The sequence below is a fragment of the Bubalus kerabau genome, chromosome 22 (genome assembly GCF_029407905.1).
Source record: "Bubalus kerabau isolate K-KA32 ecotype Philippines breed swamp buffalo chromosome 22, PCC_UOA_SB_1v2, whole genome shotgun sequence".
In the NCBI taxonomy this organism is placed as follows: Eukaryota; Metazoa; Chordata; class Mammalia; order Artiodactyla; family Bovidae; genus Bubalus; species Bubalus kerabau.
This window is the reverse complement of record NC_073645.1, coordinates 54,241,589-54,313,677: the sequence shown is the minus strand read 5'-3', so window position 1 is coordinate 54,313,677 and position 72,089 is coordinate 54,241,589. Positions and strand designations below refer to the sequence as shown.

General features: G+C 43.6%; 1 protein-coding gene and 3 pseudogenes across 3 annotated transcripts; 2 read left to right on the top strand and 2 right to left on the bottom strand.

Annotated features, from left to right (window-relative positions):
* The first annotated feature begins 6,444 nt into the window (after nt 1-6,444).
* LOC129636745 (olfactory receptor 1038-like) lies at nt 6,445-7,670 on the top strand (annotated as a pseudogene).
* Nucleotides 7,671-12,828: 5,158 nt separating this feature from the next.
* LOC129636882 (olfactory receptor 5M9-like) lies at nt 12,829-14,172 on the bottom strand (annotated as a pseudogene).
* A 27,431-nt stretch (nt 14,173-41,603) lies between these two features.
* LOC129636744 (serpin B8-like) lies at nt 41,604-51,449 on the bottom strand (annotated as a pseudogene).
* A 3,678-nt stretch (nt 51,450-55,127) lies between these two features.
* Nucleotides 55,128-67,276, top strand: SYCE1 (synaptonemal complex central element protein 1). Of its 3 annotated transcripts, none has more exons than XM_055560030.1 (13): nt 55,128-55,266; nt 62,334-62,396; nt 63,011-63,070; nt 63,386-63,460; nt 64,085-64,132; nt 64,356-64,410; nt 65,069-65,158; nt 65,406-65,469; nt 66,216-66,282; nt 66,365-66,485; nt 66,556-66,666; nt 66,817-66,904; nt 67,129-67,276. In XM_055560030.1, exons 1-13 carry the CDS (start codon nt 55,197-55,199, stop codon nt 67,255-67,257), a joined length of 1,041 nt encoding a protein of 346 aa, XP_055416005.1. In that variant the 5' UTR covers nt 55,128-55,196; the 3' UTR covers nt 67,258-67,276. The 3 variants fall into 3 exon arrangements, with proteins under 3 accessions (XP_055416005.1, XP_055416007.1, XP_055416006.1); XM_055560031.1 differs by lacking the exon at nt 55,128-55,266 and adding an exon at nt 57,642-57,828; XM_055560032.1 differs by lacking the exon at nt 66,556-66,666.
* Nucleotides 67,277-72,089: the final 4,813 nt, after the last annotated feature.

Here is a 72,089-nt window from a genome sequence, read left to right as displayed (position 1 = left end):
TTCTTCTCCAGGGGGTCTTCCTGACCCAGGGATCAAACCCGTGCCTCCCACATTGCAGGCAGATTCTTTACAACCCGAACCACCAGGGAAGCCATTGCACTTTACATGGTGCCAATTTAAAATTCAGTTTAAGTAATTTTTTTCAGGTTAAGTAATTCCTAAGACCCAAATAGCTCCCCCTTGATGTTATCTGCCCAGTGGCACATGTAGTCTGCAGGAATTCCCTCTTCCCTGAAGACCTCCGGTCACCAGCTTTTTCCACACGTGTCTCCCAGCACATCTGTCCGCCAGTGTCATGGGCTCTCTGCCCGACTCTGCACAGAACTGTTGCTGATGGTATCTCTTTTAGGCAGGGAGTCATTCTGTCAGCCATCACCTAAACGTCAACGTCCTCCCATCTGAGGCTGTATTTCTATGTTCCTTAAAAGAGCATTTTAACAAAGTCTCGATTTGAACATGAATAGGTTTTAGCTACTGATTTTATCTGTTTTTCATTGTACCCTATGGTCTGATTGTGCCCTTAGCCTCTCATGAAGCAACTTGCCAGGACTTATGAATGACTTCTGATCCCTTTTCCATTTACCTCCACCCTTCTGTGGCACATGCTTCTGTGACATGTCGTTATTGACATGACACTCTCCCCTTCCTTTAGGAATGCCTGCTGTTGCCTTCCTGCCTCTCTGCTGCATCCTGTCCCCATGTGTGTCTCTCCCTGGCACTCACAGCAGGTTCACAGCAGACTCACTCACATGCTGTTCCCTTTGGAGTCCCCGCCTCCCATTTTAGCTGTGCTATTTGGGCACAAATTCCCAAGTACAAATTCTCCAACCAAGACTCCTGCTCCCACATCTGGGCTCTGTAGAATCTTCACCTGAGAAATTACCATGGATCAAACCTAATATACCTTTCTTTCTCCCCATGTACACCCCTTACAGACCCTCCCTCTCTCCTGGGCACCAGGCTTATTGGTTCAGATCATCCATGACCCATTTCTCTACACTCAAGGAATTATCTGGCCACGTTGGCTCCAGCTCTAATGGAGTGAGTTGAGCAGTGATGGACCCAGAGAAGAGTGGAGACAACAGGTACGTACCCGGTGATGTTATAACTGCACTGAGAATAAAGGGCAGTGTTGATGAAAGTGAAGATTATAGAGGGTTTCTGAATGTTAGAAAGCATTGGAAAGCAGTTTTAAACACAGGTGGGGCAGTGGTGTGATGAAGTCGCAGTTTAAAGAGAAAGGCTCATTGCTGGCTCAGAAGGATCTTACTGGTAGCATCTTATCAAATGCTCTCTCAGTTACAAATACTCCAGGTTACAAATCCTTTGGAAATATATCCTACACTTGCTAGCAGCAGAAGAGCACAGGTCACAGTTCTCCATTGCAGCATTGTTCGTAATATAAACAGAGTGTTGCATATCAGTGTTCATCCCAAAGTGGATGGGCAAGAAGTATTATACTACTACATCATCCACTCAGTGCACTGCTCTGCAGGAAATTATGTCCTGATAGAGGACAACTTCCAAGGCATTGTCAAATGAATAAAAGCAACATGTAACAAAACACCATGCTTAATATACCACTATGTATGTTTTGAATTAGGGCATGAAGGAGGAATATATTTTCATGTTTGCTTACAAGGAACTCTAGAAGGATCCGTAAGAAACAAAATACTACCTGTGGAGGCCAGATGGCCCTGAACACACAGGCTAAATGACAGGAGGCACAGATTAAGGCAAAGTGTATTTTCAGTATCTTGAATCATGTACCTGTATTATAACCTCTTTGGAATTTTCAATAAATTGAATTTTATAAAACCTCCAAAGAATAAAATGCATTTTACTCTTTTTATTTTACTATATTATTTTACTGTTTTTACCAACTGAATGACTTTCTGGTTGTTTTACCACGGTTGTTGTTTGGCTTCTCTAAAAAATCTATTCATGAGTCTTTTCTGGTGGTTTTGACGTTTTTATTTTAACTTTGGTAAGAAACAAAGAAAAAGATTTTTCTCAACACCCTAGGTAGTTCGTCCTTTTCTTTTTTCCTCCTTTCGGATACTTTATATACTTTGTGGGTTTGGCACTATTTTCATGACTTTTATTTGCAAGAAAGAGGATAAAGCTATGCTAGTTTGCTAGGGTTGCCAGAATAAAATACCACAGACTGAGGCTTAAATAACAGAATTTCATCAGGTTATCCCATCTCACAGCGCTCAGCTGCTCAGAGCTCTCCCTTACTGTGCTGTTTTCTCATATCAGCAGTTATGTTTCCTCTTTGTTGCTGATTTTAGTTGTCTTTTTTCTTAGTCAGTATAGCTAAGGATTTGTTACTTTTGTTGACCTGTTTGAAGTAACTTTTGTTTAAAATTGAATCTTGTCAGGTTATAGTGTATGGTTAATGTTACTAATATAGATATCCTAGAAATTATGTGACAACATTTTACCAGGACATATCAGATTTTCATGAATTTCACATTTCCTGGTTGAACTTTATGCCAACAAATCCTAGGTATGGACTTAGGAAGCTGCAGTAATGTATTGGATTCTGGAAAAACATCACCAACAATGAAATGTAAAGCTGTTAATGCATACATTAAAAAGAAAGCTCAAATAAGCAACCTATCTTTACCTAGGTAGAAAGGGGAGCGCAGACCAAACTCAAAGGTAGAAGAAGGAATGAAAATAGTAAAGATTAGATCTCAGATAAATATACAGAAGAGGAAAACCAAAGAAATCATTTGACGTCTAGCTAACTTTGGGGTGCTTCAGAGGGCCCCTGAGACATCCCAAAGAGAGATATTAAACTACCTGAGTTCACTGGACATGTTAAACTACATGGGACGTGTTGTCAGAAAGAGTGATGAATCTTCTCAAGTTATATTGTGTGGTTGACGATACTAATATAGATACCCTAGAAACTCTGTGACATTCATGAAAGTCGGATATGCTCTGGTAACATGCTGTCGGTTAGAGTGCTCGGTATCGTATCCAGTGTTTCAGGTCACAGCAGTGGCCAGATCACTTTGCCAGTTTCAATTCAATCAGGTTTAAGCACGCCATCTATGGCTTCACACTGGTGCCTTTGCAAAAATACTGCTCCTTCAAGATATATGGAAAGGACTTTTCTAAGCTTACCCATAAACAATTTTTTTGTTTGTTTGTTATCTGGTAAGCTGGTCAGACTGGAATTTAGTCTACTCTCTAGGTTAAGAGAACACAGTTTGCTTAGAATGAAGCTTTCCATCACAGATTATGAATTTCTTTACCTTTCAGTGATTTATATTTGTTTTTATAATTTTTTTTTTACTTCAGTAAAGTAAATAAGCATTATTTAAGATTATGGTACATGTAGGATGGACCAAGCTTTCCCCACTCCTGCAAATTCCCTTAACCCCTCAGATTCTTCTGATGGGCCCAAGGTCTCACTTCCCTCCAGAGGGACAATCCAAGCTTTTTATCAGCTGATCTGCCCCTGATATCAGAGTCAATTTGAGCATTATTTGGTCTATAATTTAGGCATGAAACTATGAGTACATAAAGGAAACATGACTTTTTGATGCAGGATGGCCATGATATTCGTTGGATTTCAGAGAAAATTGGTTAAAATGAAACTTTTTTTTCTTGGAAACTGCAAAGCTGGTTCTTTTAGCATTTGCAATTAAAAACGTCTAGGTTGTAAGGTCAGTTTTCATTCCAGTCCCAAAAAAAGGCAATGACAAAGAATGTTCAAACTGCCTCACAGTTGCACTCATCTCACACGCTAGTAAAGTAATGCTCAAAATTCTCCAAGCCAGGCTTCAACAATACGTGAATCATGAACTTCCAGATGTTCAAGCTGGATTTAGAAAAGGCAGAAGAACCACAGATCAAATTGCCAACATCCACTGGATCAAGGAAAAAGCAAGAGAGTTGCAGAGAAACATCTATTTCTGCTTTATTGACTATGCCAAAGCCTTTGACTGTGTGGATCACAATAAAGTGGGGAAAATTCTGAAAGAGATGGGAATACCAGACCACCTGACCTGCCTCTTGAGAAATCTGTATGCAGGTCAGGAAGCAACAGTTAGAACTGCACATGGAACAACAGACTGGTTCCAAATAGGAAAAGGAATATGTCAAGGCTGTATATTGTCAAGCTGTTTATTTAACTTATATGCAGAGTACATCGTGAGAAACACTGGGTTGGATGAAGCACAAGCTGGAATCAAGGTTGCCGGGAGAAATATCAATAAGCTCAGATATACAGATGACACCACTCTTATGGCAGAAAGGGAAGAACTAAAGAGCCTCTTGATGAAAGTGAAAAAAGGAGAGTGTAAGAGCTACCTTAAAGCTCAACATTCAGAAAATTAAGATCATGGCATCTGGCCTCATCACTTCATGGCAAATAGATGGGAAAACAGTGGAAACAGCGGCAGACTTTATTTTGGGGGGCTCAGAAATCACTGCAGATGGTGACTGCAGCCATGAAATTAAAAGAGGCTTGCTACTGCTGCTGCTAAGTCACTTCAGTCGTGTCCGACTCTGTGCGACCCCATAGATGGCAGCCCATCAGGCTCCCCTGTCCCTTGGATTCTCTAGACAAGAACACTGGAGTGGGTTTCCACGTCCTTGTCCAATGCATGAAAGTGAAAAGTGAAAGTGAAGTCACTCAGTCTTGTCTGACTCTTAGCGACCCCATGGACTGCAGTCTACCAGGCTCATCCATCCATGGGATTTTCCAGGCAAGAGTACTGGAGTGGGTTGGCATTGCCTTCTCCGAAAAGACGCTTACGACTTGGAAAGAAAGTGATGACCAAAGTAGACAGCATGCTAAAAAGCAGAGACGTTACTTTGCCAACAAAGATCTGTCTGGTCAAGGCTATGGTTTATCCATGTGTCATGTATGGATGTGAAAGTTGGACTATAAAGAAAGTTGACTGCCGAAGATTTGATGCTTTTGAACTGTGGAGACCCAACCACTCCATCCTAAAGGAAATCAAGCCTGAATATACATTGGAAGGACAAATATGAACCTGAAACTCCAATACTTTGGCCACTTGAGGCAAAGAGCTTACTCATTTGGAGGTCACTTTGATTTGCCTGTGAGTGTGGGAGCCCAACCTAGGTTCAGGGCCTCAGGGGCAATTGCTACTGAATACTGACATTAAAGCAAGTGCATTCCAGCCCTGTGTGACTCTCAGCACATGAGAGACTGGGAAAGCTATCTATCTTGGAGGAAGGAAAGGCAGGCGAGAGCATGTGTTTTCAGGGCCCTCCTCGCAGCTGGGGTTTGGCTCCTCAGGTCAGACCACCAAGCCTGCTCCCAGGGCCTCAGTTCCCAGGTCAGGGCCATGTGCCCCCTACACCTTCCGGCCTTGCAAACACATTTCCAGGTGAGCGCAGCACTGCCCGTGGGGAAGGAGGCTTCGGGAGAGTATCAGCACCACAGCGGGGTGCCATGCTGCGGTCACCTAGCTGAAGGCACCTGGCACCTCCCGTGGGCGTGCCATGCTGGGGTCACCCAGCCGAGGGCACCTGGCACCTCCCATGGGCGTGCCATGCTGGGGTCACCCAGCTGAGGGCACCTGGCACCTCCCATGGGCCCCCGGCGAAGAGTGGCAGGCGCAGCCCTGGCTTGTGAAAAACCGAAGCAGAGAGCACAGCTAGCTCTGGTAGAAGGAAGCAAACAGCCACGGGAGGCCTTTGCAGGCAGTTGCTGGGCCGCCCCGCATTAGGGCTCCCCGGGCAAAAAATCACTAAAAATTGGTAACACCAACAATGTTACACCAATAATTTAGAAAGTATTCCTGATTATGTGTTGAAAATAATTAACGTAAAACTCTTTGTTGCTGTTCACTCACTCAGTCGTGTCTGCCTCTGTGTGGCCCCATGTGCTGCAGCATGCCAGCCTTCCCTGTCCTTCACTGTCCCCTGGAGATTGCTCAAACTCAAGTCCATTGAGTAAATGATTATAAAGAACTCTACTTTTTAACATATGTGTATTCTAACTACAAGTGTGCTTTTTCACTTTTAGAAAGTAGTATTTGAAAATGAATAAATTACATATAAATCCAAAATCTGCCTAATTCACAAATAGAAATATTTAATTTCCTCCACTTTTCTATCCATGGAATATCCTGTTTAGCTTTGTATTATATTTAGCATAATGAACATTTGTTAAAATAAATGTCTATTAACACAAATAAAATGTTACATATTAAAGTTTTACTCCACTGAGAAGTAAATATGGGAGCAGGGTATTTTAAAATGTCTTTATTCTCTCTATTATTTAATATGACTAAAAATAATCTAAACTTAAAATATTACATATATTTATAAACATTATTTTTATTAAACCTCAATTTTTGGCTTCAGAAAATTATAAATAGTCAGACAGTAGAGTTTGACAGGGGATATATTTATTTGTTCTGATATTCTGCTTCAGAACTTCTGGGGAACTTCCCTGGTGGCTCAGACGGTAAAGCGTCTGCCTGCAATGCGGGAGACCTGGGTTCAATTCCTGGGTCAGGAAGATCCCTGGAGAAGGAAATGGCAACCCACTCCAGTACTCTTGCCTGGAAAATTCCATGGATGGATGAGCCTGGTAGGCTACAGTCCATGGGGTCGTAAAGGGTCGCACACGACTGAGCGACTTATTCTGCTTCAATGAGCAATACTTTCTCAAGTTAAAACAAACATGTTTTGGCATCTGATGACAATTCCTTACTCCTGATAACTTATCTGTCTTTAACTTGTCTCTTTTCAGCAGTTCAGAGACTAGAACAAATGATTGAAGAGAATATTACCAGGTGATGGAACTCATTCTTTTGGGTTTTTCAGTCCAGAGAGAGAGTGAAATCCTTCTCTTTCTTCTCATTTTAGTGGTATATTCTCTAACTCTGGTGGGAAACATTGGCATTGTTTCCTTAATCCAGTTGGATCCTCACCTTCACACACCCATGTACTTTTTTCTCAGTAATCTGGCCTTTATAGACTTTTGTTACTCCTCATCAATAGCCCCAAAGTTCCCGGAGACCCTCCTGAGCAAGCCCAGGTCCATATCTCTCTATGCATGTGCGCACAGCTGGGCTTTTTCCTGAACTTCTTGATTTTGGAGATGTTCTTTCTTGCAGTCATGGCTTATGACCGCTCTGTGGCCATCTGCGATCCTCTTCTCTACTTGGTGATCATGTCCCAAAAGGTGTGCATGCAACTGGTCGCAGGCCCTTACTGATACAGCTTTTCTGTTGCTTTCCTCCACACAGCTGTTACTTTTCAACTGATCTACTATGGCCCCAATGTTATTAATCACTTCTATTGTGATGATGTCCCTTTGACGGCCCTTGCCTGCTCAGACACCAGCCTCAGAGAGATCTTGATTTTTATCTTTGCTGGAGTCAACACGATCAGCTCTTTGACCACGGTCCTTGTTTCTTACCTGTACATTGCGGCTGCCATCCTGAGAGTCCAGTCTGCAGAAGGGAGGCGCAGAGCTTTCTCATCCTGCGGTTCTCATCTGACTGCTGTCACTGTATTCCAAGGGACTCTGATCTTCATGTATCTGCAGCCAAATCAAACCATTCCCTTGACACAGACAAATGGCCTCTGTCTTCCACACAATAGTCATTCCTTTGTTGAATCCCATGATCTACAGCCTGAGGAACCAAGAGGTAAAAATGCCTTGAGGAAAGCCTTTGAAAAATGTTATTTCCTGTCTCTAGTAAACATTAAAATGTAGCTTGTAACACTGACCGTCTTGGAACTATGCCACATGCAGATGTGTTGTTTTTATTATCTTTGATAGGTTAATTTTATTTCTGCCATTTTTATATGAGCAAAATGACTTTGCACATGTGTTCTATTTTTCATATAATTTATAAGTAAAAGGTTTAAAAGACTATAATGCACATTTTTAACAAATTGCTACTATTTGCATCTGTGACACTTGATAGTTTTGACCTGGATAGTTTCTATTTAACTGATAATAAGATTTAGCCACTGCTTTCAAAAATGTTTCTATTTTATACATTGTGGAGACAGAACAAGGGAGGTCGTAAAGGAAGTTTCTTGTCCATCCCCAGGTCATTCCAGGCAGTAGCTGTTCCTCAACTGCACCCTGTCTGCTAAAAATCATTCCTCTCTGCTTCTGACTCCCACTGGATTCACTGGCGGTCACTCTCTGTAATTCCATCGTTCTCGTGTTGTTTGAAAAGATGTCATTTTTCGACATGCAGATCTGGAAATCAGCGTCAGCTTCTGGAAAGTCATACTCTCTTTTTCTGTATCAAAACAAAAATGCAGACATACCCCTATATTCCCTCAGCAAGGCTTAAGATCCTTTTATATTTTAGGGATTTGAAGAAATTACAATGGTTTGACAGGAAGCGGTAGTTTAAAACCAAGTTTAAACGTGGTTGCTGTCAGATGCCAGGAATATTGTTCTATGTTGGGATGGTTGTAAACTGATGCAATCTAAGACCCACTTAAACCATCAACTGGAAATTTTTTTTTATTATTCAGATTCAAATGTTTGGTGTCTACCATGTGGGTGATATTGTGAGCTATTCTCATAGGGCAAAATCAAAAACATTCCTGAATATGCTAAATAGTCTGCTGTTTTGGAAAATACTGGCCAAAAAATTGATTGTATAAGTTATTTAGAAACAGTTTAGCTTATTTTATCCAAGTTATCTTAGTAAACATTTCATTGTTAAATTAGATTTCACATTTATGTGAAGATATCAATATTGCCATGTTAAATTATTTATATTAAACTTTAATTTAATATATGCCTCACCTAACCTCAACACCATTATTAAAGCAGCAACAAGGTGTTCTAAGTGGATGTAAACTGTACAAATTCTGAAGAGAAGCAATGAATTGCAATCCTGATTTTCAAGTTCCTAAATCAACTTCTTTTGGGGTCAGGGAGCACAGCTGCAGAGAAATTAATCTTGGGACTCATAACTGTCAATTGCCAAAGATAAAACTCAAGAGAGGAGAACATCTTTGTTGTTGCTATTTCTTAAATAATTCCAAAAGTAAATAATAATAATAATAATAATTCCAAAAGTATAATTTAAAGTTAAAAGCACAGCAGTAAGCTTCTATAGTAAACTACAGAGTAAGGGCTGAACCTGAGATTGGCAATGTGAGAAGGGTTTAAAGGTCAGTGAATCTTTCAAAAGGAATCTGGTGCCCCTTCTAGGTAGCACACTGGATTCAGGGGAGGTTGCTGCAAAACCACAGGTTTACCAAAGAAACTTCAGATACATTTGAAGAGCTCCTAGAGCAGAAAGGATGATAGCCTGGGACACTAAGAAAAACTAAAGTAAAACCAAAGTTGTAACATTTAAAAATTACTGTAAAGAAATATATTAGTTTCATCAGTCTGCGTTAACAAAGTACCACACACTCATTGACTTAGAACAACAAAAATTTATTTTCTCACAGTTCTGGAGCCTACAAGTCTGAAGTCAAGGTATTGGCAGAACCAGGCTCTCTGTGAAGCTCTAGGGGAGGTTCCTTCCTTGTTTTTTCAAGCTGCTCATGGTCCCAGGCATTCCTTGTCTTGTAAGCATCTTTCCTGTCTCTGCTGTCTTCTCATGGTCATCTTCCCTCTACATCTGTGTCCAGATTTCTTCATTCCTGTAAGGACATCACTCCCACTGGAGAAAGCGATGGCACCCCCACTCCAATACTTTCGCCTGGAAAATCCCATGGACGGAGGAGCCTGGTAGGCTGCAGTCCATGGGGTCGTGAAGAGTCGGACACCACTGAGGAATTTTACTTTCACTTTTCACTTTCATGCATTGGAGAAGGAAATGGCAACCCACTCCGGTGTTCTTACCTGGAGAATCCCAGGGACAGCGGGGCCTGGTGGGCTGCCATCTATGGTTGCACAGAGTTGGACACGACTGAAGTGACTTAGCAGCAGCACACTGGATTAACCGTCCACCTTACTTCAGTATGACTTCATATTAACAATTGCATCTTCAATGACCCTACATCCAAATAATGACCCTATAATCCAATGATCCTATAACCAAACTCTGAAGTTCTTCAGGTTAGGAACTTAACACATCTTCTGGGGGAACAATTTCACTCAGAATAAGTGCATGTAAGTGTGTGCATGCTCAGTTGTGTTCAGCTCTGTGTGACCCTATGGACTGTAACCCGCCAGGCTCCTCTGTCCATGGGGTGTTCCAGGCAAGAATACTGGAGTAGGTTGCCATTTCCTTCTCCAGGGGATGTTCCCCCACGGATTGAAATCATGTCTCTTGCCTTGCAGATGATTCTTTGCTGCTGAGCCATTGGGGAAGCCCCACTAATAAGTAAGGACAGTTAAAGATGTGCTGGCTCAAATGTATGGTGAAAACACACCTTATCTACACCTGCAAGCACAGTGCAGACAAAAAATAGCTGAGATTTCCTAAGCTTAAGAAAGAGACTTGTAAGTACCTAAAAAGGCTAGCGAAATGGCCCAGATGCTGGGTCAAAAGGGATCCAAAACCAGTTAATGTGACAACTGGACTCTTAAAGGTCATAGCAAGCCCAAGGACTCATCAAGTAGTTAGGACAAAGGGATATATAACCTAATATCTAATATAGATCAGAACCTTGAGTTTTTCTCCTTCTGGTTAAGACAGAAGACAAGATGCCCTCCTCTCAATACCAGAATAGTTTCTGAAGAGACTTGATCATTCTCAGGTAAAAATTGTCCTAGTGAGTGGTAAGATGCAGAGGTGAAATGCCAAGGATATGTTTATGGAAAGTATTATAAGAGCAAATATAGCACTATAGCTAGGTGAACTCCCAAGATGCAGTGACTTAATAAAGTAACTTATTCCTTTCTCAGGCAGCAGTATGAGTTAAGGGGTTTGGAAAAGGCAATTAGACCCTCAATATGTGGTTTCCATCTTTGTCTAAAAAGTGATCACTTCAGTGGCAACATTTTCAAGTGGGAAGGAAGAGAAAAAAGTCCGTATCTAAAGGCTTTAACATAGAGAAGGTGGTCTCTAGGTTTCAGGCACCACTTTCTACTGACGGCTCATTGCCAGGACTTGAAGCATTCTGTGTCCCACTGACCGGGGCGATGGGGACGCGGTGAGCAGCTGGATGACAAAGGTTTCACTTATAAAACAAAACATAAAATAGTGGGCACTGAGGAATATGTCTGCCATAAGGATCACAGAAAATGTGATCTTAAAGGGTCAAGTTATAATGGTCTCTTGTCAGTACGATTGTCTCTTGAGCAGCCTATTGTTTCATACTTGACACCAACTTGTTAGAAGCAAACTTGGGTGATTTGAAAACATTAAAAAAAAAAACTTTGTTAATGTAGTTTCCAATACTAATCAAATAGTACTGTTTCTTCCTGCTCAGAACCTAAAGTTATGAAAAAGAACTCTCCTCCCACCATCTGCTTTTTCTCTGAACCAATCTGACGGAATGTGGCTTGTGGGCAATTGGTAAATTAGCCTGAGTAACAATACTTTCTGTGCTTAAATGAATCCACCTTTCCAGTGACACTACCAGAAGTAAGTGTTACTTCTCAGAGTCTTTCACACATGTTCAGTTGTGCAGCCCTTTTAACTGGATTAGCCCTTAAACAAGAATAAACTCCGGAGAAGGCAATGGCACCCCACTCCACTACTCTTGCCTGGAGAATCCCAGGGACAGAGGAGCCTGGTAGGCTACAGTCCATGGGGTCGCTAAGAGTCGGACACGACTGAGAGACTTCACTTTCACTTTCATGCATTGGAGAAGGAAATGGCACCCCACTCCAGTGTTCTTGCCTGGAGAATCCCAGGGATGGGGAGCCTGGTGGGCTACTGTCTATGGGGTCACACAGAGTCGGACACGACTGAAGCGACTTAGCGTAGCGTAAGAATAAACTCACTCATGAGAAATTACTTCTGCTTCTGATTTGCTTTTATGCTGGTATTATTAGCAAGAGTCAACAAGGACAAAAAAATGGATTCCACTTATATTAAGAATGAAGGTAGATTAAGTGGACACCAATCAACATAAATTGAATTGTAAACGTGTAATCAGATCCCAATGGATACCAGTTTGAGCTGTGCTGATCCCATGGATGGAGGAACCTGGTGGGCTGCAGTCCATGGGGTCGCTAAGAGTCGGACACGATTGAGCGACTTCTCTTTCACTTTTCACTTTCATGCACGGGAGGAAGAAATAGCAACCCACTCCAGTGTTCTGGCCTGGAGAATCCCAGGGGCGGGGGAGCCTGGTGGGCTGCCCTCTGTGGGGTCGACAGAGTTGTGCACGATTGAGCGACACAACAGCCGCAGCAGGAGCGCAAGGCCGTTTGGTTTCACACGGTTCTCACCCGGCTGATCCACTCTGGTTAAAAGCTTGACTTAAGCAGCTAAATACAGACCTAAGAATGTAATGTGAGTGACAAGAATTTGGAATCAAACAATACCTTCATCTTAGCAATCAAATGTTTAACAGGACATTCTTCTGATCAAAAGTTAGATTTTAAATGACAAAAATCCATATTGCTTCATCTTTTTAAACTATGAGAAGGACATGATAGGCTTTACTCATAAATTTTTCACCTATTTAAATTAATGAAGAGAAAAACAACTAGCCAAAATCCAAACCAAAGAGTAGAATTACAGTGAGTCAACAGACGGTTTGAAACACAAATAGTGTTAATTATAGAGCAATACATACTGAGAGTTAACCTTCTGATTGATTCATGACACTAGCTGAAGATTCTGAATACATTTTTGTTTTCAAAAGTCCATGCATGTATGAATGTTATTGAAAGCTTTTTTGATAAATGAGGATCCACCAACTTTTTTATTCATGGAAAAGTGATGAAGTATTAATTTTTTCTCATGAAATTATATATTACTTTAAAACAAGTGAAAAGCAATTATATATAGAAAATATCCTAAGAAAGCATATTCAGCTCTTACAAAGATACCTCCAAATTAACGTGTGCTTATCCAAATGTGTTTATGAGTTTTCCGATGAGTACACTTGGCACAGTTTTACATACACTGGGACTAACAGTAATAGGTCAGGGTTAGTATGTTTGCATATGTAGATAAAGGAGGCTTAGTCCTGAGAGTCCATTCACAGGGTAAACCATCACTGTGTTAGACTGGACCTCTTAGTATATTTAAGTGTTGCCGGTTTACAGTCTATTTTAAACAGTGTTCTTTATATGTCTGGACATTTATAACAGGAAGCGGCATACCCGGAATTATGTCCTGCAGGTTCACTGCCTCAAGCTTGCCTTGACGATTGCTTTGTTGACCGTCTCTTTCACACCTTCGTTCCTCAAACTCTAGATCATGGGATTCAGCATGGGAATCACTGTGGGGTAAAACACGGCCACCATCTTCCCCTGCTCCACAGACTCTTGAGTGGGCCTCCTGAGATACATGAAGAGGAGAGCCCCATAAAACACGGTAACAGCTGTCAGGTGGGACCCACACGTGGAGAATGCCTTCCTCCTGCCATCAGCAGAGCACCTGTGCAGCACGGCCACTACGATGAGGGTATAGGACATGAGAACCACTGAGAGGGAATATGTGAAATTAATCCCAGCAATAACAATCATGGTGCATTCTTTACTGTGGACCCCACCCACAGGCAATCTTGATAAGAGCACGGTCAGCACAATAGAAGTGGTTGATTTCAAAGTTTCCACAGAAGCACAGGCCATATGTCCACAGTGTGCAGATTAGGCTGACAGAGAACCCACAGATGTATGTCACAGAGATGAGACGAGCACAGACAGTCCTGGACATTTTACTGCCATAAAGCAGAGGGTTGCAGATGGCCATGTAGCGATCAAAGGCCATCACAGCCAAGATACATACTTCCACGTGGACAAGGGCTGTGAAGAAGTAACGCTGCACCAAACACCCCACATAGGAAATGGGTTTTGTCTGATAGTAAGTTTTCCAGCATCTTCAGAGTGACAATGGGAGAGAACCACACATCCACAAAAGACAAAGGACTCAAGAAAAAGTACATGGAGCTCTGAAGCTGGAGCCTGATGCTGATCAAAATAATGATACCAATGTTCCCTATCAGAGTGATCATGTAAACTACTAGAAACACCACAAAAAAGAGACCTTGAAGCTCCTGACGACTGGTCAAGCCCAGAAGAACAAGTTCTGTCACATCTGTGAAATTTGGCATTGCCTTCACTTAGACCCAGTCTGCAGTGCCTATGGACAAATTAAAAGAAACGAATGGATTTATTTTATTCTTGAAAATTTTGAGTCATGTTTATCGGTATTCTAGTTCAAATAATATAAAAATCAATGTAGACTTTGTACAAAGTTTAATATGAGTATATAATCACATTTATTTCCTTTAATAGGACTTATAGGTAATTATTACAATATTTATTAGTTTCTTAACTCTAAAACAGAGAATTACATTCACATACTACTAGTATTAGACACTTATTTTTGCTAAATTATTTCAGTGATGCTAACATCATAGAGTGCTAACAGAAGTAAAGCTAGACTGAGAGTCATCAGAGAATGACCAAATCCATTTCAACATATCGTCTTATAGGAAATGACTTGAGACTCAAAATGTAAATATTCAATAAGGTCAGATAACCACTTTGTGCTGAACAGGGAAGTAATAAGAATGAATCATTGAAATGCCATTGAATACTATTTTTGTGTATGATGGTTGCCTCTCATTGTCTATATTAATACAAATGCACATGTAATATTAACTTACTCATTTCCCTATGACTTGGAAGATATCCTTTTAAAAAATGTATTTGTTTGTTTATTTTTGGCTGCGCTTGGGCACCTCCTGGTTGGGGTGTGTGGGCTCCTCACTGCAGCGGCTTCTCCTGCTTTGGAGCACTGACTCCAGGTGAGCAGGCTTCAGTGGTCGTGGCTCACAGGTTCTAGAGCGCAGGCTCAGTAGTCGTGGCTCTCGGGCTTAGTTGCTCCATGGCATGTGGAATCTTCCTCCAACCAGGGATTGAACTTATGTCCCCTACACTGGGAGGCATATTCTTATCCACTGAGCCACCAGGGAAGTTCAGAAGATATCTTCTTATCTACGCAATTTTACGGGATGATTGTCTTAAACCTTGGTCTTACAATCTAGTCATTGACATACTTTTATACACTATGCCAGCATATGATATAAAAAGCTTTCAACTTATGAAAATCCTCGTCATGTTTTATTTTATTTAGCTATATATTTCACTTGCTTGATTACTGCTGCTTGCAGGATGAGGTAAGCAGTATTTAACAACACAGACTGTATCAGTTTAACAGTTATCTCAGAAAAGTAAACTGCGAGTGGTTCAATCACCATATCAAAATTATATCAATATATAAATTCTATATACATATAAAATTCAGGTGCCATGCTTTTAAAATTATTGTCTTATTTAAGATTCTACTGCTTTTCAGCAACAATCCATTACATGTCTAATTATTTTCAAATTCAATGTCATTACAATTAAAATGTCCACAATGAATGTTTTCTCTATTTAATACACTTCCCCAGATAAGTCTTCTGAGAAGTAAACTGCTCTGAGTACTTAGGGATGCATCTGTAGGATTAACATCATCTTGGGAATTTAAGATCCCCATAATAACATTGCTTGAAGGTAATATTATGACATAAAATGGTCTGTAGTTATAATTGCTTATTATAATTCATTTACAAACATCAAAACCAATGTTATGTCAAATATATTTGCTATATTATATTTATTATTTGTTATATTATATCTAGACGTAGTCTAAGTTTTGCAATATGAAATTGAACAAGCTACACAAGATTTTGGTTTGCATCATAATTGATTCTTTTTGAAAAGGAGTGAATGAAAAATACAGAAATGAGACAATTTAGGGAATGGAACTACTGTGAGATGGAAATGGAGCATGCTGATAAACACAGAAATAAGAAGAGGCAGGCTGCACACAGAGTGGTCAAAGATCTCTCTGAGGATGTGACTTTTCAGTTATGGGAAAGTAGCCAGTTATGTAAAAATATTGAGGAAAAAAGAAAATGAAAATACAAAAAGTTAGAAGAGGAACTATTTTTAAAAATGTATAAACTCTATGATTGTATCATGGCTCCCTCCAACTAGTAGCAACTCACAATTTGGAAGTTGATTAATCTCTGTAAACAATTTTCCTACCCCTGAAATTATTCATATGGGAATTAAATACACCATAGAGAAAATGATTTGGGCACATAACATAGTCACTGATATTTCAGTTCTGGTCTGGGTTCACCTGTACCCTATATTTTCATGATCATAGATCTTCTGGTTTCTAAGTGTGGATAAACTAAGCCAGATGAGAGTTACTGATTTTGACTGGGAGATAGAGCCAAGACCAAGAATTTCCATATATAAAAACACTTACCTCTGCTTGGTGAACCCATAATTACCTAATTAACAGAGTTTGATTTGGATGATTGGTACAACTAATTATAAGAGGATGAGATCGTTAGATAGCATCACCAACTCAGACATGAGTCTGAGCAAACTCTAGGAGATAGTGAAGGACAGAGGAGCCTGGCATGCTGTAGTCCACGGAGTCTCAAATAGCCAAATATGACTTAGTGACAGAACAATAACAGCAACTAAGTATAAAATATATAAAAAATCATCAAGGCACCTAAGAAACATAAATTAATACTACTTCTCCAATTTCCCTTCCTGTGTGATATGTGGGTTTTCTTCCACTTTTCATAATCATTAGCTCTGTGATAGTAGAGTTTGTCTCATTCATTTTAGAACACTTCAAACTGACTACATTAGTTGTTATATATTGTAGACATTCAGGGATATTCACACATGATTTTTAAGCATCCTGATCTCCAGATCAGCTTCATAGAATGCACTACTGTGTCCATAACTAATAAACTCCCTATTTAAAAAACTGTTCTAGTGGCAACAGTCTCAGGTTTAAGGTAAGATAATAGCTACCTTTTGTTGAATCCTTACACAGTCTTTTATAAATAAAGGTCCCATGAGAGAGGTTCTAATTAGCATATCTTTCTGAAAAATGAGAAAACTGAAGCACTGACAGACTAAGAGGCTCTCCTTGGATCAGACATGTGCAAACTGGCCAGACGGAAATGCAAACCAATTAACTGAACTCTAGGGGTACACTCAATAACTTTATATCACTACTGCCTCTTTGATAACGTTTTCTAATATTCTATTTCTCTACATTTAAAATGCAGTTTGATTATCGTCCAAAAAAGGGGAAAAGTTATCCTTTTGATAATTCATGCTTGATGAACCAGAGGAGCTTGACATGGCCACAGAGCCTGCAGAACAGAGTTTGGACCACCACTATCTATGCCTCTCAAGGTTAGGTGATCCCATAGTCCTAGGGCCAGACGACCGAAGTAACTTCTCATAGACAGCCACTTTATTAGATAACTGTGCATCATCTTTTAAAGCAATTAAGCATAGAGAATGTATAATTTAGAAATTTAAAATATCACTTTCATTAACTTTTCAGGAATTTTACACACACATACACACACACACACACGATACAGCAAAGGTATAATTATTTATTCAATATAGTGAAAGACAAGCAAGTGTGGCATGCTACAGTCCATGGGATGGCAAAGAGTAGGACACAACTTAGTGACTGCACTGGGAATAACAATCATTCCCAATGACACAATACTTTCAATTCCATTCAGATACATTTTAAAACACAATGTGAAAATCACTGGGTTTGTAGGGAAGACATAAGAGGCAAAACCTAAAGAGCAAAAATTCTTGTTACGTCCCTATGGTAGCAAGATATTCTTATGAATTTTTATATCAACTATTAATACAAATAGTAATATTTCCCAAGTATATAATTCCAGACAATAAAACACTGATAACAAATAGGTCCACAAGTAAGGTCTTAGTCTCTTCTTCAAAAAAGGGCTAAAAATTAAAGATGTGACTGCATTAATCTCTATTGCAAAGACTATAAAATTTGCTGACCTACCTTCAGCAGCAACAAAAAAAGATGATAATTCCTCACTATTTATAATAGAATCTTGAACACTGCATACATTGAGAGCATCTCCCCAAGGAACTATCCAGATAATGATGAAACACATTATAATTAAAATTATAGAAACATCTCAGGAGTAAGGGAAGTTAAGGAGGGTTAATCAGAAGAATGTCTTCTGATAACATTAAGTGACCAGTATTCTTAATGTCATGGGTATAATCTCTCCCATCTTCACATGGTATAATATCTGCCTCAGGAAAGCACCTTGCATCTCAGGAAAGCATTCTTGGTTTGCATTATACAATGTTGCTCAGTCACCTTCTTTTCTACTGTGCTTTAGTATCATGGGTATAATCGTACCCATCTTCACATGGTATAATATCTGCCTCAGGAAAGCATTCTTGGTTTGCATTATACAATGTTGCTCAGTCACCTTCTTTTCTACTGTGCTTTAGTTCTAATAAGCATCATCTTTCAGGCCAAACACAGCAATGCACACCCTGTGCATCTCACGGCTGTTGAAGAGATCCCAGGTGCCTCCAAAGTACAGATCACATGGAAACATCTAGGGAGAATGAGCACAAGTAGAGGTCATTAGTGGAGAAGTTGATTGTAGTAGAACAATTTACCAGTGAACTTAGGCTCTTTTTGGAGTCAGTAGAGCATCAACTTCGATGTCAGTTAGAGTGGAAATAAAATCTTCACTCTGCACCATAATTAACTGCCTGTCTTTGGAAAAGTAAGGATTCTCAGTTCCAAAGTTCATCTGTAGAAAAAGGAAACTGCCGTCTCACAGTGAGGTACGGGGATCGCAGACAACATTGGGGAATTCCTAGCACAACGCCTGTCTCTGATGAAGCAGTCAAAAAATTGAAATGAGCTGTGAATTTTCACCTATCAACAGTTCACAAGATCTCGCCACCTATTTGTGATTGTGATCAGTATTATCTCTGTGTTGAAGGGTAAAATATTAAAAAAATAAAATAAAATAAAATAAAAAAACTGTGTAAAATAATTCTGAGGTTCAGTTTCTCCACAAAATATGGATTAGTAGGGGCTTCCCTGGTGGCTCAGACTGAAAAGAGTCTGCCTGTAATGCAGGAGACCCAGTTTTGATCCCTGAGTCCTAAAGATCCTCTGGAAAAAGGAATGGCTATCCACTCCAGTATTCTTGGTGCTTCTCTGGTGGCTCAGACATTAAAGATAGCTAGCAGATTAAAGAATCTGAATGGAAACCAAGATTGTTCATAAACTCCCATTTGTACTACCTCAATTTTGCTGGAAAATCATGGACAGAATAATACTCAGGCAAAGTTTTCCTCTTCAATGCCCAAGGATCCCAGACTCCTCCTTAGTTCCTTTTCACTTTTATGGAGAAGCTACATAAGGCAAACTCATTGGCACCAGATTATTATAACTTAACTTGCACTCCCTCAAGAGAAAGGGAATTTAAAATAAGAAAGCATTGTGTGTGTGAGTGTGTCTGTATGTGTGTGTGTGTGTTAAAGAGAGAGAGAGAGCAAGGAAGAGAGTCAAGGTTAAATACATTTTATACTGCTGCTGCTGCTGCTAAGTCACTTCAGTCGTCTCCGACTCTGTGCGACCCCATGGACAGCAGCCCACCAGGCTCCCCTGTCCCTGGGATTCTCAAGGCAAGAACACTGGAGTGGGTTGCCATTTCCTTCTCCAATGCAGGAAAGTGAAAAGTGAAAGTGAAGTCACTCAGTCGTGTCCGACCCTCAGCGACCCCATGGACTGCAGCCTTCCAGGCTCCTCCTTCCATGGGATTTTCCAGGCAAGAGTACTGGAGTGGGGTGCCATTGCTTAACTATAAAAAAATTGATAGATTATATAAATAAATGTATGAATGAGATCCATTTTTTTAAGTGCTTTACAGAACTATCCTGAATTTTATGCAAATAGCAAAATTGCTTTAAATTCTCCAAAAGAATCAAGATTTGGGTAGATTATGAGCCAGAAGTGATCTTGGAGGTCAGATACTTCATCCTAAAAATTAACTGGATGAATGACACAAAATGAGTGGTTCAAGGTCACCCACAAATTATTTTGAAAATTGGAAACTAAAACCAGGAACATGACTTAACCAAGAACCTTGACATCATCATTCTTCATGCAACACTGAAGCAAATCCCAAAAGAGTAGAGAAAGTGGTTCACTAAAAAAAAAAAAAAAAAAAAGAGGTGACAAATATTATCCAAATCCACTTGCCAAATCCACTTGCTAAATTCAGACTTAAATTGGAGAAAGTAGGGACAACCACTAGACCATTCAGCTACGACCTAAGTCAAATCCCTTACAATCATACAGGGAAAGGGACAAATCAATTCAAGGGATTAAATCTGATAGACAGAGTGCCTAAAGAAGTATGCACGGAGGTTCATGACATTGTACAGAAGGCAGGGATCAAGATGATACCCAAGAAAAAGAAGTGCAAAAACACAAAATGGTTGTTTGAGAAGGCCTCACAAATAGCTGAGAAAAGAAGAGAAGTGAAAATCAAAGGAGAAAAGGAAAGATATACCCATTCAAACGCAGAGTTCCAAACAATAGCAAGGAGAGATAAGAAAACCTTCCTCGGAGATCAGAAAAAAAGGCTTCCTTGGCAAAGAAATAGAGGAAAAAATAGAATGGGAAAGACTAAAGATCACTTCAAGAAAATTAGAGATACCAAGAAAATATTTCATGCAAAGAGGAGCACGATAAAGGACAGAAGTGGTATGGACCTAACAGAAGCAGAAGATATTGAGAAGAGGTGGTAAGAATACACAGAAGAGCTGTACAAAAAAGATCTTCATGACCCAGATAACCATGATGGTGTGATCACTCACCTAGAGCCAGACATCCTGGAAGGCAAAGTCAAGTGGGCCTTAAGAAGCATCACTGTGACAAAGCTAATGGAGGTGATGGAATTCCAGTTGAGATATTTCAAATCTTAAACGACGATGCTGTGAAAGTGCTGCACTCAGCATGCCAGCAAATTTGGAAAACTCAGCAGTGGCCATGGGACTGGAAAATGTCAGTTTTCATTCCAATCACAAAGAAAGGCAATGCGTAAGAATGCTCAAACTACCACACAATTGCACTCATCTCATACACGAGTTAACTAATGCTCAAAATTCTCCAAGCCAGGCTTCAGCAATACATGAGCCATGAACTTCCAGATGTTCAAGTTGGTTTTACAAAAGGCAGAGGAACCAGAGATCAAATTGCCAACATCTGTTGGAAAAACATTGAAAAAACAAGAGAGTTCCAGAAAAAAACATCTATTTCTGCTTTAATGACTATGCCAAAGCCTTTGACTATGTGGATCACAATAAACTGTGGAAAATTCTGAAAGAGATGGGAATACCAGACCACTTGACCTGCCTCTTGAGAAATCTATATCTAGGTCAGAAAGCAACAGAAAAACAGTCTGGTTCCAAATTGGGAAAGGAGTCTGTCAAGGCTGTATCTTGTCACCCTGCTTATTTAACTGATATGCAGAGTACATCATGAGAAACACTGGGCTGGATGAAGCACAAGCTGGAATCAAGATTGCTGGGAGGAATATCAACATCCTCAGATATGCAAATGATACCACCTTATGGCAGAAAGTGAAGAAGAACTAAAGAGCCTCTTGATGAAAGTGAAAGAGGAGAGTGAGAAGATTGGCTTAAAGCTCAACATTCAGAAAACTAAGGTCGTGTCATCTGGTCCCATCACTTCATAGCAAAAAGATGGGGAAACAGTGGAAACAGTGATAGACTTTATTTTTGGAGCTCCAGAATCACTGCAGATGGTGACTGCAGCCATGAAATTAAAAGACACTTACCCTTTGGAAGGAAAGTTATTACCAAATTAGATAGCATATTAAAAAGTAGAGACTACTTTTCCAGCAAAGGTCCATCTAGTCAAGGCTATCATTTTTCCAGTAGTTATGTACAGATGTGAGAGTTGGACTATAAAGAAAGCTGAGCGCTGAAGAATTGTTGCTTTTTAACTGTGGTGTTGGAGAAGACTCTTGAGAGTCCCTTGGACAGAAAGGAGATCCAACCAGTCCATCCTAAAGGAAATCAATCCTGAATATTCACTGGAAGGGCTAATATTGAAGCTGAAACTCCAATACTTTGGCCACCTAATGTGAAAAACTGACTCATTTGAAAAGACCCTGATGCTGGGAAAGACTGAAGGTGGGAGGAGAAGTGGATGGCAGAGGATGAAATGGTTGGATGGCATCACCAACTCAGTGGACATGAGTTTGAGTAAACTCCAGGAGTTGGTGATGAACATGGAGGCCTGACGTGCTGCAGTCCACGGGTTGCAAAGTGTCGGCCACGACTGAGTGACTGAACTGAACTGAGTAGAATTCACTGGTAAAAACATGGGCTACAGAGTCAACTTGTTGAATTCCCATTCTGGCTTTAACAATTTTGATCCATGCACTCTGGACAATGTTTCTTAATATTTCTGGGCTTCATCTTTTTTTTTTTTTTTTTTTTGTCGAAATGGATTCCTTATATGGGTAGGTTTATTTTGAGGATCATGCAACAGAAAGTGTGCACTATGGAACATAGTGTTCTCCATACATGTCTGTGTGTGTGTGTGCGTGCTCAGTCGTTTCTGACACTTTGTACATCCAAGGACTGGGTAGTCATCAATAAATGGTAGCTATGAGTCATTGAGTAAAGAATCACAGAGAATGGCATTCAATATATTCATCATCCACCTAAATGACTCAATGAATTATATAAGTAATAGTACCTAAAATAGTAAATATCCACACTTTTCTGGTCATTGGTATTTCCTTTTTCTTTCTTGTCATTTATGAATCATAAGTCTAGTTTTGGCACATGATTGCCCAAATAAGAAAGCAGAGTTTTTATGGTTATAAATAAATGTATAATACAGAAGTCTACATACCTTTGAAGGAAGAGCCATTTTAGAAAGAACATCAATGTCATGGCTCTTCTGCTGAATATTGCAGGCAGGATTTATATTATCTGTAGATTGATGCCATTTCCTTAAGAGATTATACATATAGGTGAGTATTAAGTGATTGCTTTGTTAGACAGTATTTTGCACTAAATGAGTTTTCTGGAGAAATAACAATTGGGTACAATGCAGATTTGCCATGGGGCCCAACTGGTTTCTAGTGCTTTTCTTTTTTAGATTCCGTGTCAATATTTTCCTTCATACATTGGGAAGTCTACATCATAATACTGATGTCTGCCATCGATGCTCATGCCATATTCTGTTACCCGTAACATTTGTTTAATCCAATTTAACACAATTTCTTCCACACAATTATCATAACTTTGTGCCACAACCTATTGCCATCTCACTTTGGGTTATGGGTTGAAAAGCTTATTTAATATCCATATATCAAAATCTTGACTCCCAGTACTTCTGAATACGACTGAATTTGTAGATATAGTTTTTAAAGAGGAAATTAAATTGGAATCGGTTCAAATAGTGCATCCTAACCCAAGATGACTGGTATCTTTTTTAAGAAAGGAGATTAGAACACAAGAATACACACAGGAAAGACTGCGAGAGACACAGGAGGTGATGGCCGTCTATAAGCCAGACGGAAGCTTCAGAATGAAACCAACCCTACTAACATTTTGATCTTGAATTACTATCCTCCAAACTGGAAGGAAATCAGCCTCTTTTGTTTAAGCCACCCCAGTCTGTGGTACTTAGTTATAGCAGCCCTCGCAAACTAATACGTTCTGCCTTCAGTAGACAAAGAGACTGCTTTCATATTCAAAGGTAGTTTTGCTTCTTTGAAGAGTAGTATCATTTTTAACATATTTCAAACATTTATAGTACACGTTCAAAATGTGCACAAAACATAAGTTTACAATTTATTGAATTTTTTTCAAAGTAAAAATGCCTTTATGACCAAACTTCTAAACCGAGTAGAAGACCAACACTACATCAGACAAACTTCTCATCTTTTTTCTGAGTCAGTATTCCTCAAGTTAGATGAATCTTTATTTTTAGCACTCTACATAGTTTGTGTCTTTTTCTGAATTTCACACAAGTGAAATCAAACAGAACACATTCTCTGATGCATAGTCTTCTGGTGAAAACTCTGTTGATATCTGAATATTATGTTGATGATTGTTTTAGCTTGTTTGGACTGCTATAGTAATTATAATATAAGCATTTATTTATCACTGTTCTGAAAGCTGGAAGTTTAAGATTGGATTGGGTTCTGATGAGAGCATTCTTCCTGGTTTGTAGATGGCTGTATTTTTGCTGTGCCCACACATCACATGGGGCAAGGGAGTGCCCTGGGCTCTTTTATGAAGGCACTAATCCAGTTCATGGGCTTCCCTGGTAGCTCAGAAAGTAAAGAATATTCCTGCAATGCAGGAGTCCTGAGTTTGATCCTTGTGTAGGGAATGTTCCCTGGATCAGGAAATGGCAACCCACTCTAGTATTCTTGCCTGGAGAACCACATGGACAGAGGAGCCTGGCGGGTTACAGTCCATGGGGTCACAGAGTCGGACACGACTAAGCATGAGCAGGCACTAATTCAGTTCATGAGGGCAAAGCCAAGCCTTCATGCCCTAGTGACCTCCCTAAAGCCCCCGCTTCTAAATGGCAATGGTTCTTTTATTACTCTAAGTGTAGAGATCAAGCTGACAACATTCACTGAATCATGGAGAAAGCAAAGGTGTCCCAAAAAACATCTACTTCTGATTGTACTCCAACTATACCAAAAAATCTGGAACAAACAACCTCATTAAAAATGTGTAAATCTGAACACCTGGCCAAAGACAATATACAGATAGTAAATCAGCATATCAAAAATACTCAAAATCATATATCATAAGGAAATTACAAACTAAAACAACAGTGAAGTAGCCCTGCACACCTATTAGATCCAGTAAACTCAAAAAGGGGGGCAGGGGGTGGGGCTTCTCTGGTGGCTCAGTGGTAAAGAATCTGCCTGACAATGCAAGACACTCAAGTTCAATCCCTTACCCAGGAAGATCCCACATGCCACAGAGAAACTTAGCTGGATTTTTCCTCAGCTAAAGAAGGCTCACCTGTGACCTGAACACTACCTGTCTAGTACTCAGTAAACAGCTTTGGAAAAGTGTCCAGGCAAAAATTATCACACAATTAGACACAGGAGCTCTACTCCTAATAGCTAAAAACTTTCACATATCAGGATGTCTTCGGTAGACGACTGTGTAAGCAAACTGGGATACATCCAAAGTGAAGGGGAGCAAATGCCACCCCAAAATATACCCCTTCAGCATAAGAATTCGTTGGACTTAATTAATGTTTTTTTTTAAGAGGACACTTGATCATCTCTGAAACCCAAGTTCAAGATGGCTCTTCTGAGTCACATTTACAAGAGAAATCTCATTTCAAAGGAATTCTCTGTATATATCAGATAGAAGGATGACAGTCTTGTGAAACTCTTTTTATCAATAGGGAAAGCTAAGACGTAAATCTGTACAACAACCATACCCTAACTTTCCTTTAGTTTTATTTTTTAATATTTATTTGCTTTTTATTTGGCTGCACCAGGTTGACCTTCGTTGAGGCAAGCCAGATATTTAGCTACAGCACGCAAACTCTTCATTGTGGCATGGGAGATCTAGTTCTCGGATCAGGGATGGAGCCTGGGCCTCCTTCTTAAGGAGTGTCCAGTCTTAGCCACTGGACCACCAGGAAGCCCCTGTTTTGTGTTTAGATGAAGATGGTATCTAAGGTGATATCTTGGGCCATTTCAGTCACTGACTCAGTTTCCCGAGTTTCTCCAAAGCACGCACAAGGTGCACATTATTAAACTGGTTTGCAAAACAAGTAAAGGTAGTTCATACTACAACACTGTATACTTACAAATATGTAAATGGTAAATGGCATGTTATTTATGTTTAATTACTATGGGGAAAAAGAATGTAGTATTGGTATATGTAACAAAATGAATAAACATTAAAAACATCCTTAGTGAAAAAACCCATATAGAAAAGGCCACCCAGATCCCATATTCACGTCTGCTTTACATCCACAACATTTGTCCAAATAACTGAATATCTCAGTAACAGTGTTAAAAAAAAATTGGATGAGGATGGGAAAAAAGATGCATTCATACCATTGGACAATTGCTGAAAGTGGAAGTGGGGCTGTGGATTACATTATAATGTAGAAACTATATGATTTCCTGATTTTGGAGATTATGTGCTGGTTCCACAGGAGAAGGCACCCATTTTGGGTAAAACACATGGAGTATTTTCGGTGATATGGCAAATGTGAGGGGGTTTTTTTGTTGTTTTTTGTTTTGTTTTGTTTTGTTTTTACCATTATTAAGAGTTTCCTGCACATTTTAAGTTACTGAAAAGTAAATTATTTTTCAAAACAACCATGTCAATACCACAAAAGAAAATCAGATCAGACAGGCTTGAAACTTTCTTATAGAGGCCAGGACTTACCCAGACAAAGTTCAAGGGAAGTTGTGATGCTCATTGCCCTTGAAGGAGTCCACATGGAATTTACAAATAAAATTTCCCACATAAAGTTGTTAGAATACATTCAGTAAAGTTGAATAATTTGGGATCAATTTACAATCATATAAAATACTACAATTTACAATCTGAATCAATATACGAAAATCAGTTGTCTTTCCATACACTAATAACAATCAGAAACAAAAATTAAGAAAAAATGTAACCAAGGACATAAAGACCAGTAGTCAGAAAACTAGAAAGCACTGATACAGACATCAAAGAAAACACAAATAAACATAAAAATATTCCATGCTCATGCACTGGAAGAATGAGTTATTAAAATGTCCATTCCAACAAAAGCCATCAGCAAATGCACTGCAATCAAAACATAATATCCAATGGCATTTTTCATAGAAATATTCATAGAATATTCCTAATAATATTCTGCAACAACTAAGGACCCTGAACAGCCAAAAAGACTCTGAGAAAGAAGAATGAACCTGGAGGCATCTTCCTCTCTGACTTCAAACCACATCCTGGAGCTGCAGTAACCACAACAGCGAGGAACTGGCACAAACTCAGGCACAGGGACTCGAGGAAAGAATAGAGAGCCCGGGAATAAAGCCACATGTATGTGGACAGTTCATGAAAATCAAGCCAGGAACGTGCAAAGAGGAAAAGACAGTCCTTTCAAGAAACAGTGACAGAAAACTGGCCACCTACACCAGAGACCATCACTGGCCATCCTCTAGATCATCTAACAGAAATCTAACTAAAAACCCGCCATTTGCGCATGGAGCTCTTCCCCGCCCCGCCCCAGTCCTCTGAGAGGGACCTCCGGTCAGCGCTCAGCTGGACACAGGAAACGTCTACTTCGTCCTCATTTTTCCCTCTTGCAGCGCCTCCTTGCTGGTGGGCACTGAGGCAACCCCGCTCCTCTCAGCCTGGACGCAGCCCCGTTATCCAGAAGCCTCAGCCCTGACGGTGCTGAGGAGACAAAGCTCCCGCCAGTTGGTCACTGAGCCCAGTCTGAAGGCAAACGTCCTGCGCCCACGGGTCAGGGGCGGGTTGGCGCCCCCTGCGGGCCACCAGAGACGAGGGGGCAGCCCCGCGCTCACAGACCTCAGAGGGCTCACCCAGAAGCAGCTTTGCTGTGAGCACTCAGACTGGAAACCCAAACTGAAATGGAGCCAAAAATCTCCATGACCCTGCTCAACACACGGCCAGGGAACAATTGATTAAAAACCATATGGAATGAAAGGAACATAAACACGAACTTTGCAACGGACACCACATTTCAATTAAAAACTATAAACATTTTAGAAAACAACAAAAGATCTACATGACCTTGAATCTGGTGATGAGTTCTAAAACACAACAAAAAAGCCAATATACAAAATGTTTTAAATACATTAAAACACTGACTTTTAAAAATGTATACATTCACTCTGTAAAGGACCTTACTCAAGAAAACCAAAGGACAAAGTGTTAGGGGAACCACTAACCAAAACCACCCGCCTGTCCTTGCCAGGCACCAGAGAAACCACTTGCAGGAGTCATCTTACAACAGGAGGTCCTGGGTAAGGAACAAGGAACTAACAAGCTACCACCAACCAGAATTCAGTAAAGGTCAAAGGAGATAGGAGACTTCAATCCGCAGGTCTTACCAACCTCCCAGGATCCTCCTTGCCAGAATCCACCTTGGATGAGTGATACATATGCCACCAGGAAGGACCCCAATTCAGAATGACTGGCCAGAGACAAACCAGAAACTAATCCAGTGCCCGTAAAACCTAAGAGTGTGAGCCACGCGGCAGAGCAGTTTTCTCAGCTTCCCTCACCCTCCTGCCCTCCACCCCGGCAGCCCTTCCCAATAAAGTCTCTTTGACAGCACATGTCGCCTCGGACAATTCATTTCCAAGTGTCAGACAAGAGCCTGCTCTCAGGCTGTGGAAGGGGTTCCCCCTTCCTGCATCAAAATCACAAACCAGGAGAAAATATCTTCCAAATGTGTATCTGTGCAGAAGGAAATGGCACCCACTCCAGTATTCTTGTCTGGGAAATCCCATGGACAGAGGAGCCTGGCGGGCTACAGTCCAACAGCAGGGCGTTTTTGAAGAGAGGAAACAGTCCCAGGAAAGTTGAGGCGCTCACCAAAGGCCCCAAAGCTTTCGATGGCACAGCCAGAACTGTGGCTGAGCACCCCCAGCTCCCAGGCCTCTTGATACTGGCCTCTCTCACCAGATACAGGTGTGGCAAACCAGAATCTAAAACATGGCTGAGGGCTTCCCTGGTGCTGAGTATTAAAGAATCTTCATGCCAATGCAGGAGATGCAGGTTGGATCCCTGTCCATGCTGTGGAGCAGCTAAGCCTACACACCTCAACCACTGAGCCTGTGTTCTGGATCCTGGAAGCTGTAGCTACTGAGCCCATGAGCCCCGGAGCCTGTGTCCCACAACAACAGGAGCCACAGTGAGAAGCCCACACACCACAACCAGCGTAGCCCCTGCTTGCCATAACTAGACAAAAGCCCACACAACAAAGGCCCAGCATGGCCAAACATTAATAATTTTTAAAAAAAAACGCATATCTGATAAAGAATTTTTATTCAAATTATACCAACAAACTCTAGAGCAAACAAACCAGTTAATAATTGGTAAAGACTGAAACAGAAACCTGGCCACAGAGGGCACACTGACAGTAAGCAACCATAGAAACACCTGGACGCAGAGGGCACACTGACCGTAAACAACCATAGAAACACCCGGCCACAGAGGGCACACTGACCGTAAACAACCATAGAAACACCTGGCCACAGAGGGCACACTGACCGTAAGCAAGCATAGAAACACCCGGCCACAGAGGGCACACTGACCGTAAGCAACCATAGAAACACCCGGCCACAGAGGGCACACTGACCGTAAGCAAGCATAGAAACACCCGGCCACAGAGGGCACACTGACCGTAAACAACCATAGAAACACCCGGCCACAGAGGGCACACTGACCGTAAGCAAGCATAGAAACACCCGGCCACAGAGGGCACACTGACCGTAAGCAAGCATAGAAACACCCGGCCACAGAGGGCACACTGACCGTAAACAACCATAGAAACACCCGGCCACAGAGGGCACACTGACCGTAAGCAACCATAGAAACACCCGGCCACAGAGGGCACACTGACCGTAAACAACCATAGAAACACCCGGCCACAGAGGGCACACTGACCGTAAGCAAGCATAGAAACACCCGGCCACAGAGGGCACACTGACCGTAAACAACCATAGAAACACCCGGCCACAGAGGGCACACTGACCGTAAACAACCATAGAAACACCCGGCCACAGAGGGCACACTGACCGTAAGCAACCATAGAAACACCCGGCCACAGAGGGCACACTGACCGTAAACAACCATAGAAACACCCGGCCACAGAGGGCACACTGACCGTAAACAACCATAGAAACACCCGGCCACAGAGGGCACACTGACCGTAAACAACCATAGAAACACCCGGCCACAGAGGGCACACTGACCGTAAGCAAGCATAGAAACACCCGGCCACAGAGGGCACACTGACCGTAAACAACCATAGAAACACCCGGCCACAGAGGGCACACTGACCGTAAACAACCATAGGAAACCTACTCAGGATCCTGGTGGGATGCGGCACAGCCACCTTTGGAAGACAGTCTGACAGTTTTTTCCAAACCTAAACAGACTCATCGAGGATGCAACACTACACCTCTTGTATTTAGACAACAGCTTTGAAAAACTGTTCAAACAAAAACTAGCATAAAATAATGCACAGTAGCTCTATTCTAGGTTAAAAATTGGTTAAAAACTGAAAGACATCACAATGTTCCTCTGTAAATGAATTCATAAGCGAATCAGGGCACATGTACATCAAGGGGAGCAGAATATGCCACCCCAAGTTGTGTCTTTTTGACATCAGCATAATCCTGGACTGACATTTAGAAAACAGCAGATCCAGGAGAATGTTTGAAAATGCCCTTTTAGGAATTAAATTTACATTTATTAGGGAAATCTCCACCCGTAAGGCTGTCTCCACCTGTGTACCAGAAATCGAAGGATAACGAAGTCTTAAGAGAAGCTAGTCCGTGGAGATGGACTGGATGTAAATCTGCATACTATCCAGACCCCTGTTTACTGTGCTTTGCCTCCAAACCTCCCAAATCGTTCCACTGCGCTCCCCCCCCCCCAATATCTTTCTTTTCTTCTTAGCTAAAGATAGCACATAAATCACAGGCTTGGGCCATTTCAGGTTTTCCTAGGTACCTTACAAGCATATAGAGGGTATGCATGGTAATAAGCTTCTGTTTTCCTCCAGTTCATCTGCCTTTCATTGCAGGGGAAAGTCTCAATGAGGAAAAGAGAAATATAAAGAGAACATTATTTTTCTTCCAACACACATGCAATGGAATAGTATTCGGAAATATAATGGAATGAACCGTCAAACCAAGCAAAAACCATGGATGAATCTTACATGTATATTGCCAAGTGAAAGAATCCAGTCTACACACTAATGACCCCATTTATACGATATTCTGAAAAAGGCAAAACAGACTTAGAAAAAGATTATGAGGTAGGAGGTTCAATATTCCATCTGATACATTACAGATGAGATAGTTGGATGGCATCACTGACTAGATGGATGTGAGTTTCACTAAGCTCCAGGAGTTGCTGATGGACAAGGAAGCTTGGTGGGCTGCAGTCCATGGGGTCGCAAAGAGTCAGACACGACTGAGTGACTGAACTGACATTACAGATGAATATCTACCACTGTGCATTTGTATAAACCCATACATCTTTAGACCTCAATTAGTAAATCATTATCTATTCAAATTTAGTTATTTAGGACATGAGAGTGTCACAGAATGAAACAGAATGCAGCAGAGTCTAAATGACTTAGAAATGCATGGAAAAAACTCACTCTTTGTTGGTGGCAGGGCTGGCATAGGCTGACGAAAGCTGAAGCACCAGCAGGTCCTGAGGATCTTAGCGCAAAGAAAGCCAGAACAGGGAAGATAAAGGGCACAGCAGGCCCCCACCCTGTTCCAGTCCTCCTGCTTCCCAGCCCGCTCTCTAGGCCTGGAGGAGGGTCCTCTCTGACTGGTCCGGTGTGGACCCATGGGCAGCGTCACTGCGTGGTGACAGCCGGGCACACAGGGCCTCTGGGCCACATGCAGCCGCCTAGGGCTTCCAGGAGCCCATGTGCAAGCGCCGGGACAGACATCTGACACACAGACTCACCGTCTAAAGTGGAAACACCTGGTTCCTGGGAATCTGGAACTTAGCTTTTTAAAGGCCCTTTCCTTGGCCCTCACCCTTCTGAGCTGCTGTGTCTCCTCCTGACTCCTCCCCCTGAGACCTGTGGCTCACAGGAGCCTCCCCAGGACCTGAGCTGCTCAGCAGCTCCCACTGTGGTCCAGCCTCTCAGAGGGGCTGCTCCACCGCGCGTTGTAAACAGGGGAACTCGCCGTGGAAAGGCCCCTGCGCGACGGTCAGGAGACAGCTGCGCAGGGACGGCCACGCCCACGCCCCCGGGGCCGCCGGGTTCACAGACTGTTTCCCTAGTAAGGGCCTCGGAGATCCCCTCGGTCCTTCTGGAAGTGTTCTGGAACGCGAGTGCAGGAAGCTAGCACACACTTTCGGTATTCCGGCCCTGCAATGCGGCTCAAGGCCTTTCCCCTTCACGACCGCACTGGCAGCGTCGGGAGTCTCGGATCGTTTTTCCGTTTAGTTGCTCTGATTAACTCCAAGGACCACATGCCTACACGCGTCTCTAACTGGAGCATGCACGGCCTCACTGGCGCAGGCACAGCTAAGTGGAGACTCCGGCCCTCAGGGCAGTTCTGCTTAGGTCCATTAAACTATGGAAATTCAAACTGAAATATTGCCAATATCCAAAACTTCTCCAAAATAGTTAAGGAATAATTAACTTGAAACTGTATAGAATGAAATGTAGTCACCAAATTCGCTCAAATTTATTAACAGACACTTAAATTTTGAAACTATCAAAATTGTGGACATAAACATAGAAAATCTACATGACCCTGGGTTTGGCCTGTAAATCATGAGCTTTGAGTTTTAACACACAAGCTGTCAGTCCACAAAAGAAAAATATTGTGGACTTTATAGAAATAAAGATGCCTATTCTGAAAGATCTCATTCAGAAAATCAAAATACAAGCCACAAACTGGGAGAAAAATATTTGCAAAATTCATATCTGATACAGGATTTGGACACAAAATAGACAAAGACCTCTTGAACAACCATATAAATAAGTAAAGATCTGAACAGACACCCAGCCAAATGTTATACAGATAGTTCAACATCATACACCATTCAGATCAGATCAGATCAGTCGCTCAGTCATGTCTGACTCTTTGCGACCCCATGAATCGCAGCACGCCAGGCCTCCCTGTCCATCACCAACTCCTGGAGTTCACTGAGACTCACGTCTATCGAGTCAGTGATGCCATCCAGCCATCTCATCCTCTGTTAGGGAATTACAAATTAAAGTCACAAGCTATCACACTACACATATTAGGCTGCTGCTGCTGCTGCTGCTGCTAAGTCGCTTCAGTCGTGTCCGACTCTGTGCGACCCCATAGACAGCAGCCCACCAGGCTCCCCCGTCCCTGGGATTCTCCAGGCAAGAACACTGGAGTGGGTTGCCATTTCCTTCTCCAATGCATGAAAGTGAAAAGTGAAAGTGAAGTCTCTCAGTCATGTCCGACTCTTAGCGACCCCATGGACTACAGGCTACCAGGCTCCTCCGTCCATGGGATTTTCCAGACAGGAGTACTGGAGTGGGGTGCCATTGCCTTCTCCGATTAGGCTGCTAAACTCTAAATATATGACAATACCAATTGCTGGAGGCTGAGGAATAGCAGGAACGCTCCCTCACTGCTGGTGGGATGCATGCACAGCCACCTTGTAACACAGTTGGGCAGTTTTCTCTAAAGCTAAACACACCTCACCTTGGGATCCAACAATCGTATTTCCAGTATTTAGGAAACTGCTTTGAAAAATCCATGCCCAAATGCAAACAAAGATGAACTTAGGCACAGAAGCACTATCCATAGTAGTTAAAAGCTTGATGTAATCAGGGTATCCTTCAATAGATGAATCCATAATCAAATTGGGTATATCCATGTCAAAGCAAGTAGAACATGCCACCCCAAAATATGCCTCTCTGCTGTGAGGATTGCTTAAGTCCACTTCCATGAAAAAAAAAAAAAACTAAGTAGCAATTGCTGTTTTGTGATGGACATTTACAACACAGAAATCTCTGCATTTAAGGGTTGTCCCTGTTTGCACCATAAATAAAGGCTAATTAAAACTCAAGTAACTTTTCAATGGAGAGGTCCCGACTTAAAGCTATAAACAATCATACCCTTCTTTACTGTGTTTTGTGTAATTACCTTCCATAATGGGCTTCTCCCAGTCTTCAGGGTCTTGTTTTTAGCTGAAGATGGCATTTAAGGTGATGCCTTTGGACATTTCAGGGAGTGACTCAGGTTTCTTTGGTAGCCCCTCTTTATACAGAAGCTATTTGTTGTTTTAGTCACTAAGTCATGTTCGCCTCTTTGCGACCCCACGGACTGTAGCCCACCAGGCTCCTCTGTCCATGGGATTCCCTAGGCAAGAATACTGGAGTGGATTGCTATTTCCTTCTCCAGGAGATCTTCCCAAACCAGGGGTCAAACCCAAGTCTCCTGTATTACAGGCAGATTCTTTACCACAAAGCCACCAGGGAAGCATAGAGGAGGTATGCTTCTGTTTTTTCTCCTAGTAATTTGTCTTGTATTATGGAAGGGCAGAGTGAAGATTGTTTTTCCTCCCATACACATGCAATGGAGTATTACTCATCAGTAGTAAGGAATGAACCACCAAACCTTGAAAAGCATGGTTAACTCTCACGTGCATATCACTCAGTGAAAGAATACAGTCTGGAGTATGACCTCATTTATGACATTCTAGGAAAAGCAAAGCTACATAGATGATAAGCAGATCATCTGCTGAAGGGGGTTGAAGTATTCCCTGTGATGCTTTAGGATGGGCACCTGTCACTATGCATTTGTCTATGCTCATCGATTTGTATAGTCCAAGGGATCAAACAATCTACTCAAGTATAGTTACTCACAGCGTAGGAGAGTCGCAGGACAGAATACACAATGCAACAAAACCTAACCACATTAGAAATGCACTGAAAAGATATCTCACTGTAGGAGATGGGGAAAATGTGTTGACTTTGGAAATGAATGAATCGATATACAAAAGGCAAAATGGCCTGCACATAAACACTGGGCTTCATTTTATAGAGATCTTTTCAGAGTGCTGCTGCTGCTAAGTCACTTCAGTTGTGCCATTTCCTTCTCCAATGCATGAAAGTGAAAGTGAAGTCGCTCAGTCGTGTCCGACTCCTAGCGATCCCATGGACCGCAGCCCACCAGGCTCCTCTGTCCATGGGATTTTCCAGGCAAGAGTACTGGAGTGGGTGCCATTGCCTTCTCCGTTCCAGAGTGCAGTAGCTAGCAATTCTGAGACCACTGTACACGTAATCTGAAGAGGAGAAAAGAGCTGACAAATGCAAATGATGGGGGCCAGGCTCCTCGCTGCGGGAGTGGGAAGTTACAGATAAGCAAAGAACAAGAGGACGAAGCTGAGCCCCTGACCACCACTCCTTATGGCTCTGAGTTGTGTCCAACAGGACCACCATCACCTGCACGTAGGTGCTATAGCTCACGTGCCCCCTCCTGGCCTTTCCCCTTCCTCCCTTCAATGATTCCAGTGACATTTCCAGCCTGTATCCCTCTCCCAGGCCAGGTGCATCTGTCCATCCATGGCCTCCCTATCTCATCCTGGGGACTAAAAGGCCCCTCGAGGACTGCGATCCTGCTGCTCTCCACGCCCAGGGAGCAGCCCCAACTTCTCCAGCTGCTGAGCCCAGACACCTGGTGTAACCGAGCAGGAGCCAATGGGGCCCTCCCAGAACAGACCCCTTCCCATATCCTCTGCTGTAACTCCTCTCTGAAGTATGGAGATAATTATATCTGAGGCACACTCAGAGAGTTGTTTTATAGCTGCTAAAAGCCCCACTGAGTGGAAGAAGTTAACTACTTGATGAGCATGAACACGTCACCCCCAGAGTGTCCAGTGCCTGAGGATTTGTGAGGTTAGCCGCCTGTTACCTCAGCAACCAGAGAACCGTGCACCAGCGGTTCTCTGTGACCCCCCCCTCCCTCATGTGGCCCGTAAAACTGCTTTCCTGAAACCCTTCAGGGATTTCAAGGTTTAGAGCACGAGTTACCCGTCTCCACGTATTGGTGCCTTTACAATCAATGCTGCACTTTCCTTCACTGCACCTGGTGTCAGGCGACTGGCTTTACTGCACTCAGGTGTGTGGACTCAAGTTTGGTTCAGTAACACAGAAGCCTCCCAGGTTCCCAGTTCCTTGTGCCCCAGAGACTGTCAGCTCCTTCTCCAGGGCATATGGCCAACCCCCACACTAATTCCCCTCTACACACACAGCCCTGGCCCAAGCCTAATCCCTCCATCAGGCCCTACAAAGCTCCCTGCCCTCACAGTGCATCTCACATCCCATCCAACATGGTCTTTTTGAAGCCTGAACAAGACCATGCCCCACTCCTCCCTGTGATTCCCCTCACCTGATGAAGCCAGGCATGATCCATTCCAGGTGACTCCAGGATCCTCATTCTCTCCAGACCCCATGTGTGTGGCCACTGTCTGTGCCTGTCTATACAGGCCTGTGGTGATCTCCTAAAATAAGGGTTATTTTATATACAGATAATGGGGTGAATGGTGGCCCCAAAAGATGTGTCCCCCCAGAACACAGGAACAGGGCCATATCTGGGGAAAGCGTCTTTGTAGATGTAGTTAAGGATCTCAAGGTAAGGTCATCTAGGGTTAGGGTGACCTTCAATCCAACTGACAGAGTCCTTATAAGAGATGAAAGAGGACACAGATGAGAAGCCTCGTGAAGATGGAGGCAGAGGGGGGAAGGAGGGGGCCTCAAGCCCCAGGACCCCTGGAGCCGCAAAGCTGGAGAAGGCAGGAAGGACCCTATCCTGGAGCCTCTGGAGGGACCTCAGCCCTGCGCCACCTTGATCTCAGGTGTCTGGTCTCCAGGACTGGAGGAGGATGAACTCCTGTTGCTTTAAATCACCCAACAGGTGGTTATTTGTTAGAGAAGCCACAGAGAACTCACACAGGCCCTGCTCTGTAGGATCCTAGAAGTGTGGGTCTCATTAAAGGAGGATGGAGGCTGGATTACAGAACCCTTAGAGTCAGAACTGGGCCCTCAGAAATGCTAAAGCAGTGGCTGGACACCAAAATGTTGAGGGGTCAAGTCTGAACCCTGTCCTAGGGGTACTGGCTGCACACGCCTCCCCAGGTTCTTACACCTGTATGTGGCATAGTAAGTATCTAGTCCTGACTGAGACATTTAATGTCACTGTTCACATTGCTCATTAAGAACCCACCAGTTACACAGGTGAAAACCCAACTAGGATGCTTGCTACACGAATGAGCAATTCTGAAGATGGTCGGGGGTGGGGACTTATGTGCAGACAGCAGGCCTTCCATCCTCCCACCCCTCCTCCACACTGCCGACCCCCTTCTCCACACCCCTGACCCCCTCCTCTACCCTCCCAACCCCCCTAACCCTAACCCCTCATCCCTAACCCCAACCCTAACCCCAACCCCCAACCCCTAACCCCTAACCCCTCACCAATTAACTACATTTTCTGTTGTTTTTTAGATGCATAAAAACGCAATTGACTGTGTTCCAATAGTGATATCTTGTCTACTATAACAGACACTGTTCTAAAGTACAGTGAAAGTCCTAATCACGCAGTTTTGTCCGATTCTTTGCGATCCCACTGACTGTAGCCCACCGGGCTCCTCTGTCCTTGGAATTCTCCAGGCAACAGTACTGGAGTGAGTTGCCATTCCCTTTTCCAGGGACTCCTCCCCACCCAGGGATTAAACCCAGGTCCCCTGCATTTCTGGCGGATTCTTTACCATCTGAGCCACCAGGCAAGCCTCCAGGCTTTTTATCAACCAATTAAATCCTCTTAAAAACTCTATGAGGGGAAGATCTGTTACCATAATCACACTTTATTCAGTATTCAAACCACTGGATCCATTTGGCTGCCAGAATTTGGAGTAAGCCAGGGTGGGTGAAAGTGAAGAGAGAGAAGTAGATTGATTGCACCTCTTATGGAGAACAGAACCTGCCACAGAACAAAATACTGTTGGTTTCCTGGCACCTGACAAAGAGGAGGAAAGGGCAGTCTGCACAAAATTTTGGCTTCATTCTGCAGCACCAGGAGTTCATGACCATGGCCGTGGCCCCAGCTGCCTCCGTGCTCTCCTCATTGACCTCTACGAAGCACTTGTGTGCGACCTTGGACATGGGCAGGTTCTTCTGAGCTGACATTCTGGTAAAGTCTGCCTTGGCTTCCTAGATAGCATCAGTCATTTGTAAACTTTGAAAAGCCTCCAAGTCATAATGCCTCCAGCTTTAATCTGGGAAGAAAAACTTGAACTTTGTCCTCAGTCACCTTTTCTGGACTTGTCCAGGCTCTGAACTTCTCATAAGTGCTTTTCCACCTGAAATAATGAGTTAAGTCTTAAAAGCTACATGACAATAGCCTGGTACCCACCCACCTACTGGCTCATTAACTCCTCCCCCTCATGACATGTGACTAGATGCTGAGTTCTGTTCCAAGATAATCTACAGGGTATTTCCTCTAATAAACACACCAAGATTTTGCCTCTGTTTCTCGCATTTTCCCTGTTTTATGGATTCAAGAGAACAATAGCTAGGAAACACCTGAGACAAGGGTAGGGTTTTATTTTTAACTATCTGTACCAAATTCATCTCAAGTTGGTTTTTTAGTTTAGGAAATTCTCACAACCAATGTATTGTATTATGCAGATGATACCACTTTAATGGCAGAAAGTGAAGAGGAACTAAAGAGCCTCATGATGAAGGTGAAAGAGGAGAGTGAAAAAGCTGGCTTAAAACTCAACATTCAAAAACTAAGATCATGGTATCCAGTCTGATCACTTCATTGCAAATAAATGAGGAAAATGTGGAAACAGTGTCAGATTTCATTTTCTTGGGCTCCAAAATCAATGCGGATGGTGAGTGCAATCACAAAATTAGAAGTCTGATCCTTGGAAGAATAGCTATGTCAAACCTAGACAGTGTTTTAAAAAGCACAGACATCACTTTGCCAACAAAGGTCCATATAGTCAAAGCTATGGTTTTTCCAGTAGTCATGTATGGATGTGAGTTGCACCATAACACAGGCTGAGCACCAAAGAATTAATGCTTTCAAACTGTGGTGCTGGAGAAGACTCTTGAGAGTCTCTTGGACAGCAAGGAGATCAAACCAGTCCATTATAAAGGAGATCAGTCCTGGGTATTCTTTGGAAGGAATGATGCTGAAGCTGAAACTCCAATACCTTGGCCACCTGAAGGGAAGAACTGACTTATTGGAAAAGACCCTGATGCTGGAAAAAAATGAGGGCAAGAGGAGAAGGGGGTGACAGAGGATAAGATGGCTGGATGGCATCACCGATTCAAAGAACGTGAGTTGGAGCAATGTCAAAGAGATGGTGAAGGACAGGGAAGCCTGGCATGCTGCAGTTCTTGGCGTTGCAAGAGTCATACATGACTTAGCGACTGAGCAACAACAGCAAATGCAATACCCAGTACCATGAGTTTGAGAAGCTATTCAACCAAAGAGTGAAAATCACAGTTCAGAACTCTGCTGGATGAAAGAGGGAGAACTCAGGGATTCTGGGGAAGGGAGGGCAGGAACGTGAAATTCCACAGGACTGCTGCTTCTGGCATCCTTGTTTGTCCTCTGCCTGTTCTGGGGGGAGCTTCAAACCCTCCCAGACCAAGCACTCACTCTGCTTATCCACAAGGAAAAAATATAGGAGGAGCATCTTCCTTCTACCAGCAGAAGTCCAGGTGAGAGCTCCTCTCCAGTGACTGACGTTTGGATGTCAGTTCTGTTCCTAGACTCTCCTAATTTTCTTTTTCAGGAGGTGGGTGAGGGGCTTTTTTAAAAACTGAAATATATGTGATATAAAACATTGTGTAAATTTGACGTGTGATATTTGCCATTATAGCAAAATTAATACCTCTATTATATAACTATCATTCATTTTTTATTAATTTATTTTTAAATGGAGAATAATTGCCTTACGCTGTACTGCTGGCTTCTGCCATTCATCAACATGAATCAGCCATGGGGGGTGTGTGTGTGTATATCTCCCCTCCCTGTTGAATCTCCCTCCTGCCTCCCACCCTGTCCCAATCCTGTAGCTTATCGCAGAGCGCCGGGTTTGAGCTCCCTGCAGTGTAGAGCAAGTTCCCAGTGGCCCCTACTCTACCTGTGTTCATTCTAGGCTCCTCTCTCGGTTCACCCCACCCTCTCCCACCCTCGCCGTGTCCACAGGTCTGTTCCCTATATCTGCACCTAATTTTCTTAAAGTTGCCATGACAGATCTCTTCCTTGACTTATGCCAGGAGCTTCCTGATTCCATAGAGAAGCCAGGGAAATCAGGCAGGCCCTCCCCTCACAGAGGTGAGCCGGCATGCACGGGTGAGCTGGAGCTTGCTTGTGTCTTCTGCAAAAGTCAATCGTTAAACCCTTAGGAGCCTAAAGTCACCCATGGCGCAGGTTCTTACACACAGGAATCAGCAAATGTTAATACGAGGGCTTCCCCCACACCCCAGGCGCCAGCGCACTGTCGCTCCTGCGCCTCCCACTCTATAAATTTACTTTCCCCCAACCTGAACCCTCTTTTCCTGTCATGGGAAAATGTCCTTTTCCTCCTAGGAAAAATTCTTCACCTGTACTTCAGACTCTTGCTCCTCAAAACTAGTCTATGACCAAGAGCATCTGCATCAGTTGGAATCTTGTCAGAAATGCAAAATCTCAGGCCATAATCCCCCTGAATCAGAAGCTGCATTTTAACAAGATCCCATTAGATTAATACATACATTAATGTTTGAGGAACACTGCTCAGAGCCATCTTTATCTTTTTCCTGTTCTTTTCTTCAGTAATTACTGGGCTGTCAACTAGCCTCTGGAGAAAGCAATGGCACCCCACTCCAGTACTCTTGCCTGGAAAATCCCATGGACGGAGGAGCCTGGTTGGCTGCAGTCCATGGGGTCGTGAAGAGTGGGACACGACTGAGTGACTTCACTTTCACTTTTCAATTTCGTGCATTGGAGAAGGAAATGGCAACCCACTCCAGTATTCTTGCCTGGAGAATCCCAGGGACGGGGGAACCTGGTGGGCTGCCGTCTATGGGGTCACACAGAGTCGGACACGACTGAAGCGACTTAGCAGCAGCAGCAACTAGCCTCTCTCTTTAGAATAAATAATAACGTTATTATTTTTGGAACTCTCTTCTAGGCTCTATCAGAATTTGTTTATACCAGCAATTCTACTCCTAGATGTATACTCAGTGGAAATGCATACACATGTTCACCAAAAGTCATGCAGTGGTGTTTATTTAGCACCCATTAGAACAACCCTCTGGAGAAAGAAATGGCAACCCACTCCAGAATTCCATGGACCGAGAAGCTGGGCAGGTTACAGTCCATGGGGTCGCAAAGAGTTGGACATGACTGAGCGACTCTCACTCACTTAGCACAACCCTAAATTGGAAATGCCTCAAATGCAATCCAGTGGCTGGACTTTTAAAAATTAGCTCAGGCTACTTAGGGTTGCCAGGAGGAAGGACTGGGGGAAGGGATAGTTAGGGAGACTGGGACGGACATATGCACACTGCTAGATTTAACATGGACAGCCAGCAAGGGCCTGTCGTGGAGCACAGGGAGCCCTCACAATGGTATGTGGCAGCCGGATGGACGGGAGTCTGGGGAGGATGGATGCGTGTGTGTGTGTGTGTGTGTGTGTGTGTGTGTGTGTACATAGCTGAGTCCCTTCACTGTTCACCTAAAATTACCACAGCATTGTTACCCAGCTACATCCCAATACAGAATAAAAAGTTTAAAAAGAACACGCTCAGGCTGGATCCACAGACACTGACTCAACATCGAGGGCTCAGCGCAGCAAGACCTGTGTCCTCATCAGGCAGAAGGATGCGCGCGCTCAGCTCGGCCGGCGCGGGGCAGCTCGAGGACCTGGGCGCACGCCTCCTCCAGTGCCCCATCTAAATGTGGCTTCACCAGCATCTGTACTGTCCTCTTCTCCTGGTGAAAGCATGAAATTAAAATCAAATCGCATGTCTAATTCACAGAACCCTTGTTGTTGTTGTTCAGTCCTAAGTCATGTCCAACTCTTTGCAACCCCATGGACTGTAGCCCGCAAGGCTCCTCTGTCCATGGGATTCTCCTGGCAAGAATACTGGAGAGGGTTGCCATTTCCTTCTCCAAGAGATATTCCTGACCCAGAGGTCAATCCCCTATCTCCTGCATTGCAGGCAGATTTTTCTACCACTGAGCTACCAGGGACACCCACGGAACATAACATATAGGTACAAATAATTATTATTTCTGTGCATTTATGCTGATTGATGTTAAATTTTCATTAGTATATACTAGTGTTGAGTAATAATATTCCATTGTCCCAGCAGACCAAGTACTACCACGTGGGAGAGAAAAAGTGATAAACAGAGACACAAAGTTCTCTATACTACTCTCAGAAGAAATTGTGTTTTTTTAAAGATAAATAGAGAAGCACTCAAAGGGGCCTTTCAATTAAAAAAACTATTTCTCAAAGTTAAGAGGAAAAGTAGCTAATATTCAAGCCTGCACTGGAAGATCTGCTTAGAAAAGCCATATAGGCCAGAGGGAGCTACACTTTCACTCTGAGTGTTACTCAATGATATAATCGGCTTCATGGCCTTGCTTTCTTGGAGGGAAAACCTTGATGAGACATCCAGAGTCCACCATTTTTAACGACTGCATCAACTATATTCTGGGCATGTAAATTTTTGTGCAATATGCTATTATCAAGTGGACGGAGGTCAAATTCCAAACTGAGAGTTATTGACCTCAGCCATTATCATATTCAAAAGTGAATGGAGAAAACCTTTTTAAAGGTAGGCATAGAAGTCTAAAAATCAAACACACAGAATGATGACTATAGTTAATAATACTGTGCATTAATAATATAATAATATGAAATGCTGGACATTTGCTAAGAGGGTAGATTTCAGGTGCTATCATCAAGAAAATATATGGTAACTATGTGAGAGAAAGATATTTTAATTAGCTTCACTGCAGTAATCATTTCACTATATATCTCAAATCCTCATCTTGTACACTTTGCTGCTACTGCTGCTAAGTCGCTTCAGTCATGTCCGACTCTGTGCGACCCCAGAGACGGCAGCCCACCAGGCTCCCCCGTCCCTGGGATTCTCCAGGCAAGAACACTGGAGTGGGTTGCCATTTCCTTCTCCAATGCATGAAAGTGAAAAGTGAAAGTGAAGTCGCTCAGTCGTGTCCGACTCCTAGCGACCCCATGGACTGCAGTCTACCAGGCTCCTCCGTCCATGGGATTTTCCAGGCAAAGTACTGGAGTGGGCTGCCATTGCTGTACAATTTTTATTTCCAAAAATAAATAAAAACAAAGCTGTCCTGAACATTTGCTAACACTTTTTTTCTTGTATTCCAAATTGTACAGCCATGAATTCTAAAGCAATAAATAGTCATAGTTGTCATTGACAGTTGCAAGGAAAAGTCTAAATATAGTCAGTGGTAGAATAATACAAACACAACTCCAAGGCTTAGAAGAAATTTTCTTTCAATCCAAATAACATGACTGGAGACAGAAGACTGATTTGACCAAAGACAAAAAGATCAATATAACAATTATTTTAGTATTTCTCTTTCCCATTCCAATAAGAGATATACAGGGGATATGAAATTCATTCAGAAATAAATTAAGAATCAAGACAGTGTGAAATAAATTATTTTTTCCATTCCTTCACAATCTTTCCCAGAGTCTTTCCCAGAGTATTACTTTAGAAAGTAACAATATGTCTGCAAAATGTTTTTCTACCTGGTTAGTCTTAAAGGGCATTCCCCTTGTGTGCTTTCTGTCAAATTGCTCATTCCACTTGCCTTTGAAATAGATGACATTCACCAGGACGAGCTTAATCAGAGGACAGACTGTCCCAGCCCCCAGTATCTCTGATATCTTACCTATAAAGAGTACGAGAGAAAGTTACTGCTATTGGGGGAGAATAAACTTTTCCTTTACAAAACTTCTCTCAATATCAAGCAAAGGCTGGAATCCTGCCCTTCTGCCCCCTGAGCACTCGGGGGATGATGTTTCATGCTGGGCACACACGCAGTGTAGTGCTTGTCCTCAAACAACGATCTTGAAGCAGAGACCTACACTGGGTTTAAGCATTTTTCAGAAATCACCATTTCATAAGCCCAAGAAAAATATCAGATGGGCATTGGGGCTTCCATGATGGGTGATGGCTCAGACAGTAAAGAGTCTGCCTGCAATGCAGGAGATCGAGGTTCGATCCCTGGGTTGGGAATATCCCCTGGAGAAGGAAATGGCAACCCACCCCAGTGTTCTTGCCTAGAGAATCCCATGGACAGAGAACTGGCCTGAAAACCCAGCAAACACATCCACACAGGCCACTGGAAGTGCCGTGGGATCACATGCGGGCAGTCTCGGCTGTCTCCCTCACAACGGCACCGCCCCCAAAAAGACAAGCTCTCACCTTCCGTCTTCTCCATCGTCCCGTCGTCTATGTGTTTCCTGCATTCTTCGGTGTCTTCAGCAAAGGACCTCCAGGTCAGCCTGATAGAACTTCTGGCAGGATTCCTTAAAAGCATACAAATGAATTCCAAGTGTAGCCATATTCTACTTGGCAAGGTTTCCTCAAAGTGTGAAACATTTTTTTCTTAACATGTTTCTGGCATAAATGCTTGCACAGGGCAATCTATACTTTAAGACTCATTTGTGCAATTAATAAAAATGTATAGACCACTGACACTGTGCCACATGTGGACACCAGGGTGAAGACAGGACATTGGACCCGAGGTGGCTCACAGTCTGCTGAGAAACACACACACACAGAAGCTGCAGGCTGTTCTGAGAACACGGACGGCAGCAGCTATGCATGAAACAGCCCATAAACGTTCCTGTTAGACATGTAACTCCATGTTGACCTTCTGTTTGATTTTACCTCCTCCACTAGGTGGCCTAATCATGTTTTACTCCTTTCTGTACCACCAACACCAACCAGAGGGTCTGAAACATCCTCATGGAATGATTGGGAGGCTTGAACTAGGCTATCAAAGTCTTGTAGGTCTTCCAGGAGTCGAATCTATGTGTGTGTGTCTGTGTGTCTGTGTGTGTCTGTGTGCGTGCATGCACACTCGCGGGGCATGTGGGAGGCGTGCGTGCATGTGTGTATGCATGTCTGTGTCTGTGTGCATGTGTGTCTGTGTGTAGGGAATTAGGGGGAAAAGTAACAAGGGATGAGTCATGAAATGTAAGTTGGAGTCAAATCAGGAAGGGCATTATATGTAACACATTAAAATTCACAGATAACTCACCTCATGAAAACTTGTTTTCTGATATCATGTGCCTGGCAATTGGCTCCCATCCTTTGCCCATCTCCTGTCCTCAAACATTTTAGCTTCTACAGAGGAAAGAAGATGTAGAGAGAAGAACCCAAGCGACCGTGAAAAGTGGAGAATGATCCCCTGTGTCCTCAATATCCCCCAATTACAATATTCAAAGATCTGGCTCATATTCAAAAATGAGCATCCATTAACCAGAAGATTCCTGGAATCACAAGTGCTTATCCTAGAAAACCTAACTAGCTGAAGGACTCAGAATCATCTCCAAGGACACTGAAGCCCAGAGCAGGCAATCTGCAGTGGGCAGCACCCAACAGCAGCCAGGACAAGGTTATAGTTGCATCTTACAGAATAATCCTTGGAGCTGCCAACTGGTAAGATGGCCAGACTTACCCTGACCATTTCATTAATCTTAAAACAGCATCCCGCTGCTTATCGTTTGGCACAGTTGTTTGATTCTCACTTATTGAATAATGGCAGGCTTCTACTGGACTAGGGAACTTTGGAATCACACGCTGCAGTAAATAGGAAATACTCAGATACAAAATCTTATCTTTTAGGGACAGATTTTAATTTTAGAAAGACTATTCTATCAGTAGTGTAGAAGCACCAGGTTGGACTTGGAGAGATCAGTTAGAAAACAATTAAAATAACAGTGCAGAAGGTGTGAGAACCTGGACACCAGCAATGCCAATGGTGATTCAGAAAAGGGGCAAATTTAAGAGACCTCGAGGGCAGCTCCACAGAAAGTGCCTGGCAGAGACGAGACAGGGTTAGGGGCTGTGCTCACTGAGATGGGGATGGGGGAAGGCAGGTGTGGGTGCAGGAGGATGGAGAAGTTGAAACTAACATCTGGGAGCATGAGAGATCAGAAACAATCATTTTTAAAGGACACAATTCAGAGGCAACCACAAAATTCTCAATTTACAGAAGTATAATGCTAAGCACATTTTCAAGGCAGTACAGCTATTCTTTATTTCTGCTCTTCCGTAATTTCTGTTTTATTTTCAGTTTCTATTTCATCAAAGTGGGAGCACTGCTTACTGGCAGGAAATCACATGTCTTTTCCCAAACAGTCTGTTGGCAGTTGTGAGCAGGCTCTGTGGGCCGGGCGTGCTCACCTCCCTGAGGAGTGACTGCAAACCTCTGTGGACATCTCTACCTTCATTCAGACAAAGTGCCTGGTGATAGAAGACAAGAACACCGACTTATAACATGCCATCTTCTCCTTCCAAGAGCTCTTCCCAAACAAATGTCTGTGCTGAAAATCACAAAGGATCCTATTTTAAAAGAAGTTTGGTTTGACCATCTAGCACAGAGTTACTCAACCTGGAAATACAGACGTTTGGGGCCACAAAGCTGGTGTTTCAGCGGAAAAGAATCCGCCTGCCAATGCAGGAGACATAGGAGACGCGGGTTTGATCCCCAGGTCAGGAAGATCCCCTGGAGGAGGAAATGGCAACCCACTCCTGTATTCTTGCCTAGGAAATCCCATGGACAGAAATCCCAAGGTAGGGTACAGTCCACGGGGTCTCAAGAGTTGGACACGACTCAGGGACTAAACCACCACCACGACTTCGCTCTGAGGCGGCCCTGCACGCAACAGAATATTAAGCTGCATTTCTGGCCTCTGTCCACTAGATGTCAGCAGCACCTCTCGGGTATGACAACCAAGTGTCCGGATCTTGTCAACTGTCCGGGGTGCAAAACCGCCCCCGGGTGGACCGACGGCCCTGCTGCAGCAGGCGTATCCCTTCCAGGAAGGCAGCACGCAGTCACTCAGGAGGGAGACTGAACAGAACAAAGAGATATATGGAATAACCTCCACAATACAGGAATGAGCAGAAATAGACATGGAAATGTTTCATTTCCGACTCATTAGAAAAGACCCCGATGCTGGGAAAGATTGAAGGCGGGAGGAGAAGGGGACGACAGAGGATGAAATGGTTGGATGGCATCACCAACGCGATGGACATGAGTTTGAGTAGGCTCCAGGAGTTGGTGATGGACAGGGAAGCCTGGCGTGCTGCAGTCCACGGGGTCGCAAAGAGTTGGACACGACTGAGCAACTGAATTGAACTGATATACGTGGCTGACCTATAGTGTGTATATATATCTATATAGAGAGATACAGAGATTATATCTAAAAATTGCAGAAGACATAAGTCCCCATATGTGTTGCACTTTTTCCACTTATGCATAACCTTATACTAGAAACAACACATTAAACAAAATGTTCATTTACACGGCTGCATTTTCATTTGAAATATAACATTAGCAAAAGTTTAAAATAGAACAAAATTGAAATATCAAGAACCTCAGATATGCAGATCACACCACCCTTATGGCAGAAAGCGAAGAGGAACTAAACAGCCTCTTGATAAAAGTGAAAGAGGAGAGTGAAAAAGTTGGCTTAAAACTCAACATCCAGAAAACTAAGATCATGGCATCTGGTCCCATCACTTCACAGCAAATAGATGGGGAGACAGTGGAAATAGTGACAGACTTCATTTTGGGGGGCTCCAAAAATCACTGCAGATGGTGACTGTAGCCATGAAATTGAAAGATGCTTACTCCTTGGAAGAAAAGTTGTGACCAACCTAGACAGCATATTAAAAAGCAGAGACATTACTTTGCCAACAAAGGTCCATCTAGTCAAAGCTATGGTTTTTCCAGTAGTCACACGTGGATGTGAGAGTTGGACTATAAAGAAAGCTGAGTGCCGAAGAACTGATGCTTTTGAACTGTGGTGTTGGAGAAGACTCTTGAGAGTTCCTCGGACTGCAAGGAGATCCAATCAGTCCATCCTAAAGGAAATCAGTCCTGAATATTCATTGGAAGGACTGATGCTAAAGCTGAAACTCCAATCCTTTGGCCACCTGATGTGAAGAACTGCCTCATTTGAAAAGACCCTGATGCTGGGAAAGGTTGAGGGCAGGAGGAGAAGGGAATGACAGAGGATGAGATGGTTGGATGGCATCACCGATTCAATGGACATGAATTTGAGTAAACTCCAATATTTGGTGATGGACAGGGAGGCCTGGAGTGCTGCAGTCCATGGGGTCACAAAGAGTCGGACATGACCTGAGTGACTGAACTGAACTGGCCAAGAAAATAAACATGTTGTCCAGGCCTGTTTGCCAGGTTCTTTTATGAATCAGAGATGGTGAGAAGGTGAGGAAACAAAGTAAAAAGACTATTCAATCCTTGCAAATGTCCCCTAGAATGGCAAGCCTCAGGCAAGGGAATGTGTTAGTTTCACTTCCTAATAGTCCTTTATGAGTGGACAGCTCACGCTATCTCCCTGAAGTCGGCCGTTTTGCATGTTCATTGTAACAAAAAAAGGTTAAAGTCACAGAAGCAGATCCAGTGTAAATTTAAAATTAACCCTTCCTGGTTACAATCCCCCCTCAGTGTCCATCCCGTAGTCTTGTGGGAGAAGGGGGGATGTCTTGCTTGTCAGATGGGCCTTCCTGGGAGTGCCTGCCGTCAGTGCCACTCTTTTCAAATGTTGAGACTCGCCTTCCCTTATTCCTCTTGGAAAAGTACCTACTTTACACCTGTAGACTTAGAAATACTTCAAAGGTAAGAGGCAGCATCTCAATGTAAGAAATTTAGCGCTTTTCTATGCATGGGAAGATGCCAGAGTCAGGGTTCATTGAATCTATTTTATATATCTTAGCTATCTGGGGCCTGTAATCCTGCATTCTCAGAGTTCCCTCAAGTTTCACCACAGGGAGTGGCTGGAGTGGCTGCAGTCTAATGACTGCCAGGTGGCAGGCATTCCCCTTTCTCAGGGCACACTGGCTCACACTGAAGAGCTGCAATTGCTGATTCCATTTCTCAGGTCTTCCCCTCTCGGTCATGAATGACATTGTTGGGAAACATTTCAAGATCAATGTTTGTCCCATGCCAATGGGAGGTTCATCCCTGTTCAGTCAAAAAATTCTTGATATATCACTCCAGGTGTTAAGATTTGGACCAGGCCCCATCAATAATTAAAATTCTCTGGATTCTGTCCAACTGTAATCCAGGAGACATTTTCCCTTCTTGTTTCTTCTCATATCTAGAATCACACTATTACAATTATTTCTTCAAATATTTTTAGTCATATTAACTTTGTGGGAGCTCTGATGAACACATTGGTTACTCTAAGAGACAACAATCTAACAAATTAGACAGGATATAAGTACTGCAGCATGGCATGACTGACATAATGCATCACAGAGGCAAAAGCACACTCTGAAAACAAAGAACAAATTTAACCGATGATTAGTATAACTAGTTATAGTCCAGTATAATAATACAGTGACCAAAGGAGCCATAACGGATTTGATGAGCGACCTGCGGTTTCATGGTACTGGCCGTGCACACTTATGCACGGATTAATCTTTGAGAGAAGCACATGTTACTAGTAGAGACCAGGTAGAGAAAAAAAGATAAATGTTCCAAAAAGCATAGTCTACCAAACTATTTAATGCAAGTCATAATTAATTGAAGGCGAAGTTTTTTTCTTACACATGGAAAACACAGATTTAAACCAGTAATCCTTTGAGATACAGACCATAAAAATTACAACCATATTTACCAGTTTAATCAGTTCTATGTAACTAATCCCTTTTGTTAGCAGCTTTATGAAGACATCAGGTTTCTCACTAGAATCCTTCAATTTTTTTTTACTCAATTCAGTATTATTTTCTGAAAATCAGAAACTTGTATTTATCTGAAAACCCTTTAATAAATTTTCTTAAAGAGGATTCATTATTCCATGTTTTTTTAAGGCTGAGTAGGCCTCCAGTGTAGAGGTGTACGATTCTATCTTCATTTTTCTGCTGCTGCAGGTTTTGGTCAATCCAGTGTCTTGGCTATTATACACTGTGCTGCCCTGCAAGCCGGGGTGCATGTCGTTGGGTCCACAAGGGCCTCACAGTGGACAGTGTAAAACGCCCATTGTGGTGACCTGACAAACAAGGTATGAAGTCACAGTGGCCACATTGCCCTGGTGAGCATCCTGTTCTTTCTTTAAGGCTGATATCCTGTTTTTCCCTGCTGGTGCCAGACATGACCACTGCCTGTGAGACCCATGATCACAAGACCCCAGCTGAAGATAAACTAAGCAGGGCTGGCTGTAAAGGCTGAGCACTGGTTTCTCTCTAAAGCCAGTCACTTTCTTTCTTCCTATAATAAATCTTTCTCGGCCTGACTGCCTGGCTCACTCTCTTCTTCTCCACGCTCACCTTACACACGTGTCATTTTGAATTCTGATATTCTCTGGATCTAAACCCAGCAGAGGGATTGCCAGATAATATGGTACCTCAGTTTTTAGTTTTTTAAGAAACCTCCATGCTATTTTCCAGAGTTCCTGCACCCATTCATACGCCTACCCAGAGAAAAGGAGGATTCCTCTTATCCTATGCCCTCTGTGAAGGAGTCTTTGGGCCTAAAAAGGCCCTTGCTGAATCATCTAACTTTGGAGAAAACAAAACAGAACTTTAGGTCCCTCCCTGGTGCTCCAGGCCAGTTGTATCTATCTGGGACTTATCACTCCCTGTCCAGAAACCTTCCACCCTCTACACCTGCTCCGAAGACTTATCATCCCCTGCCCAACTACAAATGCCATCTCAACTAAAGAATACCCAAAACATCCTGCTTGATTAACATTTCCCTTATCGCTTCCACAAACCTCCCTATAAATATGGAGCCTCCCTGATCCCTCTCGGCACTCAGCCTGGTCATTAGGCCGACTGTCGCCCCTCCTTGCCTGAATAAAGGTAACCTACTTCCGTTGAGGTCGTCTCTCCTTTTCTGCCTTGGCCCGAACTATACCTTACAGTCTGCAGGATTTATTCTTTGTAGATCTTTTTGGTGCTGGCGAATGTGACCAGTGTGAGCTGATTCTTCATGATCGTTTTGGTTTGCATTGATTTAATAGTGAATGAGGTAGAGTATTTTTCCAGATACTTTCGAAAATCACCCATCATGAATACCATTTACTTCTTGAAACTGGCCTCCTGGAAGTTGCCGTGCTCTGAACTGTCTTCCAACGCTTTACCCGGGACATGACTTGAGAGCATGCGTCACTGACAGTCCTGGAGGGCTTCAGAGGAAGAGGAGCCCATCGGCACGGATTTTTAGGGTTTTGTTACACGAAGCGGCCACAAGGCGGCAGCGTTTCTTCACGCCCGATTCTGTTTCCTTGGGCGAGTACAGTTTGGGGAAACTTCTGTTCCTAGATTGCCAATGAGACAGGAATATTCCAGAAGAAACACTCAAGGCTTGTGTCACATTACTTCATCCCCCTTACCTTGATCCCCGAGACACATCCCAATTCCTGCAACACTATCCTATGGAGGATGCTAGCATCTGTAGGTTCGGTTAAGTTCAGTCACTCAGTTGTGGAGGACAATGTGACCCCATGGACTGCAGCATGCCAGGCTTCCCCATCCATCACCAACTCCCAGAGCTTGCTCAAACTCATGTCCATCGAGTCAGAGATACCATCCAATCATCTCATCCTCTGTCGTCCCCTTCTCCTCCTGCCTTCAATCTTCCCCAGCATCAGAGTCTTTTCCAATGAGTCAGTTCTTCACATCAGGTGGCCAAAGGACTGGAACTTCAGCTTCAGCATCAGTCCTTCCAATGAATATTCAGGTCCGACCTCCTTTAGGATGGACTGGTTGGATCTCCTTGCAATCCAAAGGATTCTCAAGAGTCTTCTCCAACACCACAGTTCAAAAGCATCAATTCTTCAGTGCTCTGCTTTCTTTATGGTCCAACTCTCACATCCATACCTGACTACTGTAAAAACCATAGCTTAAACTAGACAGATTTTTGTCACCAAAGTAATGTCTCTGCTTTTTAATATGCTGCCTAGGTTGGTCACAGATTTTCTTCCAAGGAAGGAAGTCACCATCTGCATTGATTTTGGAGCCCAAGAGAATAAAGTATGTCACTGTTTGCATTGTGTCCCCATTTATTTGCCATGAAGTGATGGGACTGGATGCCATGATCTTACTTTTGTGAATGTTGAGTTTTAAGCCAGCTTTTCACTCTCCTCTTTCACTTTCATCAAGAAGCTTCTCAGTTCTTTGCTTTCTGCCATAAGGATGGTGTCATCTGCATATCTGAGGTTATTGATATTTCTCCCAGAAATCTTGATTCCAGCTTGTGCTTCATCCAGCCCAGCATTTCCCATGATGTACTCTGCATATAAGTTAAATAAGCAGGGTGACAATATACAGCCTTGACGTACTCCTTTCCCTCTTTGGAACTAGTCTGTTGTTCCATGTCCAGTTCTAACTGTTGCTTCCTGACCTGCATACAGATTTCTCAGGAGGCAGATCAGGTGGTCTGGTATTTCCATCTCTGAAGAATTTTTCAGTTTGTTGTGTTCCACACAGTCAAAGGCTTTGGCATAATCAATAAAGCAGAAGTCGATGTTTTTCTGGAACTCTCTTGCTTTTGCTAAGATCCAGCAGATGTTGACAATTTGATCTCTGGTTTCTCTGCCTTTTCTAAATCCAGCTTGAACATTTGGAAGTTCTCAGTTCACATACTGTTGAAGCCTCACTTGGAGAATTTTTAGCATTCTTTGCTAGCATGTGAGATGAGTGCAATTGTGTGGTAGTTTGAACATTCTTTGGCATTGTCTTTCTTTTGGATTGGAATGAAAGCTGACCTTTTCCAGTCCTGTGGCCACCGTTGAGTTTTCCAAATTTGCTGGCATATTGAATGCAGCACTTTAACAGCAGCATCTTTTAAAAAGGATTAGAAATAGCTGAGCTGGAATTCCATCACCTCCACTCACTGTGTTCCTAGCGATGCTTCCTAAGGCCCACTTGACTTCAGACTCCAGGATTTCTGGCTCTAGGTGAGTGATCACACCATCATGATTATCTGGGTCATGAAAATCTTTTTTGTATAGTTCTTCTGTGTATTCTTGTCACCTTCTTAATATCTTCTGCTTCTGTTAGGTCCCTACCATTTCTGTCCTTTATTGAGCCCATCTTTGCATGAAATGTTCCCTTGGTATATCTAATTTTCTTAAAGAGATCTCTAGTCTTTCCCATTCTATTGTTTTCCTCTATTTCTTTGCATTGATCCCTGAGGAAGGCTTTCTTATCTCTCCTTGCTATTCTTTGGAACTCTGCATTCACATGGGTATATCTTCTCTATTCTCCTTTGCCTTTTGCTTCTCTTCTTTTCTCAGCTATTTGTAAAGCCTCTAAGACGACCATTTTTCCCTTTTGCATTTCTTTTTCTTGGAGATGGTCTTGGTCACTGCCTCCTGTACAATGTCAGGAACCTCTGTCCACAGTTATTCCAGCACTCTATCAGATCTAGTCCCTTGAATCTATTTGTCACTTCCACTGTATAATCGTAAGGGATCTGATTGAGCTCATAGCTGAATGGTCTAGTGGTTTTCCCTACTTTCTTCAATTTAAGTCTGAATTTTGCAATAAGGAGGGGGTGGGTTTTAGAAAAGGCAGAGGAACCAGAGATCAAATTGCCAACATCCACTGGATCATGGGAAAAGCAAGAGAGTTCCAGAAAAACATCTATTTCTGCCCTATTGACTATGCCAAAGCCTTTGACTGTGTGGATCACAATAAACTGTGGAAAATTCTGAAAGAGATGGGAATACCAGACCACCTGACCTGCCTCTTGAGAAATCTGGATGCAGGTCAGGAAGCAACAGTTAGAACTGGACATGGAACAACAGACTGATTCCAAATAGGAAAAGGAGTATGTCAAGGCTGTATATTGTCACCCTGCTTATTTAACTTATATGCAGAGTACATCATGAGAAACGCTGGACTGGAAGAAACACAAGCTGGAATCAAGATTTCTGGGAGAAATATCAATAACCTCAGAAATGCAGATGACACTACTCTTATGGCAGAAAGTGAAGAGGAACTAAAAAGCCTCTTGATGAAAGTGAAAATGGAGATTGAAAACGTTGGCTTAAAGTGCAACATTCAGAAAACGAACATCATGGGATCCGGTCCCATCACTTCATAGGAAATAGATGGGGAAACAGTGTCAGACTTTATTTTTTGGGATCCAAAATCACTGTAGATGGTGACTGCAGCCATGAAATTAAAAGACGCTTACTCCTTGGAAGGAAAGTTATGACCAATCTAGATAGCATATTCAAAAGCAGAGACATTACTTTGCCAACAAAGGTCCGTCTAGTCAAGGCTATGGTTTTTCCTGTGGTCATGTATGGATGTGAGAGTTAGACTGTGAAGAAGGCTGAGCGCCGAAGAATTGATGCTTTTGAACTGTAGTGTTGGAGAAGACTCTTGAGAGTCCCTTGGACTGCAAGGAGATCCAACCAGTCCATTCTGAAGGAGATAAGCCCTGGGATTTCTTTGGAAGGAATGATGCTAAAGCTGAAACTCCAGTCCTTTGGCCACCTCATGCGAAGAGTTGACTCATTGGAAAAGACTCTGATGCTGGGAGGGATTGGGGGCAGGAGGAGAAGGGGAAGACAGAGGATGAGATGGCTGGATGGCATCACTGACTCGATGGATGTGAGTCTCAGTGAACTCCCGGAGTTGGTGATGGACAGGGAGGCCTGGCGTGCTGCGATTCATGGGGTCGCAAAGAGTAGGACACGACTGAGCGACTGAACTGAACTGAACTGGGGGACAATTTACGGCCTCCTTCCAGAAAGGCACGCACAGTCCTTGGGTAAACCGCCAACCTCTCAGCATGTGCAGACTCGGCTCCCCACCACCAGGTTCAGGTGCCCTCCTCGCAAGGTGGGCGACGCCACGTGGGACAGTCCCTCGTGAGACCTCTGTCATTAGCAGGTCACCGGCTCCTCAACTAGCCAATCGCCAGCCTGGAAGACCCGTGCGCGCCCCACACCTGCTCGGCACGGAATCTGTTCCGGGTGGACTCAAGCGTGCGCACTGGAGCTTGCCCAACCGCCACGCTAGCTGCCGGCTGGAAGGAGGGTACGGCGCAGAGGTGCACTGCGCAGGCGTGCTGAGGACGCCCCGCCCCTGGCGCGGGTTCCGTCCAATCCCAGAGGAGGCGCTCAGCCGGTGACCTGAGAGGACATGGCTGGGCGGCCGGGATCGTCGAATGCTGAAGCGGCGGGAGCAGTGGGCCCGACTGACGAGGCCAGAGGTAGAGCTGGGCCTGGCGGCGGCCCCCAACCGCGGCTGCTGAAGGCTGGGCGGGCAGGGAGCGCACGCGGGCGCCGCTTCCTCAGAGTCGGGGCGGCGTGAGGAAAAATGCCCTTCAGCCCCATGGGAAGGGTCTTGGCGCTCTGCCTGGTGCCGCGGGGAATCACCCACAGGCCCGTGTCCCGCGTTCACTCGCTGCCTTTGGCCTCGTTTGGCGCCATCTGCTTTGCTTACGGAGAAGGCAATGGCACCCCACCCCAGTACTGTTGCCTGGAGAACCCCAGGGACGGGGGGGCCTGGTGGGCTGCCGTCTATGGGGCCGCACAGAGTCGGACACGACTGAAGCGACTTCGCAGCAGCAGCAGCTTTGCTTAAGTAGGTTAAAGTAGACAGAGGGCATCCTTTCAATCTGATCCTGAGCGTCTCCACAGGCATCTCCTGCAACATAAAGGGACTTGTTCTCGGGGCTGTGTCACCCGAGGGAAGGAGTCTGTCCCATATCTCTCATCTCACAGCACCGAACACCTGAATTTCCCTGTTGTTCCATAATGGTCCTCAACAATGGATTCCCCCTCCCCCCAAACCGGAATCCAGACTGTCCCACATAGCATTAAGGTTTTTTTTTTCTTCCTGACACTGACCTATTGAGCAATGGCTCCCACCTCACCGGGAAAGGAGAGGCATGGCAGCTCATTACAGTTATAAAGTTTTCTGAAATTACAGCCTAGCATAGAGAAGAAAGATATAAAATATTCCCAGGCTTGTCCACCCCTCGAAGGATATGCTCCTAGGTGTTAACACAAAAGGGGAGAGAAATTGTACAAGGAACACGCATCCCTCAGCTTGTTGACTCTGCTCTTCTTGGCCTACCTGTCTCCCCTTGTTAAGATTCTCTCATGAACCCGCCTTGGTCATATCCGTCACACCTGCAGGCAGTAGTTTTGGTACGTGACAGGTGCTTTATGGCCTTTTTTTTTTTTTTTTTTAATAAATAAAATGAAGGTTTACATAATGAAATAAACTTAGCACAGAAAGCTTGCTTGGAGCAGGGAGTGGCGTTCAGTAACAATCCTCAGCTAAGAACAAAAAGAAAAACAGAACAGATACATATAGATCTCTTTTCTTAAGCACCTACTGTGTTCACCACTGTGCTAAAGAAACCTCTTAGTATCTTTGTTTCAAGTTCATTAAGCTAGCATATTTAGATGCAGTTGACTTCACTAGTGTCTTATAACTGGTGAAATACCATTTCTCGCGTGTGGTGAGGACCAATATCTTGAATCTTAGATGTCCATCTGTGTCTTCACAGCAGAATGGGCAAGGGAGCTCTCTGGGGTCTCTTATAAGGTGCTAATCTCATTCATGAGGGCTGCAGCCTCATGACCTAATCACCTCCCATAGGCCCCACCCTCTAATACCATCTCATTAGACTTTAGGATGTCAACAAATGAAATATGGAGGGACACAAACATTCATTCTATAGCAGTGAAAGAAAATAAGACATCAAGACTCCATTTTCAGTCTATTAGGTTGTTTAAAAAAGGGGGCAGTGGTGCTATCTAGCGTTAACAATAGTGTAAACATACAGACCATATCATACTCTGATGAGAGGAAGAAAGGGTAAAGGCTTTGCAGTAGTCCTTCTGGCACAAGTTTTAACATTTAAATTATCTTCTCCCCTTTTTGGTCACATTCCTAGAGAATCACACAGGACGTATATAGATGCATGGATCGGATAGTCACTGGAGCCTAGATGGTGGTAGGAAAACTTGGGACGGGAATAGCTAAATCCCATGCACACTGGGATATACCTGTGCAGTGGATTTCTAAAATGAAGAGGAAGTGGAATTAAAATCCACTTAACCAAGTCAACTTGTAAATTATTAGACATACAGATACAATATGATCTTCAAAACAGATATTTTTATGAGAGTAAAGCAAGATGGAAAAATTGCAATACTGTGTAGGTTGCACAGAAAGATGTCTGGAGGCTGATTTCCTAATTGATGACTCTGAAGGAGGGATCTAGTTTCTGCTGCTGCTAAGTCGCTTCAGTCGTGTCCAGTTCTGTGCGACCCCATAGATGGCAGCCCACCAGGCTCCCCCGTCCCTGGAATTCTCCAGGCATGAACGCTGGAGTGGGTTGCCATTTCCTTCTCCAATGCATGAAAGTGAAAAGGGAAAGTGAAGCCACTCAGTCGTGTCCAACTCTTAGCAACCCCATGGACTGCAGCCCACCAGGCTCCTCTGTCCATGGGATTTTCCAGGCAAGAGTACTGGAGTGGGTTGCCATTGCCTTCTCCAATCTAGTTTCTAAGGGCAATGCAAAGGTGAAGGAACGTTTTTAATCTTAATATTTGTTTTTTTTCTACCAGGACTATGTAACTGATACTTGTGGAACTTTTAATTTATAAAAGTGAAAGTAGGAGACGTTTTTAAAGTACCACTTGATGATCACATGTTAATATCTCTCACTGTTGTTCTCTGTTTTAATTGTTGTACTGTTGTTACTACACAGGAGCATGCCCTTGTACTTCAGAACTTCACACTGGGATATTTGGGGGTAATGAAGAATTGTATCTGCAACTTATTCTCAAAGTTCATGATTATTAGCAAATGTAAAATTGGGGTGAATGGCATATAGAGCTATGTGTTCTACTTCTGCAACTTTTAAGTAAATTTGAAAATTTTTAAAATAAGAAGTAAAAAGTAGGGGCTCATATAATAACACAGGCAGTTGTACCCTTGATTTTTTTTTTATTAACAATATATTAGTTGACTTGTTCAACAGATATATTCTGCTTTCCCACTCTGTGCCTTACCTTATAATATGCAATAAAGAAAAAAAAATAAAGATGCAGCTCACTGCCTAGTCTATTAATAATACCTGGACAAATGGTTGCTCAAGAAAACTATAAATTCATTTTTGGCTCACCTAGGGAAGTCTATTAACATTTAAAAGTAAAAGTAAAACCATATGCAGAAGTATACAGTGAAAAGTAAACATTCTCTTACCTATCCTTCCACTTCTACTTTCCAAAAGAACTACTGTTGAAAATATTTTTGTGTGATTTGAGCCAGAAATTTTCTAGAAATAAGACACATATATTTTTAGACTGACAAAATATTTTTTTCACCTCTTTCTGTAGCCAGATGGGATTCTATATTATACTGTTTTGTACTTTCTTTCCTTTCAGTCTATCTTGGATCTCTTTCATTGTTAATACATATAACTCTACCTCCTTTTCAATGGCTGCACAGTATTCTCTTGTGGGCATGAATCATAAGTTCTCTACTGATGGGCATTCAAGTTTCCCACTTTTGACATAGATATGTAACCAAGCATATCTGATGGATAAATTCATAGAAGTGAAATTTTGTCTTGAAAATGTTGATGCAGCCAACCTGTCCTCCAAAAGTTTGCATCAGTTTTCACAGTCTGTCAGTGTGCATTAGTGCCTATTTCTCTACATTGTAATCAACACAAGGCATTATCAGACTTACTAATCTTTACCAAGCTGCTGGATACAACATGTCATTTTCATCTTTTTAATTATGACTAAGGTTATACATCTTTTCAGATATAATTAACCATTAGTGTAGTTTTTGCTTACCTGTTTTCTCTATTTTTCCATTCTTCTGTATAAATGAATACTTACCTTCTCTATTTTGATTGGTTGTTTGGGTGATTTTTTAAAACCTTTTTATTATGGAAAAATTTAAGCATATACAAAAGAATTTAGGCACATGAAGAGATACTCAACACTGCTAATTATTACAGAAATGCAGATCAAAACTACACTAAGGTATCACCTCACACTGATCAGAATGACAATCATGAAAAAAAATCTACAAATAATAAGTGCTGGAGAGGGTGTGGAGACAAGAGAATCCTCCTATACAATGTTAATCAACCCTGAATAGTCCCTGGAAAGTCTGATGCTAAAGCTGAGGCTCCAGTACTTTGGCCACCTGATGGAAACAGCTGACTCATTGAAAAAGACCTTGATCCTGGGAAAGACAGAAGGCAAAAGGAAAAGGGGGCAGCAGAAGATGAGATGGTTGGATGGCATCACCGACTCAATGGACAAGAGTTTGCGCAAACTCTGGGTCATAGTGGAAGACAGGAGCCTGGTGTGCTGCAGTCTAAGAGGTCATAAAGAGTCAGATATGATTTAGTGAATGGACAACAAACAAGATAAAAAGAATGAAATAATGCCATTTGCAGCAACATGGGTGAACCTAGAGGTTATCATACTAAATGAAGTAAATCAGACAGAAAAAGACAAATATCACATGATATCATTTATGTGTGGAATCGAAATGCGAATATAGTCAACAGGACCCTACTTATAGTGCAGGAACTATGTTCAATATATTCAATATTTTATAGTCTATAATAAAAAGATCTGAAAATGTTTCTATATAGATTTATAACCAAATCTCCTTGCTGTGCAAGGAGAAACTTACACAACATTGTAAACCAGCTCTAACTCAGTTAAAAAAAAATTAAGAACTAAGGATAATTACCCTGTGAACTCACCTTTCAGTTTTAGCAGTTATCAGCTCTTGACCAATCTTGTTTCTTCATTATCCTCAGCCCCTCCCTACCACCTACTCCACTGTTTTATTTTGAAGTACCCTGGGCATCATAACATATCCATAAATATTTGCATGTATATCTCTAAAACATAAGTACTATTTTCAGAAAAGTAACCACAGTGGCATTACCACTTCTGAATGTGTGTGTTAGTCGCTTAGTTGTGTCCAACTCCTTGTGACCCCATGAACTGTAGCCCACCAGGCTCCTCTGTCCATCAAATTCTCCAAGCAAGAATACTGAAATGGGTAGCCATTCCCTTCTCCAGAGAGTCTTCCTGACCCAGGGATTGAACCTGGGTCTCCTGCATTGCAGGCATATTCTTTACCATCAGAGCCACCAGGGAAGCCCCACATCTGAATAACAGCTACAATAATTCCTTTGTTTCAAGTATCTATAGTCAGTTTTCAAATTTCCCTGATTGTGTCATCAATATTTTAAAAAGTGCATTGGATTGAATCAAAATCCAAACATTGTCCATTTATTGAGATTGGTTGATACGTTTCTTTAATCTCTTTTTGTCTGTAAGGGTCTTCCTGTCTCCTTTTTCCCCTAAAATCTTTTTAAATTAAAGAAACTGAGTTATTTTTCCTGTGAAGTTTCCCAGTGTGGGTGTTGCTAATTGCATGCACATATGCCACTTAAATGGTCCTCTGTCCCTGTATTTCCTCTAAATTGGTTATTTAGGTTGATAGGCTTAACAAGTGTTAGCATTATTTTTTGACAAGAATCCTCCATTGTATTTTTACATCGAATAGCTCATGATGTCCAGTTATTTTTATTGTCATGTTAGTAGCACTAATAATAATTGTCTGGATCTACTAATTTATTAAGGATTAAAAATAAATGCCTATATTAATTATAAGCAAGTTAATATGAAACACATCTATTTCTGCTTTTATTGACTATGCCAAAGCCTTTGACTGTGTGGATCACAATAAACTGTGGAAAATTCTGAAATACCAGACCACCTGACCTGCCTCTTGAGAAACCTATATGCAGGTCAGGAAGCAACAGTTAGAACTGGACATGGAACAACAGACTGGTTCCAAATAGGAAAAGGAGTACATCAAGGCTGTATATTGTCACCCTGCTTATTCAACGTATATGCGGAGTACATCATGAGAAATGCTGGGCTGAAGGAAGCACAAGCTGGAATCAAGATTACCGGGAGAAACATCAAGAACCTCAGATATGCAGATGACACCACCCTTAAGGCAGAAAGTGAAGAAGAACTAAAGAGCCTCTTGATGAAAGTGAAAGAGGAAAGTGAAAAAGTTGGCTTAAAGCCCAACATTCAGAAAATGAAGATCATGGCATCCGGTCCCATCACTTCATGGCAAATAGATGGGGAAACAGTGGAAACAGTGGCTGACTATTTTTCTGGGCTCCAAAATCACTGCAGATGGTGATTGCAGCCATGAAAGTAAAAGATGCTTACTCCTTGGAAGAAAGTTATGACCAATATAGACAGCATATTAAAAAGCAGAGACATTACTTTGTCAACAAAGGTCCATCTAGTCAAGGCTATTGTTTTTCCAGTAGTCATGTATGGATGTGAGAGTTGGACTATAAAGAAAGCTGAGTGCCAAGGAATTGATGCTTTTGAACTATGGTGTTGGAGAAGAGTCTTCAGAGTCCCTTGGAATGCAAGGAGATCCAACCAGTCCATCCTAAAGGAGATGAGTCCTGGGTGTTCATTGGAAGGACTGATGTTGAAGCTGAAAACTCCAATACTTTGGCCACCTGATGTGAAGAGCTGACGCATTTGAAAAGATCCTGATGCTGGGAAAGATTGAGGACAGGAGGAGAAGGGGATGACAGAGGATAAGATGGTTGGATGGCATCACTGACTCAATGGACATGGGTTTGGGTGGGCTCCGGGAGTTGATGATGAACAGGGAGGCCTGGTGTGCTGCGGTTCATGGGGTCGCAAAGAGTCAGACATGACTGAGTGACTGAACTGAACTGAATATGAAACATATATATAGAAAAGCTATTTGTGTTTATATGTTTAAAGGTACATCATTAAAATTTCTCACTATTCCTTCTGAGATTTCTTTGGGTTATATTCTCTGTAAATCTATAGTTGATTATGTCACCTACCATTTACAGTGACTTCTAACTCCTTGTTTCCAATTTTTAATACTATTTCTTCTTTTCTGTTTTTACATCCTGAGCTTTGACCAAGCCTTGAACAGTATCAACAGTAAGAGTGTACCCTTTCTCTTGCTCTGAGTCTTATTAAGGGGAAATCTATGGTGTCAATCACCCTTTAGGAAAAGATGACCATGAATGGGGTCTCTCTGATTCACCTCTTCTGCAGTGCCTCCCTCAGGTCAAGGAGCAGAGGCACCACTCTGGCTGGAGACCTGCCCTCAGCCCACTTCAGTCCCAGCCCAAGTTATCAGACCCTTCCTTAGGCTTGTCATTACTACATACTAAAATGTTTGGTTTTGTCTCCGCAGGGCAGGCCAAGTCTTCACAGAAAATTGAAGACTTGATGGAAATGGTGAAGAAGTTGCAGAAAGGTCACGTGTCTCCTCTATAACTGAGGCTCAGCCCGAGGTTTGGGGTCAGGCAGAAGTGGAATCAATTCTAAGCCACCAAATTCACCACCTTGGGAAATTAACTCATTTATTCTCTCTTAGTTTCAAAAGTTAATTTTTTGAAGTAAAAATATGACTCCATGATTCAAAATTTAAGTATAAGGAGATAAAATACAAAACATTTCCCCAAAACACAGTTTCAGTCCCCTTACTGGCCATCCATTTGGCTCCCCCTATACTCTACTGAATTTCCAGGATTTTGTGCTCTCTTCTTGCTACCAGGCACCGTCCACCCATGTTCCTATCTCGAGTAGGCCTTTGCACTGACTGTCTCCTACCCCGACCCAGGGAACTGCAAGGCCTGCCCTCCTCACTTGATTTGGGGCCCTCAAGAGGTCTTGCCATATCTGAAGGAGCACTTCCCACTCCTTCATTTTTTAATCTGTTGTTCCTCTATTTCTCTTGAAGTTACCACAACCTGACTCGGTGTCTCTATGTGTTGCTGCCTCCCCTCCCCAGAATGTGAGCCCTTGGAGGGCATCCAGCTTCCTCTGCCTGCCCTGTCATTTTCACTCAGCCTCCTTTTCTCCCTGCAGTGGGAAGCCTAGAACCCAGGGTTGAGGTCCTGATTAACCGGATTAATGAGGTGCAGCAAGGTGAGCTCAGGACCTTGGCTTGTCTGCCAGGAGTGGTTACATGATTTGCAGAGCCCCTTATTCAAAATTACTTGGTGTTTTGAAACAGGGGAGCATTAAACCAAACATGGATTGGTCCATCCAAAGACAGGAGCTGCAGTCACATGTTTACTAACCTGGCCCTGCTGTCAGCTGAGCCCAAGAAGGGCTTTGGCTCCGGGAGACTTGTTTCCTGCTCTGTAAAATCCTCTAGGGGCCCCTCTAGGTTTACTTGAAGACAAGTGTGAAATGTTTGCAAGGACAGACACTTACACGATGTCCTACGGTTTGACACAGCAAAAAAGAAAGCTAGTGAGGAGCTGGGAGACGCCCGGACTGTCTGGGAGACCCTGCAGAAAGAACTGGACTCATGTAAGCCTGGGGGGGATCACCCAGAGGTCCCCAAAATGTCACGCATCCTTGAACCCAATATTCCAGACAGTCAGCATCATTGCTGTGGCCAAGCACTCCTGCACCCTCACCAACTTCAGGGCCTACCAATCTCCCCCATCCCACTCTATTTGGGGGAGTGTTCCTGAAACTCCGCCAAGCATACTCCTACATCAGGACCTTTCCTAGGTAGATCCCCCGTATAATACAGATTCCTATTGCCTGAAGACATCATTCAGCTCTCAGCTCAAATGCCCCTTTCTCAGAGAGGCTTTCCCCAATCTCCCCACCCAGAGTCAGCACACTGCCCCCACCTAGTCACATGCCCCTTACTGCTTGATGTGTTTCTTCACAGCCTTTACCCAACTTGTTGTGAAGTGTTTTTCTCTTCCCTCCGTGTAACTGCACTGGCATTCCACAGGGTCCTCTCAGCCACCCTTTATCAAGTACCCTTTGGTGCCCACAGGGAGCATGCGCAAAAGAGGGGAAGGGGACTTACTTCGAAGGGGGTCTACATTTGGGGTTGGGGGTAGGGCTTGCCAAGCCCAGTCTCTCAGGGTACAGTGGGTGGTTGGTGATGCCCAAACATGTTTCTATGTTTTCCAGTGAGTGGAGAGAAAGTACGCCTGAAAGAGATCTTGAGCAAAAAACAAGGTAATTGCACCTACTTTATCTCCAGGTTTTTGCCTTTGCCGCCTTTCAGAAACCCACTCTATAGCAATGAAAGCCTTCTGAAGGCTGAATCACCTTGCCTCCCTCCTGTGGCTTCCACCAGAGTCCCATTAGCTCTTCAGGAGGAGACCTCTGGTGTTTTTACCCCTGCACAAACCTCAGCCATGATGGGCTCTCACAGGGTCCTAACTTCCTCTCCCTGCAGAGACCCTGAGGATCCTCCGGCTCCACTGCCAGGATAAGGAGAATGAGGCACAGAGGTAAGAGCTTCCACCTAGCCCCTGTTGAGCGCTACCCCTTCATCCTGTTAAAAAAAAAAAAAAACCTAAGGCAAATCGGCCTTAGACCCACAGCTCTCATCATCTTCCTCTATAAAATATGGAGACCGTGACTCCCAACAGTAGGTCGTAGTATTGATTACCATCTTATTCACTGAGATAATCATTCATTTGCTAGAATGTCAATTAAATTCCTTCAGCTGGTTTTTATTCTGTGCTTTTTATAGTTTCATCTGTCCCTTCATTTAGGTATCACGCCAACCATCTGTCCACCAGCCTCTCTCCATTCACCCATTATCCTTCTATTCACCCATCTCTCTAGCTCCTGAATGCTTATATTGCTCATTTCGTGACCAGAGACCTCCAAGCCCCTAGCATACCAACACTGAATATGTTTGAGGAATTCACATGAGATCAATATGTGTGTGCTTGTGTGTGTGACCACACTCACACTCATCTCCCTAATCTTCACAATGACATTCCAGAGGGCATGTGTTCATACCACCCCAAAAGTTACAGAAAGGAACTCATTCTGGAAGGCTACAACAGATGTCAAGAGAAGGAAATGGGAGCTCCACCCCAGGCCCCTCCTAGGGAGAGATTATTCAGAAAGCATGGTGACTGCCTTGCCTCTTGCCAGGAAGCAAACCATGCTGCAGGAGTGCAAAGAGCGGATTTCTGCCCTGAACTCCCAGATTGAGCAAGAAAAGAACAAACAGAGGCAGCTGAGGTAAGGCCCGCCTCCCAAGGCACGGGGGGCTGGGTGGGTTGTAAGCGGGGAGGAGGTCATACTAGGAATGGGAATGAGAAGACCTGGCTGAGCTGAAGCTTGGAGGGTCAAGGAGGCAAAGGCTCTTGCAGCAGAGTGAAGAGCACAAGCAAGCTCCCTCACGTCTGTGCATAAAGACTCCAGTGTGAACCAGGTTGGGACGGGTGTCTCAGCCCACAGCCCCTCATCCTGTGTGTTTGGTTCCCAGGTTGGATTTCGAGGAGCAACTGGAGGACCTGATGAGCCAGTATAAGGACCTGTGGGAATTCCACGTGAGTCACTCAGAGCTACTCTCCCCACCTTGCACACCCTCCCTGGCAGCACCAGGCCCAGAGCCATGCCATCCCGCAGGCCGCCCTCCTGCCGACTGCCACACGCGGCTCCTGCGCGAGCCCAGCAGCCATACGTCAGAGTCGCCCTGAACCTAGCTCCTCAGCACCCTCACCGCCGCCAGGTGCTGTCATCTTCACTGACCCTGCTCACGCGTCTCTGTGCCTCCCAGGGGCCCTAAGAGTTGACGAGGAACTGAAGAGCCGAGGAGGCATCCATGGAGCAGATTCACGGATGTCTTTGGGGCCAGCACAGTCACAGGGAAGATAGTGGGGAAATAACAGGCCACTATCTGCCGCCTAGGGTCCCAGACAAGAAAATAGGCAGAGAGTGAAAGTCAGGACGGACAGACTCAGTGAGGTCACATGGAGGGAAGAGTAGGAGCTACGGTGCTGAACTGATAACTGACTCTCCAGAGAACAGTCTTGAATTTTGGCGTTTGCAGGATGCCCTTGCAGAATTCCTGAACACTAACTACCTTATGAGCTTCTCCTGCCTAGCACCACAGGTATCTGGGGTAGAACAATTCCAGACAGAGGGAATGGCCAATGCAGAGGCCCTGAAGCTGCACTGTGCCTGGCATGCAGGAAGTGAGGCATATGAGTAAAGACCAGATCCAGATTGGCTTCTCTGAGGCACGTGGGAGAAAGCCAGGAGTTGCGGACAGGTCTCCTTTATTATCCATCAGAAACCAGAGCGGCTGGCCCTGGAGATCAGCACCCTGGACAGCAGCAAGGAGCAGTTGCTTAAGGAAGGTGAGGCCTGGAAGATGGGGATGCCCTGATCTGCCCTGCCCTGCCCTGCCCTGCCCTGCCCATCCGTTCCTTCCTGCTGCAGAGAAGCTGGTGGAGGCAAAGCTGGAGGATGTGAAGCATCGTCTGTGCTCGCAGTTTGGAGCCAAGGGCCACACAATCAGTGAAGGGCTCTTCCTGCGCAGCCCGGAGGCAGCAGCTGTGGTGTAAGACCCGGATGGGGAGGGGGGACTGAGTGGAGGGGGACAGCTGCCAGCACCCGTGCCCCACCCTCAGTCATTTGTTTGAGGAGGAGAATAGGAAAGCCCAGGAGCTGCTGGAGGCTGCTGCCCAGCGCCAGGAGCAGCTGCAACAGAAGTGTCAGCAGCTGCAGCAGAAGAGGCAGAGGTGGGCATGGAGCCCTTCCCCCGAGTCCCCAAAGGGAAGGTGGCTGAGGGAGTCTCTGCTCCCTTCTAGTCTCTGTCTCTTGGTCCCTTTACAGTCCTACCCTTCTCCCTCCACATCCTCCTACCCCACTCCCGACCTCTTTCTATCCAGGCTGAAGGAGGAGCTGGAAAAACTTGGGGTACAGGTCCCTGCCCAAGCCCAGAGCAAGCAAGAGGAGGAGGCTGGCCTAGGAGAAGCTGTGAGTCCTGGAATCCGATGCAGGGAGCAGAGAGCTTGTGAGAGGAGCTGTGGGTGGGAAGGCACCTCAGAAGATGGTCCTCAGGGAAGGGCATTTCCAATGGGACACATCCCAGGCAAAAGTGCAGAGGCTGGCAGTGGTGGGGTGAGGAGGGGCAGGACCCATGGAGGGTGTGGGCACAGGGATCTGATGAGACTCCTGCCTCAAACCCTGACCTCTCACAGGCCAATCCCAAGCCCCTTGGAGTCAGTGAGGATAAAGACCCAGAGCCATCCACCAAGGAGCACATGATGCCCCGAAGCAAGGAGAACCCACCCTGCACTGGAGCTTATGACTTGGACTTCAGTAAATAAAGGCACTACTTCAATACAACTGCCTCATCTGCCTCTGTGCTAGGCTCGGGGAGGAGGGGTATCCATCCCGGGACACCCGGCACCTGAGTCTGAATGAAAGCCTGGCCACACTCTGCCTCTTGTCTTCAGCCAGAAACCCACAGCAGACACTCAGTAAATGTTTCCCTAACCTCACAGTCCCCTGACTGCTCATCTCTAGCACTTGACATGTTGTTCTGGCTCCCCACACAGAGGGATACAAGACTGAGACCATCTTACAACAGGCCCATAGGTTCTGCACACCCACCCTGTGATTGTCTTCCATTCCTTATTCAGGCCTGGACCACACAGAATCCCAGAAATATCAACAGTGAGGACCAAAGTGCTGGGGTCCTCAGCCAGTCAGTTCTGTGCCCACAGTACCCACTGATTAGCTGAGAAAAAGAATTGTAATTGGACCTAAATGAAATTTGAGACATTACTTTGTCAACAAAGGTCCATCTAGTCAAGGCTATGATTTTTCCAGTGGTCATGTATGGATGTGAGAGCTGGACTATAAAGAAAGCTGAGTGCCAAAGAATTGATGCTTTTGAATTGTGGTGTTGGAGAAAACTCTTCAGAGTCCCTTGGAATGCAAGGAGATCAAACCAGTCCAGCCTAAAGGAGATCAGTCCTGGGTGTTCATTGGAAGGACTGATGCTGAAGCTGAAACTCCGATACTTTGGCCACCTGATGCAAAGAGCTGACTCGTTTGAGAAGACCCTGATGCTGGGAAAGATTGAGGGCAGGAGGAGAAGGGGACAACAGAGGATGAGATGGTTGGATGGCATCACCGACTCAACAGACATGAGTTTGGGTGGACTCCGGGAGTTGGTGATGGACAGGGAGGCCTGGCGTGCTGCAGTTCATGGGGTCACAAAGAGTCGGACACGAGTGAGCAACTGAACTGAACTGGGCACAAAATCTATACCTGAGACACTTGTTACAAGAACATAGTATGTTATCCTCAGTGTTCTGGGACTCAATCATTCTAGGAGTGTTGTGTGCTTATGGCATGTTCCAAATCCACAGGAATGCATCAACTCAAGGGCAATGATGGGAGTCAAAGTCTGTGCTCTTGAGTCAAAAGACAGTGAATTCATAGGTACAAGGAGATTCCATCTCTTGAAAGGCTTCCCCATCCAGGTAGGACAGTGAACATAAGGAGGTAGATAACCTCAACAATTCTCATTTCTGTATACATGACCAGTTACAGAAATGGATTTATATCTGTTTCTGTAACTTTCTACTGGAAGAAAGTGAAGAACTAAAGAGCCTCTTGATGAGAGTGAAAGAGGAGAGTGAAAAAGTTGGCTTAAAACATTAAAAAAAAAACAAACACTAAGATCATGGCATTTGGTCCCATAACTTCGTGGCAAATAGAAGGGGGCAAAGTCAAAGCAGTGAGAGGTTTTATTTTCCAAGGCTCCAAAATCACTTCGGATGGTAACTGCAGCCATGATATTAAAAGATGTTTGCTCCTTGGAAGGAAGTTATGACAAACCTATACAGAGAATTAAAGAGCAGACATCACTGCTGACACAGGTCGTATGGTCGAAGCTGTGTTTTTCCTGTAGTCATGTATGGATGTGAGAGTTGGACCTAAAGAAGGCTGTTGTTCATTCACTTCCGGCTCTGCGACACGATGGACTGCAGCACCACAGGCTTCTCTGTCCTTCACTATCTCCCAGAGTTTGCTTAAACTCATGTCCATTGAGTTCATGATGACACCCAACCGTCTCGTCCTCTGTCACCCCCTTCTCCTCCTCCTTCCTCCAGCACCAGGTGGCCAAAGTATTGGAGCTTCAGGTTTAGCATCAGTCCTTCCAATGAATATTCAGGGTTGATTTCCTTTCGGATTGACTGGTTTGATCTCCTTGCCGTCCAGGGGACTCTCAAGAGTCTTCTGCAGCACCACAATTTGAAAGCATCAATTCTTTGCAACTCAAAGGTCCATATAGTCAAAGCTATGGTTTTTCCAGTAGTCATGTATGGATGTGAGAGTTGGACCATAAAGAAGGCTGAGTGCCAAAAACTTGATGCTCCTGATGCAAAGAGCTGACTCATTGGAAAAGACACTGATGCTGGGCAGTGAAAGTGAAAGTCAGTCAGTCATGTCTCTCTGTGACCCCATGGACTATACAGTCTATGGAATTCTTCATGCCAGAATACTAGAGTGGGTAGCCTTTCCCTTCTCCAGGAGATCTTCCCAACACAGGGATCGAACCCAGGTCTCCCACACTGCATGTGGATTCTTTACCAGCTGAGCCACAAAGGAAGCCCAAGAATACTGGAGTGGGTAGCATATCCCTTCTCCAGTGGATCTTCCTGGCCCAGGAATTGAACCAGAGTCTCCTGCATTGGAGGCGGATTTGTTACCAACTGAACTCTCAGGGCAAGATTAAGGCAAAAGGAGAAGGGGGCTACAGAGGATGACATGTTTAGATAGCATCACTGACTCAATGGACATGAATCTGAGCGAACTCCAGAAGATAGTGAAGGACAAGGGAGCCTGGCGTGCTGCAGCTCATGGGGCTGCAAAGAGTTAACTACAACATAGTGACTGAACAACAAAAACAAACTGGTCATGGAATCATAGCTGGTATTTATAACTTCCCTCACCTTCCACCACACATTCTGTATCCCTTTGCATTCATTAAGCAACTCAGTTGTTTGTGCACTTTTACCTGGTGGAGTGACCCAAACCTTTATTCCTGAAAGATGTGGGGTGTTAGTACTCTTGCTGGGTTGAGTTGTTATAGTTTTTCACTGGCATTAATCACAGGACATGGTAGTACTGAAAGAAGCTCTAAGGTGTATCCTGCATGACAGCCTTGCTTTCCTTACTTCCAGTGTAGGGAAGTAGTCCAGTTTACTCAAAGTAGTCAGGGTCGATCACACCAGCCAGCACAGTAACTTCCTCCTTTGCCTGTTGATTCACAGGCATAAGAAGCCCAAAGTGGCTGAGCAGCAGTCTTTAACTTCCAGTTCAATGGAACCATCATTATATCTTCCAATAGAAGCATTCCTCCCTCTGGCACTAAGACCTCCAGGCCAGTGGAATATATGGTTGTGGGAACAGGAAACACAAGTCTCCACCAGATCACTAGGGCCAACAGTGAGTGTTACCACTCCCATTCCACCCCGTGATTTTTGGACCTTTGAATGCTGGCCACAGGAGACAACACCATAAATTAGACACTGATTCAGAACATACACAACCTTCTGGAGAACCCTGTCCCAGCCCTGCAGATCAGATCAGATCAGATCAGTTGCTCAGTCGTGTCTGACTCTTTGAGACCCCATGAATCCCAGCACGCCAGGCCTCCCTGTTCATCACCAACTCCCGGAGTTCACTCAGACTCATGTGCATTGAGTCAGTGATGCCATCCAGCCATCTCATCCTCTGTTCTCCCCTTCTCCTCCTGCCCCCAATCCCTCCCAGCATCAGAGTCTTTTCCAATGAGTCAACTCTTCGCATGAGGTGGCCAAAGTGCTGGAGTTTCAGCTTTAGCATCAGTCCTTCCAAAGAAATCCCAGGGCTGATCTCCTTCAGAATGGACTGGTTGGATCTCCTTGCAGTCCAGGGGACTCTCAAGAGTCTTCTCCAACACCACAGTTCAAAAGCATCAATTCTTCAGCGCTCAGCCTTCTTCACAGTCCAACTCTCACAGCCATACATGACCACAGGAAAAACCATAGCCTTGACTAGACGGACCTTTGTTGGCAAAGTAATGTCTCTGCTTTTGAATATGCTATCTAGGTTGGTCATAACTTTCCTTCCAAGGAGTAAGCGTCTTTTAATTTCATGGCTGCAGTCACCATCTACAGTGATTTTGGAGCCCCAAAAAATCAAGTCTGATGCTGTTTCCACTGTTTCTCCATCTATTTCCCTTGAAGTGATGGGACCGGATCCCATGATCTTCGTTTTCTGAATGTTGCGCTTTAAGCCAACTTTTTCACTCTCCACTTTCACTTTCATCAAGAGGCTTTTGAGTTCCTCTTCACTTTCTGCCATAAAGGTGGTGTCATCTGCATATCTGAGGTTATTGATATTTCTCCCGGCAATCTTGATTCCAGCTTGTGTTTCTTCCAGTCCAGTGTTTCGCATGATGTACTCTGCATATAAGTTAAATAAGCAGGGTGACAATATACAGCCTTGACGAACTCCTTTTCCTATTTGGAACCAGTCTGTTGTTCCATGTCCAGTTCTAACTGCTGCTTCCTGACCTGCATACAGATTTCTCAAGAGGCAGGTCAGGTAGTCTGGTATTCCCATCTCTTTCAGAATTTCCCACAGTTTATTGTGATCCACACAGTCAAAGGCTTTGGCATAGTCAATAAAGCAGAAATAGATGTTTTTCTGGAACTCTCTTGCTTTTTCCATGATCCAGCGGATGTTGGCAATTTGATCTCTGGTTCCTCTGCCTTTTCTAAAACCAGCTTGAACATCAGCAAGTTCACAGTTCACATATTGCTGAAGCCTGGCTTGGAGAATTTTGAGCATTACTTTACTAGCGTGTGAGATGAGTGCAATTGTGCAGTAGTTTGAGCATTCTTTGGCATTGCCTTTCTTTGGGATTGGAATGAAAACGGACCTTTTCCAGTCCTGTGGCCACTGCTGAGTTTTCCAAATTTGATGGCATATTGAGTGCAGCACTTTCACAGCATCATCTTTTAGGATTTGGAAGAGCTCACCTGGAATTCCATCACCTCCACTAGCTTTGCAAGGTACTACCAACTATCCAGCATTGTAACTGAGTCTCCAGAAGCCCACTCCACCGCTCGGTCAAGCCAGCTGCTTTGGGATGGTG

Excerpts from the sequence above, each read along its gene's own strand:
- SYCE1 (XM_055560030.1), top strand. The coding sequence starts at position 55,197 with ATGGCTGGGCGGCCGGGATCGTCGAATGCTGAAGCGGCGGGAGCAGTG. Across the intron at positions 63,461-64,084 it reads GCAGAAAGAACTGGACTCAT|TGAGTGGAGAGAAAGTACGC; the intron begins GTAAGCCTGGGG and ends TATGTTTTCCAG. Across the intron at positions 65,159-65,405 it reads AACAAACAGAGGCAGCTGAG|GTTGGATTTCGAGGAGCAAC; the intron begins GTAAGGCCCGCC and ends TTTGGTTCCCAG.